Source organism: Artibeus jamaicensis, unplaced genomic scaffold (assembly GCF_021234435.1).
Source record: "Artibeus jamaicensis isolate MK-2021 breed Jamaican fruit bat unplaced genomic scaffold, CSHL_Jam_final scaffold_916, whole genome shotgun sequence".
Lineage (NCBI taxonomy): Eukaryota > Metazoa > Chordata > Mammalia > Chiroptera > Phyllostomidae > Artibeus > Artibeus jamaicensis.
In genome coordinates, this window is record NW_026522059.1 from 20,706,294 (window position 1) to 20,778,382 (window position 72,089).

The window sequence follows — 72,089 nt, forward strand, 5'->3', positions numbered from 1 at the left end:
TAGCCTGTCAAAACAAAATGAATTTCTCAATTAGAAAGGGCTACACTCTCAATTGTCACCCTTTGGCTATTTCACAGATCCACTCCATATTTTATGATATTAGTTTTGTGATTCTAGAAGGGAAACATAAATCATTCTGTGGGTTAAACTATCTTGGGCCAGCATTTGTTAAAACACAGGAAAAGATTTCATCAGCTGTCTTCACAAAGGACGATCGGCCTTTGCCTCGTTTGGGTTGATAACTAACACAGATTTCCTTTGTGGTCCATCTTCTTCCAACTCATGAATCAGCTTTGACTAAAAGTTATTTCAGAAGCCAAGCAGGTGTCATCAAAAGACACTTTTGTGGCAGACAAATAAGTGTCAGTGGCCATGATGTCATCGTGCTCCGTGCTTAAGTGATCTGACTCCTTAATGACACTGTAATTTAGAGCCACGCTGTAGTTACCGGGTTTCTCGGTGGGCTTCTGTTTACAGTTGCAGAGCTTTCTGAAGGCCGCTCGGAATTTCTGGGACATGAGGTTGTAAATCACTGGATTGATTGCACTGTTGAGATAAATGCAAATTCTGCAAAAGAGTAAGAACCAATTTTCTTGGAAAGGACTGGAGAGAAATGAATTAACAACCACAAGAGTCCGGTAGGGCATCCATAAAAGGGCAAACAGAATTACAACCACTGCCAGCATCTTGGTGACCTGTGGAGAGAGAAATAAAGAGAAAAAAGCAGTGCAAACACAAATGAAAACAAAGCAAAGCAAAAGAATGGAAGCAACACAACCCTCCCCCACCCAACCTTTAGTTCCCAAGATGCTGAGATAAGGACTTAAGTGTAGGCAGTTTATTTGGTATACGGCCCCAGGAAGCCAGGTCAAGGGTGTGGGGGAAAGTGTCACAGAGGAGGAAAAGCCAGAATAGGGCGTATGTTACTGAGATAGTCCCCATTACATGAAACTGCAGATCAAACAGTGCACAGCAGTGTTATCTGTCCAGAGGAAGAAAGGTGGGGGCATTTACCCACTGGTTGTCCCCCCTGCCTTTGTTGAAGGGTAGTGTCAGGGGCTTTGCACTTCCAGGATTATCCCGCCTGGGGGCTTTGGAAAGTGCCTGGGGGCTTTGGAAAGTTCCTTGGGGCAGAGAAAAGAATAAATAGTCTTGGAACAATAGACACCTGAAGTGGGAGGTTCTCTGCCAGCAGAGACCATCCACTGTAGCTGTGACTGCAATCAGTCCCACTTAGAGGATGTGACACAGGGTGCCAAAATGTGTGTCTGCGACAAACACTAGGAGACTGAGGATCTAGCCTCCACTTTACTTACCTTATATGTGATCCCAGGAAATGAACTTAACCTTTCTTATGGCTCCTCTGTAAACAGAGCCAATATTGCTTCCCTATGTCAAATGAGGTAACATGGTAGCTTGAAAAAGATAAAGTGTCTTAAGCAAAAAAAGCCAGTGGTAATTGAATGTCTACATGCCAGACACTATACTAGGTGTTTTATATATGTGATCCCATCTAAAAAGCCTAGAACCCTCCAAAATAGGTATTAGATCCTTTATTGTTCAAACTAGAAGATGGAAGTACAGATGCTGGTAAGTACTGTGTGGGAGTTGTATGGTCTTAGAGCCAGGACTGGAGTCCATGTTACCAGGAACCCAAAACCTTTGCCCCGCCCACTGTGAACAGCTTTCCTTTGGGGCAATGGGGGATGGAGGCCAGACAAGATAAACTCTGGAATTGGATGTGGTCCTAAGTACAAGCAATGCACAGGAGCTAGGACAACAGGTAGGGTAAGATTTAATAACCAAGATTGCCCCAAAACAAGATTATTGATGGGCATAATTTAGAAGATTCTTTTCTCACTCACCGCCATGCTCAGTGAAAGGCTGGGAATTGGCCTGCATTCAGAGTTAAATCATCTGGCTTTGATTTCATAAGTGGTTTTAAGACCTTAATAAAGTCATTCATCCATAGTTCCATTCTTATGCCTAGAAATACGTCTGATCACATTCTTTCATTTACTTCACAAAGATACAGAGAAAATGAAATAGTGAACGTGAGAAGGGCTTTGAAACTTTAGAGTGCTGTGGAAATTATTACCCTTTGACTAATGACAACATAGAGACAATAGCGTTTTAAATATAGGAAAGGTGCATTAAAATTGTAGCAATGACTATCTTTGAGTGGGAGAGATAATAACTGATTGACTTTCTTCAAGAGCAACACATTAAGATAAGGTTTCAGACATATTTAGTCTCCCACAGAGTTTGAGAAAGTTCAGCTTCCTCAGCTCACAGTTTCTAGATGTTCTGAACTTGAAAAATTCCCAACAGCATAGAAGGAACTGATTCCTCCTCCCTCCTCCCTTGTAACTTCTCAGCTGCTTCACTGAAGCCCCCGCCAACAGCCTCTATTTTCTTCTGACACTGGGGGAGATCCTGTTTTTAGAGAGGGCTTTTTAAAGTTCTCTAATGTAGAAACAAAGATTCCACATCTAGACATCTATTCTGTCATTGATACGTACTACAAACTCAGCTCCCAGCCTTGTACTTAATCCTGGTCGTAGAATCCGTTAGTCTCCTGTGTGAGAATACCTCCCTTTCCCTCTAACACTCCTACTCTGCTAATCGTGGGGCTCTATCTTACCCTTAACCTCATCTCTTCCGCCCCAGCTAGGAGCTTCCACGAGTCTTGAATTGCAGAGGCAACGCTCATCTCGTGCTACTGTTCTTCCTGGGTCTATAGTGATTGCCTTCATTCTTGGCTCTCCAATGATCAATTGCTGTAAGACTCTTCATCTGTGGGTACACGTCTCCTCTATCTCTTTCTGACCCACTACTATCTCGTTTTGAGTGACTTCTACTACTTTCTTGAAATGGCACCTGAAATGGTACCTGCTCTCAAGTGACTTTGTTTCCGCTGCTTCTGATGCTGTCTCACTGCTTTCTGGAAGCTCTCCCTGCCCTCCCGTTCTAACTCACTCACTGTTCACTGAGCATCGCTTCTGACTCAGTGCATGTAGGATAGTTTCACTTCACAGTTTGTTCCCTGGGGGGCGGAGGGGGTTGAGAACTTGTTCACTAGGGAGGTCTGATTTTCACATTCGTAAGACCAAGTAAGGCATTCCAGATAGTCTGACTTCTTTTTTTTAAATTTTTTTTATTGATTATGCTGTTACAGTTGTTCTATTCCCCCTTCGTTCCCCTCTACCCTACCCCCCTTTAGTTTATGACCATGTGTCTCCAGTTCTTTAGATTCTATATTTCCCATACTATTCTTGCCCCCCAGTAGATAGAAAATAGTCTGACTTCTTTTAGAGCTAAAGATGATCTATTCAGTCAAGAGGTTAATCAAAGCCTAATATTTCCTAAACAGACTTAAGATTATGAGTAAATAATTGGTCCTAGGAAGTCAAAGGCTTGATTTAGTGATAATATTTTGAGGTTTGGAAGGAGTTATTATAGTTATTATCTTTATTGTCATCATCATTGTCATAAAATTCCTGCCTTTGTTTCCTGCCTAAAACTCCAAGTACCCTGACATAAGGTCCCTGCTTCACCTTTGCCAACATCTTCCCACTGCTTGCAATGGACTCAGCAGCCCGCATTGGAATCCTGGGTTTGATTTCCAATTAGACTGCTCCTGTTACATTGGAGTCTTTCATGATGGCCCAACACAAAGATACGTAAACATTATCATATTTAATGCTTATAATAACTCAATGTGTAAGCTGCTATTAGCTCCGCTTTCCATATGGAGAAATGGGTTTCAAGAGTGTATGTGATTTGTGTAAAGACACATGGGTAGTGACAAAGCAGTAATTCGACCTAAATCTACCTCAGCCAAAGCCATCCTCTTTCCTTTACAATTTTCTCTGTGAAAGCCTTTTGCATTTCAGTGATGAGACTTTTACTGTGTTATCCCTGTCATAGTCGTGGTCACAGAAACTTTGAACTTCTTCAAAGTATCAACCCAACAAACTTATTGCTGCTAAATTTCCAAGCTTAAAGTTTGAGTGCCATCTATCTTTATGTTTTTCTGTAAAATTGACAGGTGAAACATTGAATCCACATTTAATATCTACCTCTCTGTTTTCATGCAATATCAGTGAGGGAGCAGCTTTCATTGTTGCAAAAGAAAACAGCCTGTTTCATCATCACCAAGCCCTTATTATATGAAATGTTAAAGGGACTTATCTAAGAAAAAGAAGATAAAAAAGATGAACAGTGAAAGGACAGCAAAAGGCTGTCCAGTTATTAAGAACCACACCTAAAACAAAAGCAAACTAAGAGGACAGCTAGATCAGGAGCAGAATCATAGAAATGACGATCACATGGAGGGTTAGCAACAGGGGAATGGGAGAAGGAGAAGGGGGGAGAAGTACAGAAAATAAGCATAGACGGTAGGTAGAAAATAGACAGGGGGAGGGCAAGAATAGTAGGGGAAATATAGAATCTAAAGAACTTGAGACACGTGGTCATAAACGAAAGGGGGGAATGGTGGGGGAGGGGTGTGCAGGGTGGAGGGGAGTGAAGGGGGGAATAGAACAACTAATGGCATAATTAATAAAATATATTTTAAAATATCACAATAAAATCAAAAGCTGCCAAACGACGAAAAAGAAAAAAATAATTACCAAGATAAAAAAAGAAAAGAAAAGAGCCTGTTCTCTTGTTTTCCTTTGGGGTTAGAATCTGCCGCAAGCTTCCACAGCCCCTGTGATGCTCTGACATCACTCCCCAAACTTTTCATCGTGATGAACTGTATCTCTTCATCTCTCCAACAGACAGTGCACTTATTTAGGACAGGGGAAGGTTATTTATTTCTCTCTCTTCAGGGATTTAGTACAGTAGGTGACATAGTATTGTCTTCAATGCATGTTGAATACATTCAGGCACTGAAAGAAGTATTTTAAAATATGTAACCAGGATCTTTTCTGGGCTTCAGTTCTCCAATGCAATGTTAGAAAAGTTTTTGCAAATACTGTATTTTTAATATTGAAAATCCCTTTTAAATGGAGATGGCTTAATTAGTAGAATGAGTCCTTAATACATATCAGCTTTTTATTTGAAATATATTGTAGAAAATTTAGGGAGGTGTGAAATGAAACAAATATAATGATTTTCTAAGACTGACCTAGAAGAAATTATGTCTCCAGTGGGCTCATAGAGAATACATTTAACCCCACTAGTAATTATTTTTAGTTAATTTCAAATATCTTTGATTACATTTAATCCCTTTCTAAGATATTCACGAGTATATTTAGTGTAGCCATAGCTTGGATTTTAGCACCTCTTACCCAGTATGGGATTAAGAGGTGCTGAAATGTCTTTTCCTGGAAAGGAAATGCCCTGGAGATTGACTTTTGTACTCAAATAATTTCACAGCAGTTGCTGAAGTTTTATTTCTGTTGTTATTCTTTATCCGAAATAAAGTAACAAAAATGCAATTTGAAAATATCTTGGGCCATTATTTTTAAGCATTGCAATTTTTGTCGAGGCAATGCATGGGATATACAATTACATTAACAAAGTTGTCTTTACAGAAGTCTCTGCCCCAGGACAGAAGCATCCTTCAGAAATGACATGACGTAATCATCTAAGGAAAATAATCTTGCAGTACATTTTTGATTGGGAGGGAATTTATCTGTTCATCCTAAGAGAGTCATTTGCAGTCACACTATACCTGTCCAAGTTCTGGCCCTTGCGGATTTGATGGTGATGCAGAGACGTTGCCCGTGGTTTCATGTACCTCACACTCTGGTGGTGGTTATAGTACAATGTCATAAATGCTGAGACTGAGGGTATTTTGGGTTCTCTGAGAGCACCTGATCTGGACTTGGGGTGGAGGAGTGGATAGTGAGGGCTTTCTGGTTTCAGTAATGCCTAAACCAAAATCTGAAGGTAAAGAGAGGCGGGAGGAGTGGCCTGCTGAGATTTGCATGTGTGAGGATCAGGAGGCATGAGGTAGCAGGGCATGTCCCGGGGACCTGAAGTGTGCCGTCTTGCAAGTTCCAATTGCAGACCATGTAAATAAGTGGAGCTTTCTTTTTCTTTAGGAAGTTTATAGAAACCATTATGCCATTACAAAAGCCGTTTTCTTCTTTTTTAATTCCTTACCCAAGGTTATGTTCGTTGCTTTTAGAGAGAGAGGAGGGGTGAGGGAGAGAGAAAGAGAGAAATATTCACGTGAGAGAGAAACCTTGATTGGCTGCTTCCTACATATGCCCAACAGGGATGAAGCCTGCAACCTAGGCACGCACCCTGACCGGGAATTGAACCTGCAACCTTTTGGTGCATGGGGTGATGCTCTAGCCAACTGTGCCACCTGGCCAGGGCAAAAGCCACCATTTTTATGTGATGAGGTGAAGTCACACTCTATAACAGGGGTGTCCAACCCAAGGTCTGTGGGATGCATTTGGCCCAGGATGGCTGTGAATGCGACCCAACACAAAATTGTAAATTTACTTAACACTTTTTTTTTTGCTCATCAGTTTTCACTAGTGTTTGCATATTTAATATGTGGCCCAAGACAACTCATCTTTTTCCAGTGTAGCCCAGAGATGCTGAAAAGTTGGACACCCCTACTCTTTAGGATGCTTGGCTTTCCATTGCCAGGACACAAGGAGCGTACAGCACCAAAGCAGGCAGAGCTGCAGGGCAGAGGGTCTTCTGAAAACGTCAGCTCCTTGGAGCCCTTGTTCGCCAGGAAGGAGCCATTTTTGTAGAGTGTATTGAAGGCCAGACAAGAAGTTGGTTAAAAATCAGTTGGCTAAAATGTAGTGTTTAAGTAGAGAGATTGGTTAAGGGTAAGAACAGAGCGGGAACAGGATGGTCCAGGAGCTGGACATGTCTGCCACTGGCCACCATGGTGAAGGGTTATCTTTTTTTTGTGAGGATCAGGTTGAAATTTTAAAATCAATATATATGTACACACACATATATGTTGAAAACTGTTCACTGTATTTAATTGTGTGGAATAACAGTGTATAGGTCCCATAAGAGTTTGGATTCAGTTCTTCTTCCATCCTTTTGTCATCTTTATCGCCTTCATCAACTCTAGATAACGACCTATTTAGGGATCTTTTTCTTTCTACTTTAAATGTGAACTGGGTAAATTTCAGTCTGGCTGTTAGAGCTGAGATTACAGTTCCTTGAATGGGCATGAGCTCAGCTCTGCATAGGGGTGTTGCATGTGGAAACCAGCAGCTAACTGGGTTCTCCACTCCGTCCTGCCAAGGAACCTTGCATTACTAACAATTACTATCACTTGCGCTAGTACCATGACTTTTACTACACATTCTAAAACTATTAACTAACCTTTGCATATTGCTTTTAAAAATATTTATAGAAAAGTTACCAAGGCAGTATAGAGTTTCCATGTGTCCTACCCCAAAGGCCCCCTATTATTGACACTTTGCACTTGTATGGTGCACTTGTCACAATTAATGAGCAACGCTGATAACTTTTATAAGGAGTTAGCTCCCTACTTTATTTGGATTTCACCAGTTTTTTTCTAATGTCCTTTTCTGTTCCAGGTTGCCATTCTGAACCACATTATATTTTATCACCACTTGTCCTTAGTTTCCTTTGGATTATAATATTTTTTTAACTTTCCTTATTTTTGATGGCCTTGCTAGCATGGCAATACATTGGCTAAGGATTTTATAGAATAGTCCTCATTTTGAGTGTGACTGATTTTTTTTATAATTAAGAATAAAGTAATGACTTTTGGGGAGGAAAGTCACAGAGATGAAGTGCCTTTTTCAACATGATCTACCAAGGTGCACACTGTCAACTTGACTTGTGACAGATGATGTTCACCCTGCATGTTGCTTTAGTGAGCTATAGTTTACATGTAATTGAATTCACCCACTTAAGATGTCCCATTGAAGGGTTTTTAGTGTATTCACAGAGTTGTACAACCCTCACCACAGTCTATTGTAGAACTTTCTCTTTACCATGAATGGAAGCCCCCATACCCATTAGTAGTTGCCTCCCTCAAGTTTTCACTAGGCTCAGGCAACAATTGCTGTACTTTTTCCTCTTCTGAATATCTTACATGAATGAAGCCAGCAGTCTTCTGTGTGTGACTGGCTTCGGTCATTTAGCATAATACTTTTAAGCTTTGTCCATACTGTGACATGGACCACTGCTTCATTCCTTCTATGGTGAGTAATAGTCCATCTTATGTATTCAATATATGCCACTTTTTATTTTTCCATTCAGTTGTTTGGTTTCCACTTTTTGCTTCTAATGAATGACACTGCTGTTGAGGTTTGTGAACAAATTTTTTACATGGATGCATTTTATTTTTCTTTGGTAGACCCAGGAGTAGAATTGCTGGGTTGTATATTGCTTTTTAAATTATAAAGTATTCAAGAATATTAAACATTTAATCTTCAAAGCAATTCTGACAGATAATTATTACTAAATACCTAGTAAAAAGTATTACTGACTTTACACATATATTAAGACTGAAAAAAGATACAGAGTGAAGACAAAACTAAAACAGTTGAGACGAATTCTCAGGCTGCTTTTGAAATTTGGAGAAAAAGTATAAGACAGAAAACATGAGTAAAAGGAAAATGGTATTTGTGGAGAAAATTATTATTTATTTACACTAATAAAAACTTGCATTTATCAGACAAGCCTATTTTGGAATGGGTCCAAGAGAAGATCAGAGAGAAGTGGATAGTGATTATAAACATATCTTTTGAGAGTTTTGCTGGAAAAAGAAGTAGAGAAATAGAGGGGATGCCAGAGGAAATAAAGAGTCAATCTACTTTTTTAATTTGGAAAATATTACAGTACCTTTCTTTGTTAGAGAGGGGAAAACTTATGATCCAGGAGAGGGAGAGAGAAAGGCAATGATTGGTGGAACTACCTAGGTTCTTGCATAAGGGAAAGTGCCCAGAGCACAAGTGGTTGGTCTCTTCTCAAGCATATGTGCCACATTACTTTTTGACATCTGTCCCCTTTTTCCTAGCCACACTTAATCTAAGAGATCAAGATAACACAGAAGAAAATGGCAGTTGTCAATACCTGGAATCTTGAATGGAGTTCTGGGAGCAATTAATTGTTTAATTTCTTGAAATTAACAAAGTACTTTCATCACCGTTGAAACAGTTTGTGCTCCCATCCCTGTGAGACCTGTAGGACGGGTGTTATTATTCCCCTTTCATTGATGAGGAAACAGAAAGTGAGCTCAGAAAAGCTGAGCTAAAAGGTCATACAACTCATTAAATAACAAAGCTAGTTATTGAGTTAATGCCATTTGACTCCAAGTCTGGGTTTCTTTCTAGATCCTTACCAAAATTAGCATATCTAGTGAATCGAAGTCTTCTAATCTCTGTAAATAATGTTTATGAAATATTTGGAAAGCATAGCATTGTTGGCAAGAAACATCAGCAGCCTGGAGTCATGTTTCCCGCTCCCCAAACTGAAGCTCTACTTGTAGAAAGTACTGATTCGGGAGAAGAAAGCTGTCACAATCAAGTAGATAGGAATCCTCCACAACAATCTATTTCCTAGGGAAAAGACCACCAAGAAAATGGAAAAGTACTGTATTTTGGACTATAAGACGCACTCCCCGCAAATTTGGGAAAGAAAGGGGGGGTGCGTCTTATAGTCCAAATGTAGCTTACCTGGCTCACTGCGGGATGGGGGGCGGTGGCCTATGTTATTTATGTTATTAAATATCTCACCACATCTTTTGCTTCAAAGTTTTTTTTCCCTATCTTCCTCCTCTAAAACCTAGGAGCATCTTATGGTCCAGTGCAGAGTCCTAAAAATATGGTAGTAAAATGGGAACTTCCATTTTGTGGGATCAAAGCCCACAAAATGGGCTTTGTCATTTACGAGGATCGTGTTATCTGGAGTTTGTGGACACTTTGACTAATTATCAGAGATTAGTTCATTAGTCTGACTAGGAGTCAAAGGGAGTTGATTTATATAAGTTTTCTGATAGATTTAGTTGGAATTCTTGTACTGATTCATTAAAAAATTCTGATTTTTTTAATCCTAGGCAGAAAAAGGTTTTGTACATGATCATAGGTCTTGCTATTATCTAGAATTTTTTATCCTTGGGAGATAAAAGCTGTGGCCTGGTCCATCTGTATGTTAGTGAGTGACTAAGTGGAGTGGACACAGAGGGAAGAGCCACTCTTGGCTTCCAGCTTCTTGGGTTCACAACCCACCTCTGGCCCTGAGGAGGCTGGGCAGGTCACGTGGTCTTCTGTCTGGACCTCACTTCCCCAAATTAGTAAATGTACAACCTGGATTCCTCTGAAAAGTCTCTCCAGTTCTTACATTCCTAGAAAATCTAACTGATATGTTACTAATGGTAACACATTATTCAGACAGAATGATCACTTTCACATAATTAAGATTTGTCACTTGGGCATTATAAAGCCAGGCAAAGGGAAGTAGGATCCAGCATGTTGTATGTGTCCCTGGACATGCTGATAAACTATAGGAAGAGATTCCTATCTTAATCATAGGGATTGTCAGGAATAATCTTAATGACTGCATCACAGAGGTGATGCAATTTCCTGAAGTGTTGAAGAAATTACGAGAACCCATTTTCATTTCCTACAGCTAACTAAGAACATGGAGCACTGTAGACCTCGGCCCCTGGCTCCCTGACCTACTCCTATTTTCTCTGTTAAAGTTCACTATAACTGAAATATTATTGAAGAAATGCAGTTACCAAAATGTATAAGGGAATCACTTTTAGAAAGAGAGCAAAGAATTAAATCTTTTTAAAGAGTACTGTCAATTTAAACACTTCATCAACATAAATTTTCAAAGAATAGTCAGACAAAAGTTATTTAATAAAATGTAACAGGGCCTCATTCAAACATTTGCTTATCATTTAGTAGCATAATATCTAAATTGCAGGACAATATTACTGAAAGTTTTCTGATTACTAAAAAGGCAAAGCTATACAACTAGAGGTGACCACCACACCACTAGACTGGTCTCTGAAGGCTATTCACCATTTTCATCATCCATACTCTTCAAGACCATCAAAGGAGGTCTTGTGAATTGTGAATGGGCTCTTTATTAATTTTGGATCGTACATTCTACAATGCCAAAGCTCTGTTTTTGGCTTCATGAACAGAGTAAATTTTATTGGATGTCTGCTGCATAGAAGATTGGGAGAAGTCCTTATTACATATGCCAGCCACAGCATAAATGCTCAATTCACACAGCTGAGTTACTGTTGAGTAAATATTTATTTTCCACAACTATAAAACATAACTGTAGGAGAATGTGTGGGTTAAGGGCTCTTTAAATTAGGAAAATGTTCTAGTTCTTGTATCCTGGCTGAAATAGTCCCATTTTTCATCTGCATACTTCCATCTGGAAATATTCTCTTGGTTACTGAATACAAAACAGTCAGTTTTAATATCCGGATGCCACTCTTTATGGGTAACAATACGCTCTGCATTTGGAGTCTGTTCATCTTCTGCACTGCTGCATAGTAACGAAGTGTTCTGTCACTGGGAGTCTTGTGCTCTCAGATGGCCTTCGGCAAAGTGATTGGTGACCCTTTGCATTTTGTTGCATTAAGCGACCCAGTTGAAAGATGAACTTGCATAGACAATGATCGAAATCTGAACTTAGCCTAGCTTCTACAATGACTGAGGCCTCCCAGATTTTCCCCTGGTAGATTTTTTGCTTTGTTTTGTCTTAGTATCTGGACATCAGTTTTTAAATGACTGTTATAATTAATGTGGGGTGCTTCATGTCATGGAGTGAGATCATTGGTGGGGCTTAAAAATTGAATGATGGGGCTGGAAAAGGGCTTGGAATCAATTCAAAGTCAGGTAAAGTATAATAAAAGTGAATAGAGTTGGAGTGATGATTCATGGTGGGAGATCATGGACTGTCACACCCTGCATTGTGGATTACTTATAGATTTCTTGACAAGAAGCCACCCAGAGATGCTAATGCATGGGTTTTTAACACTATCTGTCAAGTACAATATTTAGATGTTCCTTTCAGAATAGCCATTCTGGCAAGAATTACGGAGAATTTTCTGGGCTCTGCTCTGATTAAAATGCCCATGAAAAAATTAGCAGAGATTCACAGGAGAGAAACTTTGGTTGTAAGTGGTGATACTTGAGGAAGAAGTGGGTTATTAAAACAAAAATTGTGATACAAGATTTTTTAAGTGCAAATTTATAAATGTGGCATATCCAGTGAAATTGAAAAAAAATTTTCTCTGCAAATCTAAGGGTGCTGAGGAAGGTTGACTTGCCAAGCAGAATTGCTTCCTGTGTGAGACACTTGTGGGGACAGGAAACTGGACTCTCTCCCAGCCGGCCTGCCTGTGCTGGAAGGGTCACTGCCTGTGCCATGTTGTCACTCCTATTAGTATGACCTGAGGGCATGATCAGAGTCCGAGGTACAGGAGGGCACCTTTCTGTGCAGAACATGACATGGCCCTTCCTTTGTGTTCTCAGTAAAATGACTAACATCACCAAATTCCAAGTGTGAGGGCATTTCTTAAGGAAAGTGGACAGAGCTCTGTGTTCAAGTCTCTGATGTGGGGTGAGCCTGCACTTTTTCTAAAGAGTGAAGTTCGAAGCACAGGTGCATGAAGAGTGGGAAAAAGTGATGGAACATGGAGCCATTCTGGTTAGTGGTTCAGGACTCACTTGAGAGAGAGAGACCCTGAGGGCTTGTGAGCCTTGCTTTCTGAGAATCTCCAAGAGTCTGTGTTACATGGGAACACTGCAGTATTTCTTAACATGCTTCAATCTAGAATGAGGGAGAAGAGATGAAAATAGGAGGCATTCCAATCTAACAGTCGAAACTAGCAGGTGAAAGAGAAAAAGAGCATTAAGACATAGGAAATGCCCAGTATGTGCCAGGCACTGTGCGTGGTACATTCTTCTTAAGCATCCTGCATTTTATGGTGAATAATACCAATGCCAAAAAATGCCATGTGCTAATGAATAAAAGGCACACTTTAAGAACATGTGTGTTTGACTCCAGAGTCTCTTATTTACTGAAATGCCTTGAATTTTGCGTAAAAGATATTTTTCTGAAGTTAATGGTTGGAATTGGTGAATGCTGTATCTGGGAATGAAGTGGGGAGAAGGAAAACCTAATTTTTAATTCTATCCAAGCCTCAACACCTAAGAAAGACATTTCTCGTCACATTGTGATACGAAGTCCTGATGAAACACATTTTTTTAATGTTTCTGATTTCAAGGTTCTTCTGCTCAGAATGGAAAACAGCTGCATGCTAGGTAACACTTGCAGCTAGACTCAAAGATTAGAGGCAAAACTTTCCGAAACACTAGCAACTATTGCAGTGTGGAGGTGTCAGTATTGATGACAGTCTGGTGCTTGTGCCTGATGAAAGGCTGGCTCCCCTCCTGTTGCTCGGATGTGCTCTCTCCTTCACAGGAGGCAGATATTTGGAAACACACTGGGAAGGGAAAAGCTCAGCTGGCAGAACTGGGATTCGAAATTGTAATCACATCTCAGTTTAGAAAATAAAATGTCATTCTGCATTCTTTCATAGGCCATGCTGGAATGATGCTACAGTTCACCTGTCGTGGGTTGCGTGTGCTACTTAGACTTTTCTTAAGTTATTGGCGAATGGCTAAACATGTGAAAAAGCTTACCTTGATTCGTCTGTGTGAAACACTTTCTTACCTTTGTTCTCTGGGGTATGCTTACCTATCCTGGTCGTTTTTTTCATTGGAAGCAGACCTTAGAAATTCTGGTGAAGCGCTGTGGCTGGCTCTTTACTGCTAGGTAAAGGTGGGAACTTTACTGCTACCTGTAATTCTTCTATGAAGGGACTGATCCTTTCTGAGGGACATATTTCCCAGTCTCATCTCTCTCCTGGGCTTCTCTGGCCACACAGCCCGGTAAGGGTGACATTGTAGACTGTGATACTGAGAAGCAATCCCTCAGCTGCTCATGCAACAGGAGATAGAAAATCAATGAGACTATTTTAAAATGTAAAATGTGAATGATGAATGGGGAGGGAGGTGATCTCTAAGAAGTAAAGCTCTCAGGGCTGCCAAATGTTTAGTGGGCATTTAGTTGTTTTGCTTCCAATGGTCTTGGACAAAGTTCCATGGGGCTGAGCATTTCTGGGGAACAGCCAACTCCTTCTTTACCTGACTTTCTCCCAGGGGAGATTATCTGTACCATCCATACTTGTGCCCAGCTGGCAATAAAGAGCTAATTTTCTAGCTGTCCTGAAAGAACTCATGGAGAAGACCAAAATGGTGATGATTTATTTCTTTCCTTCAGAAAACCATAAATTCAGCATTTTCACTGACTTTAGCTTTCCAATGTGCTAAACACGGGACTCAAAATCAGAAGGCTTGGTTTGAAATCTCAGCTTTACTGCTCAACACCACCCAAAGCTTTCTAGGATTTGTGTCTACAGTTAATTTACGAAAACATATGTTTGAGGATTAATTGCAAGGAGGATGTGAAAACACTTCGTTAACATATATTATAACTTTCTAATATAAAGGACCATTGTATTTCTTAGCTGGTCTTAAAATCTGCATCCCTGGTAAGGGGTTCTAGCTTTATTAGTCTGTGTTCATCCAATGGATTGAGTGAAGCTTCTTTGCACTTATCTGCTTTCTACGTGTTTGAGTAGAAACCCATTGGACCCAATGAAGTGTATGACACAAACCATGACAGTCTGGTCCTGTGTTATGAGGCCCAAGCTTTCACCAGGGATTATTAAGTTTTCAGGGTCTTGTTTTGATACTATTGTTCAGGACTCTTTGTAGTAGTAGTATCATGATAAAGGGAACAGACTTTGGAGCTGGACGTAGCTGGATTCTAATTCCAGTTCTGCCTTTTACTAGCTGTCTGCCATTAAAGAAGATATCTCACAATTTTAAGCCTCAGTATATTCATCCGTAAAGTAAGAGTAAGTATAAGGAATAAATGAGATGATTTTTGCAAGGCACCAGCATAGATTTCATCTGTACTAATTGTCACATTCTAAAAGAATTGTTGCTTCATTTGTTTACCTGTTTATTGTCTTTCTTTCTTCCCTAGAATAGTGGCTTTCTGGAGATCCCTGCCATACCCTACCTGTAAAAAGCAACATGTGGGTATGGTACCTGGTAGGTGCAATAGAGATTCAGAGAAAGAAAGAAGGAAGGAATGATTAATTTACCATGCTGTTGTTTGATACTTTCAACCCTAATACAAATATCATTTTTATTTTGGGTCTTATCTCTTTTCTGATATGTAAGATCTTGATAGCACAAATAGTATATATTGCCTATTTTTTTCTCTAGCCACTAAAAACCAGATTAAGCATTAAAAATTCTTGAAGTTAAAAATTAAAATCAATGTGTACAGATTCAGTCTCAGAAAGAGGCATGATAGGTCAGACTAGAATTCTGGTGAAGAAAATTTTCTGGGGAACTTTGTCCTCCTACCGTTCCATTATTTAACCTGTTACTATAGAAATAAAGAACTGTTGGATTTATTGTTATGAAGAACCCAGGAAATGTGAGGAGCTAAGGAGATGCTTGTGCCTTGTATACAGAATCAAAATAATACTTCACTGTGAAAATGGCTACTTTTTTATATCTCTGACAACCCCATTTAAAATTGCGCCCCTTCAATGTCAACATTTCATATCCTTCTCATCTGCTTAATTTTCTCAGCAACATGACATGTCCCAATTTGATGAAAATATGCATATTTACTCATATACAATGTGTTTTTATTCCCTGATTCCACCCCCCACTCCCCAAGAATGTCAGCTCGACGGGACAGGGATATTTATATTATTTGTTCATTACTGTGTTCCCAGGGTCTAAAACAGTGCTCAGAACCTTTAAGCAACTATTCAACACATTCTGTGGAATGAATGGATCCATTACATTGTCATATGTAAAAAGAAGCTCCTTTTTTCTTAGGCAGATATAGTTCACTATGTAGCTCATCTCTGAGATACTACTAGTACATAGTCAAGTGTGTGACAAGGTGGAGTGCAATGTTGCTATCAGAGGCTTTGGATTAGATGCGAGGATTAGATTCTGTTCTTTCATTTTTGATTGGGTGACCTTGAACTTATGTGGTGAGATCTCAGACTCCTCACCTTTAAAATGGAGTTGAAGAATTACACCTACATTATCAGTGCAAAGAAGATGATGTGTGAAAATCCCCGAGCACCATGCCTGGTGCATAGCAAGAGCTCCAAATGTTACCTATCAGAAAGGTGGATAAACTGATGCAAGTGGGACAACTATCCAGGCTCCCTTCCAGGTGAGAGGAAGCCCAGACAAGCAGCCTGGTGCATGCTATTAACAGAAAAATCTAAGCTGGAATATTTAAACAGTGACTCATGAAATGATATGGGAGGCTTTGAAGAGCATTGTAAGAATCTCTTGGAGTTTCCCTGTCCCCTTTAGCAGTTGTGACGAAATGTACTTCTGCCACTGAAGGTAACCTGTCCTGCTCCCCAGGGTCCTGGGGTGAAGTAAGTGTTGATAAATTTATAATTCATTACTAAGATGTAATATGTTCAAAATGTTATGATGACTATAAAATGGCATATGTCTGAAATATTGGCTAGTTAGTATAGAAAGAAATCACTACTCATTACAGAGGCTCTGGTGCGAAGCATTTCCCATAGCAATGCTGTAGCAGTGCGCCAAGACGTTTTAGTCCTGAATGCAGACATTTCTATGTCTCTTTGGGGGAAAATGACTTTGTGAATTTTACTTTTGCTAATTGTCATTCTCCAAATTGTTTTTATGCTAAATTATTGGTGTTTTTGAAGGAACACTTTATTTTCTAAATAATGTGACTCTCTTTTGAATGTTGGGATTCTATTGGGTTGGATTAGCTGAAGCAGGAAGGTGACCTTACCAAATAAATAGAAATCTAATTTTAATAGTTTTACTCTCAATTTACTCTATAATTCTTTAAAAGATAGCAGCATTTGTCTGAAAGTAGGCTTGCATTTAGGTATCAGTTTGTAAAAATTAATGTACCTTCCTTCAATGCTACCAAGAGCTTCTTAATGACTATTAAAGATTATTTGAGAAGATAATTCAGGCTGTCACAGCCCAGAAATTTATGTAATAGGGTGTAATAGGAACACGAGTTTTCTTTCACTGCCGCAGTCTTTATGGTTTAAAAAAAAACAAGACTGGCTTTTCTACTTTCGGTATATGCACAAATAATTGTCTGTTTTCAAACACATTTAAAATGGGGACAATAAGCCTGGTGTGATTTAATAACCTCTTTTGCCTAATCATTCTGAGGAAAGGGGTGGAGTTAGGGAGAAGCCAGAAACAGAAGCTGTTGTGGGTTATCTTAAAAGCCACGGTCAGTAGCAGCAGTGTTCTGCCTTTCTGAATGTGGGGGTCTGCGCTGGACTTCGAGTGCTGGGGCACAGACTCCTTGAGTTGGGAGAGCTCTCCTGAGTGGTGAACAAACACCCTTCACGATGCTGAAGAGCAGAGCATCGATAGAGGCAGTGCTGTCCTGAGGAGCCTCTCTGGCGTTTACCTTTAGTGTCTCGAGGGTCTTGAGAGTCACAAAACCCAACAAGAGTCAAGCACTCTTGATCGTGTCGTTCCTTATTTATTATTCGCACCTTCTGATATCACCTTTCTTTGAGCGAAAGTCAGTAACAAAGTCAAGAACCGTGTGCAAAATGGAGTGGGCTGCTGTTGTCACAAGGCTAATTGCTTTCGAGTATGTTTCCAGAATCTTTCAAAGATAAATTGAAAAGAGCCAAGCTGTTTGAGGGAAGACAAAACAGGCTGTGAACACCAGCTATGCCAGCTGGAGATGCTGATAAAGGAGAGACCTGGCTCGGGATGGGGAGGGCAGAGTCATCATCCACAAGCTGTTTCTGCTCACAGTGTTTTTGAGTAAGGGGTTTATTGAGGCACATGGCTTCTACCCATTTGGAGGCAGGGCTTCAGATGGAAGGTTTTTGTGAATGTAGAAAGCCCTGCCCGGTGGTCATGCGTCAACTCCAATGCAGTCCAGCCCTTATCACGAGATCCTTGCCTCAGTGGAGGGGGTGAAGTGCTAAATGTGAAACTGTACCAGTAGGTTGTGGGCATGTCCCTTGCCACAACAGTAAGGGAACAAACTGAAGACAATGAACTGGCTGGTCTAAGTAAGACACCAGGCATAAAGACCTTTAGGATCAGTGCCTCTGATTATCCAAACAAAAAAATGGATTTTTCCTAATTTTCTCGAGATATTAACTGGGAATGGGTCCCAGGACAGGCTCACTGCAAAGTGCTTAGATGTCACTAAGGAATTCAGAGCACCTGTTATCTGCTACTGCACCAGGTCAGGTTTTCTGAACATGGATGGGACTTACTCCTGTTATCATTCTGCCTGCCATCTACCTCTCTCATTTCTCACCACGAGTGGCCATGTCTCTCTTGATGTCCCTCCCTCTGCCATTGCCTCTTCATTCTCTGAGAAAGCAGAGACCAGCTTGTGAGAAATCACCACATCTGCCCTATCACCTAAAATTGATCTGCAACCATAATAATCCTTATCTCTTTTCCTGGCCTCTTACTCGTTCCTTCTTTAACTCACTTGGTTAGCCATTTGTTTGTTTGGCATTAATTGGATACTTCTAGGTGCCAGACACTATGTTGGGTGCTGCAGATGGGTCAGTAAATTAGACACAATCCCTGCTGACAGGAAAGAAAGATGTCCTTTTCTCTCCAAGGTAATTCTCTTTGCCTACAGTCTTTACGGCATTCCTTCCAACCTCCTCAGGCACGGAGCTCTATTGAAATTAAATCTTGCTTGTATATCTACGAATAATTCCTTCTACTTGACTAGCTCTTTTCAATCAGGATTGAAACAGGCTCTGGTTTCTTCTGTCTTAGGAAGTAAATAAAACAAATTAAAATACCCTGACATTTATTTCTCCATCATTACTGCGCTCACAAGGTCCCTCTCTCTGCCATAGTCAAGTTTGTTAAAACAACTGGCTACTCTTACTGTCTGTACAGTTCTCGGGTTCCCCTAACCCTGCCCCACCAATTCATTTGCCAACTCCATGAAATCTAATTTATTCCTGTTACTACTTTATGGAAACTGCACTCACCAACATTACCAATGCATTTTGGGTGCTCCCCCAGTTCTTGTCTTTACTCTTTCTATTATCTCCTTCTTCGGTTTTTGTGCAAACTCTACTTTATCCTGGTTTTCCTCCTACTTCTCAGGTGATTCCTTCCATTTATTTCACAGGCTCTTCATCCTGTCTTGCTGGAATTTGACCTACTCCAAGATTTCTTTTTTATTCCACAAAATTTCCCCCAGTAATCATATCCATTTCAGAGTCTTCAACAAACCATCTATGCACATCTCCAGGCCAGATGATTCTTCTGAGCTCTGATTCTATATTTCTAACTGTACCCTTGTAGTCAGTCTATAGATGCTTCAAACAGCATGGGCAAAACAGAATGAAATATGCTCGCTGCTCTGAAACATGTTCTTCCATTAATTGTCTTCATTTAGGTAAGTTATCCTACACAATGAATAGTAACAGTAGTTACCATTTATTATTTTCATGTACCAGGCACACTGCACAGTCCTTTATGTGGATTTTTGCACCAAATCTTAATAATACGTGACTACCATTAGAGATAGCCGTTATTACTAACATCCTTTTAACAGATGTGCAAACTGAGTCAAAGTAATGCTCACAGCACTTAGTCAGTGGCCGACCCTGACTCTGACCCCAGGCAGTGTAAATACAGGTTCTGAACTGTGTCTGCATTCTTTCTCACTGGTTTAAGTGAGTACCTTTGACTCCTTTTCTATCCCCTTTCCTCATATCTACTCACATGAAGTCTACTGATTCTATTCCCAATGTATCTATTTCTTTTTATTCTTACTGCCATTTCCCTTATCATATTAGGCCTTCACAGAATCATTATCTTGCCCATCTGGTTGTAGCACTCTCTTAATTAATGACCTTGACTCTGATCTAATCCTTGCCTACACTGAAGACAGTGATCTTCCTCAAGCATTCATCTGATTATAATATGCTTTGCCTTGTCATCTTCCAGTGACTTCTTATAGCTTTTAGAATGTTGTCCAAATCCCTTAGTATCTTATATAAAAGGCTCTGTTTCCTGATCCCTGCTTGCCTCATTATTCTCATCTTTTGTTGCCCAGCACCTATGAGCTACTTGAAGTTCTCTGTGTTCTTTTGGGGCCCCTGGCCTTTACCTCTATAGTGCCCCCTGCATAACTATCTTCCTTCCCATCTTCACCTATGAAACTACTATGAATTTGCTAGGCCCAGCTTAGCAAATGTGTCCTTTTCCAGAAAGCCTTTTTTAATCTCACCTGTTCACAAGCACCCAGGTCAGGTAACACTAATCCATCCCTGTTTCTACAGTAACACTTATTCTTCTGCAGCTTTAATTATCAGTTTTCTTTTTTTGTATTAGACTGTGAACTCTTTGTGAATAGGTCTCTGTTTTGTATCCTAGTGCCTAGTGCAGGGCCTCATCTATTGTAGATTTTTATTAAAATCATAAACAAATTGGTACAAATTTGTCCTTGCTTCCACCATTGCCCATTTCAATAACAACAAGACCATCTTTAGTTGTAGGCTAGCAGGGCCTCTGTACCCTGCAATTCATTTACACAAAAGTTTTTGACTTGATTGATGTTAACATATTCACAGAGTAGTCTAATTGATTCATAAAGACATGCCTGGAGGTCCATCCTAGCATTTGGTAATTTCTGTTAAATATTTCTCCTGTAAATGTACTCTGAATGCTCTCTTTCCTGGTAGAGTAGAAAATATCTCAGTGCACACTTTTCTCCTACTCTCCCCTAACCCGAGTTTTCTATATGCAACATCTTTCAAATGTGGGCCGAGTAGAGGCAGTCACAGAGCCAAACCTCTGTGAGAGGAAACACGGCAGGGTGTCAGTGTGCATGTTAGTGGAGGCTTCAGTCACTAGGCTTTCCAAACGATCTTTAAAATGTCATGGGGTGCTCTGCATTTACCCAGTTTCTGCCCTTTCTGGCTTCTGCAATGGGGCCATGCCTCTCTGAGTCACTTCGTTATTTTCTAAGCTACGAACAGCCGCCTGCAGAAAATAGGCTGAGTTCTCCCATAATCATAAATCCCCATAAAACTCAAACAACAGAGGCACAGAATGGAGAAGCATAGGATGTCTCACTTACTTGCAGCAACTATATAATTATGTTCAGGCAATCTCTCCAAGAGACATAGCCAAAAGTCACCACTGTTGTTTATGAAAGGTGGCAGCCTTTTCCTTTCCAAAATGATGTTATCTATTTTTATTTCAACTAACTCTGATTGTCAGGTGTTTTTACATTATTCATCCTATTTCATATGCACATGTATTTAGCCCTATTTAATTTTCTGAGCTAATTTAATTTTTAGTTGATTCCAGTTCCTCCCATGTGCCTCTCATGAATCTCTGAAGAGTTGTGTTTTAGTAGCAAAGCCATGAATTCTCAGCTGTAGAGAATCCATTTATTCTTTTTTTCCACTGTGAAAAGAACTATTTTAATGACTTGCATGTAAACATTTTTACCATTCGCACATTCTATATTTGTCGATTAACTCACTGTTTAAAATTTAACACAAAATGTATTTGTTGAATGATGCATGGGTACATTTATCAAGGAATATATTCAATCCACTTGTTCTTTTAACTGAACCTTGCTTCTCTCCTTGGATTCTTCTTGCTTTGCTTTCCTCCCAACTTGGAGCATTCGATAAAACTCTGTCTTCGGCCCTCTAGCCATGTTCCGAGAGGCAAAAATAGGTCTTTTTATTTCTAGTTAAGGCTTAATTTCTCTTCTAGTCTCCTTAAATGTATAACTTCCCACAGAACTCAGTTTTTGTCAGTCTTTCCTCCTTCTTTTAAAATTCAGTCTGAGTCATACCCTTTTGCTAATATTCTATTGATTTCCAAATCCATATATCTGTTCTTGACCACTCACTTACAATCTAAAATTTCTACATCCTCATCTTAACCTGAAGATTAAAAACATTTTTAAATATCCTCACCAGGGAATATTTTTTATTGCTTTTGTGGAGAGAGGAAGGAAGAGAGGAAAACATCAAAGTGAGAGAGAGAAGCACTGGTCGGTTGCCTCCTGTACATGCCTGGATGGGGGACTCTACATGCCTAGACTGGAGACTGAACCCACAACATAGGCAAATGCCTTGACTGGGAATCAAATAAGCAACCGATCAGTTATGGGATGAAGCTTCAGTCAACTGAGCCACACCAGCCAGGGCTTAACCTGAAAATCTTAACATCTCTCCCCCCACATTTCTTTTATCAATTCCATTTCCAGTCTCCTGACACACTCTTTTGAGTCATATTTGATTCTGTCATCTAACTTACTCTTTATATCCAGTCTTTACTAGTTTTGTCACTTATCCGTATGTCTCTGGACACCACGACTCTGTGGACATAAATATGAATGGGATGATGTTTTAGCCACTGTGGTTGCACAATGTGGTGGGAGAGATATTTGGACAAATTACTATAGCAACACAGTGTGTTGTACAGACGCAAGAACAAAATGCCACAAAGAGGAGGGAGAAACACCAACTGCTGCCAGTGGAAGTCAGGAGGGCCTGCTCTGAGGGGCCATCTAGAGAGGGTGCATTCAAGGAGGTCAGCTGAGGCCTACAGAGAGTATGGAGTGTGCCTACTGACTTAGTGGCATGGTAGAGTGTGGCCAGTTTAGGAAACTGCATGTTGAAAGGCATGTTGAGGACAGGGAAAAGATAGGTACAGGAAAGTAAGCAGAGAGCTAAACATACATGCCCCAGTGTGCATGATAATGACATTGGGTTTAAATCTATAAGAAATAGAGAGTTCCAGCCAAAAATGGAGGCATAGGTAGATACCCTGTGCCTCCTCACACAACCAAAAGAAGGACAACAACAAATTTAAAAACAAGAGACAACCAGAACTGACAGAAAATTGAACCATATGGAAGTCCCAACAACCAAGGAGTTAAAAAAGAAACATTCACTCAGACTGGTAGGAGAGGCAGAGACAGGCTGGTGAGTGGGGAGGACTCACAGCAGGGCCGCAGCGGGAGGCACGGGGTGGGGAGGTGGCTGGCAGAGTGGGCGGTCCCACATTCATGTGCAGATGAACCGCAAGAAACAACTGGGGATCTAGATAAATCTCACAACCCAGGGTTCCAGCAGGAAGAAATAAAGCCCCAAAACCTCTGACTGAAAAAACCTGTGGGGATTGAAGCAGTGGCAGGAGAAACTCCCAGCCTCACAGGACAGTTCATTGGAGAGATCCACAGGGTCCTAGATTTAGAAGAGAGCAATTCAGAGATGGAGACTAGTTAGGAAGCCTTTGCAAGAATTTGGCAAGGCAGAGACCAGACTCCACAACTGCAGAACTGAGAGGAAATTTTGAGACTGGATTGGGGAAATGGCAATTGAAAGAAGAGGTTGGATGTGGGAGGACTTCAGAGAAAAAAAATCCAGGTATAATGACTGGAGGAGAGTAAGAAATTTTGAAATAGGCATTTAAGTTGTGAAAAGAGGGAACACATTATGATCCTGTAGATAAATAGACAGACATCACTGAAGGCCCAGTGGAATAGAAACTCTAAGGCTAAAGGACATGCTGCATTTTGAGTGTGAGTTTCCCTGGTGTTGCTCAATAGCAGGATGAGGGGACAGGTGGTGTGGATCCTATGCTTGGTTTTCTGGCCTGAATGATGCAGCCTTAGCCTGCGTGCCCTCCAGATTTGCTTCCCATGTCTGCCTAACATGAACCCCTGGCCCACATCTGGCCAATCTCATCACTATTCCTCAGACAGCACATGCTCTTTTAAATCCTGGGACTTTTTTTCTCCTGTTGATGACACTGAAACATCCTTCCTTTCTCTCTATTTTGTCTAGAACAAACTTTATTTTCTCATTTTTTTTAACCCTTCTCAAACCTCTAGACTCTTTTCATTCTACCAGCTTCAAGAAACGTATTCCAACCTCCAGCAATCTCACCTCTATTTGATTTTTCTCTTGCCCTACAATTGATATGAATAGATGCTCAGGAGCAGGGGTGCTAGGTTCAAATCCTGGCTTTGCCACAACTAGCAGTGTATTCCAGACAAGGTCACTTAGCATCCCTATGCCTCCAAATATTCTCCTATAATTAGTGCTTACTTTCCACGTTCATTGTCAAGATTTACTGAGTTTAATGTAAAACACTTGAAGAATACAGAATGCATAATAAAAAGTCAAAAATACCCAGCTTTTGTTATGTATGTAATTGTACTTATTGTATTTCAACCTGGGCACATAGTAGATGCTCAAGAAGTATTTACTAATTTGACCTTATGAATATGTTATTAGATGAGCCCAGAAAAATCTACTTCTATTATAACCTCTAAACTTTGTCTTCTTCAGGAAAGAATTACCAGTCTGTATTTTTGCTATTTCATAAATAAGGAGGGAGCAAATACTATTTGAAATATAATATGTAATTTGGATATAGTAAATAAGGAGTATTGAGTACTTATGTATTAGGCAGGCATCTCCTCACAGTAACCCTATAAATGGTTATAATTACTTTACATATGAACAAACTAAAGTACCAAGAAGCAAAATAACTTATCCAAAGTTAAAGAGATGAGAAGTAGAAGAACTGGGACTTGAACTTAGGTTTTTATTACTGTAGAGCTCATACCCATCTGCCTTCTAGTATACATCTAACATGCAGGAACTCTTGATCTAGCTGCAGCCTGAACTTGGATCTGGAGCTTTGCCCATAGGTATGGAAATGCCAAGGGTAGAGAGGCATTTACAAGTGGGAAACAATGACATGAGCCAGGTTGAAAATATAAATGAGCTTGGTATTTAGGAACATCTGGTGAGATGTGCCTGAACCTGTGGTGAAGTAATAAATACAGGTAAGACCTCTCTTCCTCTTGTTTTCTGTGCCACGCTTAATAACACCACTGCCTGCCTGTCTAGTCATCCCACCTGAAAATCTGGGACCTTCCTTAGGAACTTCTCTCATTCATCTGCTAAATTTATAGTTAAATGCCACTGATTTGACTGATATACATCGTTTCTAGTCTTCTGTACTGTTACCTCCTAATTCAAGTCTTCTTTGCTTGTGGCTTGGATTGCAAAAGCCTTATTTCTCTTTGCCTGGTTCCGGGTTGACAATTTTATGAGAAAAGTTCCCAGAAGTCAAGTCTTGTTGGCCACTGTCCTTGTTAAAGGTCTTCAGTGGTTCGCTAGTGCTTTAGAACTAAGTTCAAATGTCTTTGGATGCCATCCAGGGCCCTCCAGGTCTTGCCCTGGGCTCAGCTTCCCTACATAAATGACTAATTCTGTTGGTTTCAAAGTCTCATTTTTCACGTTGGCCTGGTGAATGCCTATCCATTACACAAAAGCAGAAGTGACTGTGACTTTGTTGGGGGCTTGCTCTCCAGCCTTAAGTATAGTGTTCACCCCTTCTTTTTGCCTCTTCTGTACCCTGTGCAGCCTGAACTTATATTTTCCAACTGTTTTTGAATAATGACCTTTCATATTTTACTGCAGTTCCATAAGATTGTGGCTATCAGTGGTTTTCTAGTGCAATGGCTGATATGAAATTGGTACTCAATAACTGTGTGTTGAATTAAAGAAATAATGGACGAACAAAGCCAGAAAAATGATGAAAAGGTCAGATTTTAATAGGCTTTGAAAGCCAGTCAGAGGAGATCGGGGGTATGTCTTTTTGAAAAGGTGATGTGCGCAAATTGTTTTAGGAAAATCGGTCACATAGGAGCTCTCGGATAAATTTATTCTCATCTTTGTACCTCTGCTCACACTGTTTCCTTCCCACAGTTGCCAACCCTCAGCACCTTTCCCCACTCTGCCCAGTGGAGCTCCCTTGTCATGGAGGGTGTGTGAAAGGCTCATTGCAAAACCAACAGGAATCTATATAAAATGTAAATTATTATTTGAGTCTGCCATTTTCTAAGTCATCCTGACCTGCTGGGAAGAGAGAAATCTTCCTAAAAAGCCTTATTTACTAATAAACTCAACATCATACTAGTAGGCAGCTAGTTTGACTATTTTGGAATTCAATAAGACTGGAAAATTTTAATTGAAATTGGAAAAGGGCAAAGCACAAGTTAACAATTTTGGGAGGAACAAAATAAAGTGTTGGAATTGACTGAGCCCCAAAGCATGCATGTAAGTAATACTTCACATTTGTTTATTATATATAAAATTATATATGACATATATACACACACACACACACACACACACACACAATTATACTGATAAATATTTAACAATTGCCTCACCACAAAAGAAGGTTGGGGCCCTGAGTTGTGATAGATGTTGATTTCTGCAATGTGAGTACTCTAACCATGACCAATTTTAACCACTCAGCTTGCTGTCACTGAAGAGGGAGTTGGGAAGAGATGCTAATAACCTGCACTTGTGAAGCCTATATTCTTTGGCTGTAGCATATCACAACATATATAAACTTCTGGGAGCGTACTGTATGCCAAACTCAGGGCTGAGGGCACTGGGGATGGAAGACCCTGCTCCTAAGGATGTTAGTGGCAGTGGAAAGACTGACAGGCTAACACTTATGATACATAAGAATGACTAAACCAGAAGTATATGTAAAGTACTGTAAAAGCATACATAGAACTCCTAACATACAGAATTACAGTTAGGCATTCAGGTATATAAATTTGCTGGAGAAATTCAGGGAAGTCGTGATGAGGTGCATGGAGGCATCAATTGCTCTTAGATTTGAAAGATTACTGGGGGGTTACCAGATGAAGGGCACTCCAGTGAGAGAATATAGAAAGTTCAAAAAACTACAAACAATCTGGTATTACTGGACCAGAAAGTTAAGTTAGGAGAACCAGAAGAGATGATGCTGAGAACATAGGGAGGAGCCAGGATCTTATTTGCTATGCTGGCGTATTTAAACTCTAGGCCTCAGGGAGCTATGCAAATCATTTTGGTAAGCTATCTCTGTGTTAAATCTGTTAGTGAGCCTTGTGCAGAATGATTGGGCAGAGTGAGTAGAATGGGATCAGAAAGGCTGGTGAGGTGTGTATTGAACTAAGCAGGAGACAAATAGTGAACTAGGATGATGTAGAGGGATGGGGGTGGTCTGAGTTGAGAGAAGCCGCAAGAGCCAGGCCTTGGCTATTGCTGGGATTTGCTGGTGGGCGGGACCAAAAGGCACTTAGAGGGCCTCCTAGCTTTCTGGCTTGGGAACCTAAAACAGGAATGAGAGAAGAAGGTAAAGGTTTATCAGGGGAAATAATGGATTTAGTTTTACACATATTAAATTGGATATACATGCCTGAGGTCCAAAAACCTGATCCTATGGTCCAGGAGATGTCTTGGCTGAAGACGGGAGGTGGTAGCTGTGACAGTGGGGATGGGGGAAAGCAGGCAGCATGGCAAAGGGCAGGGCTGGAAGGGCAGACAGGAGTTTGACGGAGCAGGACTACAACCTGGCCCAGACATCCCTGTCCAGACAATTCATTTTTGTATTGAGCTGTCTTCCTTCCTTTTCTATCTTTCTCCATATTGCTGAATAAGGAGAAAGCAATAAGATGTGTGCCTCTATTGTAGAATATATTGGTCCATTCAGAATTATGTATGTACATGGCCAGCAGTGAGCTCTTTGAAGGTGAAGAACTCGTCTTTATGTAACCCTACGGCCTCAATGCCTCTGACAGTGCCAAGTGTTTTGTGGGCAGTTTAACTTAATGGAGGATGGCACTGAATATAAAATGACCTACTGCAGAATTTGACTTAGTGTCGACCAAGATCTAACTTTATATCATTCACCCTTCCTCTAATTAAAGAAAAAAGTTTGCTATCTATGAGAACATAGATACAGCCATGCCTTCATCTGTTTGGAACTTGGGATATCTGTTTACAGTAGAAAGAATTCACAAGAGGCTACATAAAGAAGTATAAAATAGTTTGTTATTTTAGAGGTTAGCTGATTTTATGGTGGTTTTTTTGTATGTGTGGCCAAATTGAGAATTCTGAAGGAGTTCAAGTTTTCCCTTCTTGCAGGAATTTAGAAAAATTAATTTTTCTTTGCTGAAGAAATTATGGCTCAAAGCTACAAGTATCAAATTGGGAACAAACAATGTGTGTTCATCTAACCATAGCGTACGAAGCAGCTAACTGCAGGGGATTTTCACTTAGTTTATGGGATGTACACAGTGTGAATGGGAAAATATAAGGCTATTTTTTAATACTAAGTATAAGATGGCACACTTAGATATCTGTGTGGTAAGTGACAAAAATTGCACTTTTTTTCCAACATAAAGATCTTTAAACTATTAAGGCTATAGTTGAACCCAGACAAGTGGAACAAATAAAACAATTACAAATAAAAGATGGGTCTGTGAAAACACTGTAAAAACAGTCCCAGTGAGTTCGAGAAAGCTCTAATGTAGGCCTAATGTTGAAGAGTTTTGTGCCATTAATTTGCCTGGTAAGTCAATTAAAGCTACTTACGTAACTTAAGGGACTTTATGCTCCCAAACATCAGCCCTACTGCCTGACGGTCTACCATTATACCTCCTTCCCCTGTCTTAAAGGGTTTCTTCCGGTTTAAGTTTTCCTCTTTAAAAAGCAAATAGCAATTGAGGTGGGGGTTAGAGGGAGGCAGGGGGAGAAGGGGGAAGACACATTAAATCCCTTTGTTCATTTTCCAGGAGCACATCACACTACTGGAAATAGCTTTAGAGAGAGAGGGGGGAGGCTGTCTCGGAGATGCAGGCCACCAAGGACAGGTGCGAGGGGAGGTGGCTGATGGGACAGGTGGGAGGACAGCAGGCATGAATTTTGTCTGATGCATCCCGTTTCATTTGAACAGCAACTCTATGAGTAATTGTCATTCCCTTTTTATTGGTAAAAAACCTGAGATTGAGAGAAACTAGCTTAGTCTTACCCATTTTCGTTTTTCTGTGCTATTTTCCTTGACAACATTAATTTATAATATGTATATATTACAACTGTGTAAAAAGATCCAGTGAAAACATTAGAACAAGAATATAACTAAATGCTAATAAATTGTGATCATAAGAAATGACATGAAGGATGCCTTTTTCTTATTCCTAGTTTTCTGTGTATTTCATAAAACACATGATTACTTCTGTATTGTTGTTGTGGTAACAATGGCAACAATAACAAAAGGCAAGTATTGCTTGAGGAAAGGAACCCTGGTTTTGTTTCTCGGGCTACCGACATTCTTCTAGTAGAGGTGGAAGCCTTTTAACAAATTTATGGAAACAAAGACCCTTTGGTATTTTAAAGGCTTGTTTAGACACATGAAACTCATAATGAAAATTTGGCCATAAAGTCTGGAAGCTTCTCTCTGGACTATGTCAGAGTTGCCCTACCAGTCGCACTGACAGAAAACGGCAAGAGAGTGAATCAGCTGAAAATGCACTGGCAGCGTGAGGAGTAAAGGGTACTGCCCGAGCCCCACATTCTGCAGACAGCGAATATTCAAATGCAGCATGTCTACCCTACGGTAGTCTTTTGGAGCCACGTGTTTTTGTTGCATTCAAAATGCCAAAGATCCAATCAATTCCTTTGAAATAGACAATCAATAAGAGAGATAGTTTTACTACACAATGCCGAACACCTGAATTGACTGAACTGAGAGAATATTTCTGCATTGTGCAGATACAGCTGAAATGGGACAAATTGATTATTTAAAGCATGTCCCCTCACTATCAAAACAACCAGCTGTAAAGTCAAAAATTTAGTCAGTCAAATAATTCTTTTGTCTATGCATTAGTTTGAGTAACTTGTTTCATTGATTTACCAAATATTTATTTAGTTTCTTAAAATATAATTAAATCTCTGAAAAATAGGGACAAAGAGATTCCGGTTAGGGTTTTCTGCATAAACAATATAAATTCAAAGCAAGCAAAAAGATCATGTTTGTCCCTTACATATAAATGCTATTTTATTTCCTTTTTAAATGTAGTTTTTAGTCTATATACATTTGAATTTAATAACTTGGTTAGAAAGACCTTAGATGGAATATTTATTAAAACATGAATTAAACATTCTTGAAAGAAAAAAGTGCAGATAAAATATTAAAATAAAAGCCCTTAGGTTATAGCAGGTGGAGGTGTAAACTTCCAAAGAGATAAGAAAAGAACTATTGGGAGGAGGAAAAAGCCAGCTCGGCAGGGGCCATTGATTTTGGACACACCTTCAGGGAGCTTGCTCCCCTTTGTCAGGGGCACCATTGTGTTGTTGTCCCAGCTCAGAGCCCTGGTGCCACACTGAGTCATCCTCACTGCGTCTTTTGTGTCTAACATGCTCACCTCTCGCCCTTTCTTTCTTTGAAATATCTCCCCAGTTCACACCTTACTTTCCATTTTCCTGATGGAGAGTCTTACAGTTTCATTCCTGAATCGCTACAAGCAATTTCCAGAGGTGTCTTCCTGCCACCACTGCCTGGCCTCCACATTGGCCCCGTCCACAGCTGTCAGGTCATCAGCCCCAAACACCACTTCGCTTGTTGCCACTTCCTGCTCGCCATTCTCATTCCTTGTTGCCTCTGCACTAAGTTCAGGCTCCTTTCTCTGCCCGATACTTGGGATTCTCCAGAACCTTCTCTCTCTCTCTCTCTCTCTCTCTCTCACACACACACACACATACACACTCTATCATCCAATCCTACTCTTCACTATTCACCCAAATACATCATTCGTTTTGGTTAGCCGAGTCACTCATTCCATTACAAATCACTCCCTAAGTGCTCGTTGTCCTGTCTTCAAACCCATACCCTTCCCATCCCATCCATGCCCTTTCCATGTGGAGTGCTGTCCGTCCTGGCTTTTACTTTCCCAATTATCTCCATCTTCCTAGAGGCTTCTCAAATGCTACCTCTTCCACGAGGTCTTCCCTGTTCTCTCTAGCTTCATAAAGTTCTTTCTTTTCCCTGAACTTCTATCCTATAGATGATCAAAACTAAATTAGGTGATGTCCTGATCATGGTACTTACAATACAATGCTGTTGATTTCTTTGCCATCCCATATATCTCAGGGAGGGTGTTATTGGCATTGGTAACAGGGCACTTCATTGTGCGGGACTGTCTTGCATGTTTCAGGATATTTGGCACCCCAGGCCCTTGATGCTAAAAGACAGTGATGTTATTGTGACAACCTGAGGTGCTCTGAATACATTTCCAAAAGCCTTAATTATTAAAAATTTCCTTAGAGAAGTTACTATGTGATGTGCACACCTGTTTAACAAATAATTTTAACAAACAATCTTTGTTTAAGTGGCAAATGTATATTTTTAAGAATAAATCTGTATTTTCTTCATAGTTACCAACATATTACAAATTTAGGAAGGAGGCTAATTAACCCCTCATGTTAATCACCATCCATTTTAGGTGTCTTTTATGAGACAGTTCACAGAACTCTTACAACCCTGGATGTTGCTAACCAGACTCATTTTATGAATGAGGAAACTGAGGCCCCAAGAGTCCTGCTCATCCCAGATTGCACAACGTGGTTAGAGACTTGGCATTTCAGCTCAGGATGGTTTGGAGCCAGACTTTTGGCTCTTTCTTTTGCCACACAGCCCCTATAAAGACAGCCTCTCGTAACCTGAAACAACAGTGTGAACGTGTAACACAATTATCAGTTTAAAGGACATGATTAACGATGTTAGGCACTAATGACTATAATTGAAAGGAAGGATATGAGACAGACAAACAATGTTTCAGAATTTATAACAAAAATATCAGTTGGAGTCTAATGAATAAATTTACTCACTGACCTTCTTTGCTGCAGATATTAACCCACAATTTGTCTCTAATTGAGACGTACATATTCTTTCCTGTCGTATCGGATTTGTTAATGTTTGTCTTGGCAGATGGTCAGCAGTTCTCTCTAAATTTCCCTTAATCAGGCTTTGGGTAATAGATGGCCAAATTAGGTAGCACAGCTAGACCCACCGCGATAGGAATCTAAGAGCTGGCAATAGTTGCTCAGGTCTTCCCTATCAGCCAAACATCCTCACTAATAAATGTTGTATAAATCAAGTACCACAATATATAAAATGCTGTAAACATTTCTTTCAGTTACAGATCATTATTCATTTCATATTGATCTAAAACATACATTTATTAGTAGGTTGTTTCACCAAATATCCTATTATAATTCCTCCTATGTCAGCTAATCCAGAGTTTAGGAAGTGATAGCATAGATGATCTGTATGCACACTGTAAAAGGCACACTCAGTTTCTACCTATGCACATGGGGAGAGTTGTATTCTCTACACATGCACACATACACATACACACAAAACCAACCCATTCGAAAGAGCTGGTAGTGTTGATTTCAAGGTTTCTTTTTCAGCTATGAGAAGAAATATTTACCATGTGCTTATTCTGTTTAGCAAAGAAAGAAAAGGAACTAAAAGTTAAGTTTGCAAACAACTTAGAACAATCGTGTAAATATAAATATGTATATACTGTAAAAGTATTTTGTTCTTAAATAGTCTTTTAAACCATAGCTACTGTAACAAAGTTGTACTTCATTCACTAGTACAACCACTATTCAGCTGTAATCACATGGGGATTCAGGTGACCTGAAAATATAAAGGGATTTTTAGTTATGCTTAGCAGGAAAAACAGGCACTTTTAAAAATTCAATCACTTTTTGTAACAAGTTGAGCTTGGTGTTAGGATTTTTGTTAGAACATTTCCTGAACAAAGTGTGTTTTCAAATTCTACAGGATGAGACACTGTATAGGGAACTGGGGAAGAGGGTGAGGGAATCTTGTCCACTAAGATTTTGAACAGTAAGTTTAGGAACCCCTCTCAGTTATGTGTCTCAGTCGAGAGCAATGAAAGTATGCTGAAAAAATTCATTATTGCTTTGTTTCACCTTTTCTTAAACTATCTTGTCAAACCTTTGCTGTGCAATAAAATCCTTAAAGATATCCAGCTGCTCCCTCCAGAAGCCAGAAAGGAGGTAAATATTTTGGTAACATTTCCCAGAGAGGCACAAACATGTAAAGGTGGATTTCTAGGGCTTCTGCTTATATTTCCTTATATATTAATAACACCTGAACCGGTACCTGCTGATGTTCTATCAACATCTCTCCATCTATTTTTTTAGGTTTTCAGTTGCTCTAGAGATGGATTTAATATGTAAAGCAGAAGCTTATGCTGGGAAATGTTTGCATGATTGCATTTTGGTTGGGGCATCAGCTAAGAAGGGCAAAGTTGATTTCATCTCACAAGGACCTCGGCCCACAGTTCCCCTGTGAACCTGGGCAATCACATGTGCTTACCTGCTTCCTTGAAGATACTGTGCTGTTGAAACACCTGTTAGAGGCCTTTGAATTCAAATTCTTGTTCTGATAAATTGAGTCATTTTTCCATGTCTTAGAGTTTTCTTTAGGGTCTGAAGGAATGGGATTTAAGAAGAGGATCCTGGCTATGAATCCATAGAGGACAGTGGCCAGGATCATCGGCACAACATAGAAGACAGCAAAGTCCATTAGGTAAATTGGTGAGTAGTAATTTCTGGAGATCTTGTAGCCACAGGAGACCACGACTGCATTTTTATAGGTGCTAATATTGAGATCCAGCAGGAAGAACCAGAGCATGCAGTAAATGGAGGTGAAAGCCCAGACGAAGATGATGATCTTTTTGGCTCTGGAAAATGTGCAGAGAAACTGGGCTTTGATGGGGTGACAGATTGCTATGTACCTCTCAATGGTAAAGGCTGTGATGGAACAAGAAGATGCATTAATGCCCAAGTACTGGAGGTATGTGATGCACAGGCAGCCAACATAGCCGTAGACCCAGAAGCCGTAGATACTGTCCGTGATGTTGGGCAGGCCTGCAGCCACCAGGACCATGAGATCAGCAACTGCCAGACTCACCAAGTAGCAGTTTGTGGGGGTCCTCATGTGCTTGGTTCTCATGACCACCAGGACCACCATGATGTTGCCCACAATGCCCAGGCCGCAGATAATGAGCACAAGTAAGATGGTGACCACTTGGTATTCCAGGGCCACCACTGCTCGTGGCTGAAGCTGTGTTTGGTTCAGTTCACTTACTGTCTCGTTTTCCATCTTCAGTGGTGTGAAGTTTTTCTGAAACAACACTTCTCAAAACATCCTCTTCCGAGTGCCCTGCCTTTATTACGGTGCTTCTCTGCCCTGTGAAGAGTGATAGTCCATATTCATTCACAGCCTTACCGTTTCAGATTAAGACTCAACTTTTGCCTGCTAACCCTCATCTCCTCTCCTCTCCCCTCCCCCTTTTCTGCAAGAATAGGGCTGATGCGTACTTCTGAAAACTCCTTTTATTGCAACTCCAGTGCAGGATGAACTGTTTTGACCAGCTTACAGTAAGAGGGACGAGTTTCCTCTTCATGGAAAAAAAGGCTTAAGAAACAAGAAACAGATAAAGCTCCCTGTTTTGAAAGAGTGCTCAGAGGGAAAAGACTAAACAATATATGCTAACTAAAAAATAAACACCAGGAATTCTCTCAGATACTTGGAAAAAGTAAAAACAAGAAAAAGATACAAGAAGGGGGGAGGTGATGGTGGGGAAGCCAAGCTGCTCACTGATCAAGCCCGATAGGAAATCCGCATCCACCTCCTTAGCTCTCAGAGGGTGAGATCCCTTTGCTACAGAAAAGCAAGCCTTTGAGCCTACAAAGCCGGTGGCCCCTGCCCTACCTACCCCATAAAGAACAGTCTCTTCTCTTACCTTTCCTCTTCTGTTGAGCTGCTTGCGTCCCTGGGTGGATGAAGCAGTAAGAAGTCCAAGTTCCCAAAGCTGCAAAAATTCTCGTCTACTTTGTTTGACAGAGACCACTTAGCAGTGCTCCATCTCCAGAACTGCAGCTCCTCTGAACCCTCGCAGCTCCGTTCAAGTGATGACAGACCATTCAGCCGCAGCAGAGGCAGTAGCAGGCGCAGGAGCAGCGAGGCTGTCAAATCATAGATCGTCTCCTAATGAGAACTCTCTCTCTCTCTTTGTATTTCTCTCTCTCTCTCTCTCTCTCTCACACACACACACACACACACACACACATACACACACTACACACACATTGACATACACACAAATGCCACTTGGTTCTCACTGATTCTTAATCTTCTCCTCTTGCAGGATTTACTTTTAACTCTGCTGATGTTACACTCTTCACTCTGGAAGGCTGAAATCACAAGCAAGGGGCCCAGTAGCAGGTGGTCTTTACAGTTGCCTACAGCCTGAGTTCTGCGGGCACTTCAGTTCCTGAGCAGCCCTGCAATGTGTGGACACTCCCTGTTTGGTAGGACCTTTGGGAAAGCACGCACATCCTCCTCAGCCCAGACACAGCCCTTGGATCTTGAAATATCTGTCTGAGCTGAAATCAACTTCTTTCTCGACTGCAGAAACCCTTAAACCGTTTCTCCACACAACCAGTGAAAGTGTCTCTCTCCTCTCATATTATGTGAATGGAGAATGAGTTAAAATTAATCTAAAATCATTTTAGCTTCAATCTTCTGAGGCTTATGAATATTACTGAACTAAAAAAATTGTTTGAGCTGAGAACATCAATTTAAACCTGTACCTTATCGGTTAAGCTTGCTTTTCAATTCTGCTTCTGCATCACTTGATAGAATTTTTCCAATTGCCCTGGGTGTCCCTGCTGTCTTCACATCCCCTCTGGACTCTCAGCCAGAGGTACCACCCAGCAATGTTTTTTGTTCATTTATTTCCAGGTGAAAACTTGTTCAGTGGAAGCCTAGGTCAGTGACTCATGCCTCTCTGGTACCACATGTCTGAAACAAAATTTTATAGACCCATTTTTTAAAATGAAATGTGAACTTGACATCGATTTTTATTTGTCTAAAGTTGTCCATGGGAAAATCTTTTTTTTAATGAAAGCTTAGAAAAGGTGTCTCACCTCTCAGGCACCAACTGAGTACACCAAATGTTAGTGCTTGTCCACTTTTACTTTATTAACTGACTGAGAAAAATAGCCCTTACCTGAAATTCCTATATGGTGACATCATCCTTCCAGAAGATGTCAATGGAAGAATAGATTTCAAATTGACAGGACCTCGAGGGTATCAAAGCCGTGTTCAAAGCTAGGTAACAATGACTTAAAAGTAGGGCAATGGATCATATGGAGTAAATCCCACACTCTGAATAACCAAGGGCTCCTTGAGTGTCTACTGTTCCTTTCAAATCATAGGTAGTTACAAATTAATGACTCATGACCCAGATTCAGCTTCCAAACATGTATTGTTTAGCCTGCAAATGTAAGCTTGAGTGTAATTTAAAATAAGATGATCATTGTCTACTTTTCGAAATTGAGAAATTGTGTACTAAATCTGGATTTTTGTCGGTCCAGAAAACAGGAAAGATGTAGCAGCTCTGGGCCCCTATTTCTGCATAGAAGTGATCATCTGAAGGTGAGTGGTGGTTGTAGGTAGCAGTTTGAGGGGCACTTGATACAGGAAGTGCCTTCCATTTTCCTCATGGAAACTACCTCCTTCTTACCTGCCCCACGTGCCAGCCTCACTCAGTTACCACACACACCTGGTCTCTGGGAGAGACAAGTTTCTGGGAGAGACAATGGAAGGTACCAGCCACCTGCAAATTCTTTTTACACCAAGGAGAACTTCAGCCCACATTCTATTGAGGTAGTTTGTGTCCCCCAGTGGCTTAGCAGACTGGACAACGGATGCATCTGGCACCTTTCTCCCTGGTCTAGAGAACAGAGATTGCTGTGAACACCCCATTTCTTGACTAGACCTCTGCATTGCAGGGTATAAAATTTTAAGATGAAGGCATGACCTCCCTACCCAATCCCAACCCCACTACCTCCAACCCAAAATGCCTCTTGAAGTTGTATTCATAAAGCACATCTTCTGCTGTCATTTTCCCTAGAGTTTTACTCAGTTGCCACGCCTCCCCCAAAAGACCTTACTTCAAGACCTATACTTAGGTAGTAAGGATGGGGGAGAGATCATTTATAATGCCGTGTGCTCTGGCAATTCCATCCCTGCTCCAAATCTTCTCTTATCACATTCTTCAGTATTTCCATGCAAGTTCATCATTTGAGTCTCTATTTTGTGTCTCTCTTTATTCTTTTAGCACATAATTATTAAGCTCCTACTATGTGCTAAAGACATAGTATATAAAATCTTGTTTTTACTCTCAAATAGGTCAACATCTATTGGGAGAAGCAAACTTATAAACAGTTACAGGGAGATATGCATCAAAAGTATGTCAAGAGGGTTTAGGTTGTGAGAGAAGTCACCTGCAGGTGGGGGAGGGGACAATGGACTGAGGGACCAGAGAGGGCTTCAGTCTCAGTGTAAAGCAAGCTTACTTTTTTTAGGTAGGGAGAGTGAGATCTTCTGACCGAAGGCCATGGGGTATGTAAAGCCCAGCTGTGCAAAATGGCAAGGATTTTGGAGGGTGGGGGGAGCAATTTTATGATTCTGCTCCAGCCGTGAGGAGTCTGAGCTGGTGATGAGACAGCCCCTGATGACGAGCAGGCCTCCCTTCTGCTGTGGCTGAGACCATCCCCCCTCCCTTAACTTGTTCTTTTAATTCCGGGGAAGCTAAACTTCTGATTCCACCTTCCCAGATACGTCTGTTCTTTATGGCCCTGCCTATTTTTAGTCCAAACTAAATACCCTTTGCAAAATGATATTTTCAAAGTAACTGATTTTATAAGGTGGAATTTTTTATCTGTACACCCCAATTAGATAATATCTAATAAACACTCCCTATGGTAAAGAACTGCACGAAAGTAGGATACAATTAGACTAAACCTTACATTTGGGTTGAGACTTTTTGTTTCTCACAATATCTGAAATATTAGATATTCTAAAATATTAGAATTACAGCTTTTATATCTTTTAAAATGTCTTTTTGTATTTTTTGAGTACTTTTGATAGAGAGATGCACCCTTTGAGAACAATCAGTGCCATCTGTTTTTGAGAAGCAGGCGGTAATTCATGGCTACGGCAATGTAGATGGCAAACCCCAAACACCACACGTGCTTTCACGCCCATTGCAGTGTCTGCTTGTTCTCTCCGACCTTCTGCCCTCAGCTGGGCCACTGCACTTGTGCACCCCTTGGCCAGCATCAGTATGAGCAACAGACTTCACAGGCTCCTCTAAGAATGTTCTTGGAATCCTGGTCAGGACTATTTTGGGGAGGGACTGCCTCAGACCTTGCCCTTGAACTTGGGAAAATTTAGAATTGTACTTCTGCTTCCCATCCTTGGCATTCCTAGTCAGATAGCTTGCTCTCAGTATCATACTTTCTCTTTCCTTGCTACTCTAAGAAACTATCTGCTTGTCCTTGAGACACAGAGGCTGACCTGATACTGTAACTGCTGGGCCCACCTACCTCTATACGAGAAGAATTCGGGAGATGATCTTAGCTATCTAGGTGGTAGGTGGTCCTCCACTGGTTCTCACGAAGCCATTAGATATATGATTACTTATGCTATCAATGTTTCTCAAACTTAGTGTGTATCTGAGTTTCCCAGAGACGTTCTCAAAACCTATATCCCTGGATTCATCTCTAAACTGCTGTTTTAGTTGCTCTAGGATGGGTCCTGAGTGTGTGCATTTCTCATAAACTTCCAGGTAATGCTGATGCTAGTGGTCTGTGGACCACCCTTTGAATAACACCGTGAATAACTGTACAATGTAGCTCAGTGGTTCTCGTGTGGGAAGTGAAGAACAATGATGAATCAGAATCATCTGGAAGGAGTTTCAAAATGTACATACCTGGCTAGCCCTCCTCCATATTTGAGATAGAGGTATATTTCCCAGGGTTGGACCGGGGCATGAGAAGGAGATCTGGACCCTGGACAAAAGACAAAAGTGTTCATCTCACTGTGTGTCTTAAACTGGCATAACTGGGGCTGAGCTTTGAAGGTGGGGGGTTGCTGGGAAATGGAACAGCTCTCTTCACCACAGTCAAGTGCCACTAGGGCCACAGACACTGTAGGCATTCAGCTGGGTCAGTGGCTTGTACCGCCCATGGCAGAGTGAGGAGGGGTCAACATTTAAAGGAGTGACAAAAACCTCAGTGATTGATATTTAACATTAATATTTGAATGCAGTATTTTGTAAAAGAGTCAATGCAAAAGGTTTTTGATGAATAAAATATCAAAATTTTAAGACAATCAATATCATGAATTTTTCCTTTCATGTTAAGTTTTCAAGTACGGAGCCTTTATATAAAAGTTTGATAGATTGTTTATTATGGACTATTTGTCATTCATTTTAATTTTTAAGACTATAGCATTAAAGTTGTCTCTTGATCACTAGGATGTTGTTTTTGAGGTCCTTTGAATTTTCCACCTTCCCTTGCTTCACCCTATTTTCAAATTTCTCAACCCTGGTTGAAATTTAGAATCATCTGGAAGGTTTTTAAAAATTTAAATACTTAGGACCCTCTTCCAGATATTTAATTAATCATGAAACAAAGCCCAAGATTTGGTTCATACAACGAGGTCAAGAGCCACTGATCTACACCAAAAAAGCCGGCCTCTGGAGATGAGGGATTGGAGCACAGGACAGCCATGGCTGCAGGACAGCCAGCACGGCGAAATAAACGGGATGCAAGTCACCTGCCAAGATTCCAAAAGGGGCCAGCAGGAAATGTTGGCACCAGAGGCCTGGCATGGGTCTCTGGGTCCTGGGAGAATTTGTGTCACCGTGGGGGTATCTGGGTTTAGAAGTGCTGAATGAGGTGCAGTTTATCAAGTTAATAGTCGGGCACAGAAACCGCGTCAAAGACTTAGTCACTGGACTTGGGATATGAGGTCAGAGTTCTGGAAGAAGAAAACAACCGGCTTTATGCTGAGTCACCTAGATACTGAACTAAGGATCCTCCGATTTCCTCAGTTCAGGTGTAACTTCCTACAGAGTCTGGATAGAAGAAAGCATTTGGCAAACTGGAGGAAAAGAAATGTCCAAATCCATTGTTTGCTGAAATTTAAATATTACCTACAGAAAACTGTTGGCTGTGGATCAACAAAGGAAAATACTTTATGTGGTGATAAATACTTTATCAAGCTGTGTTTGTGCTTGTGGAGAAGACACAAATCCCTGTTTACCTCGAAAGATAAAAGACGCTGTGTTAGGTATTTGGGGCACAAACTACTCTTCTCTATTTCTCTATCATGTACGCATATACCTTTATATATCCTACAGTCCACATTGGTGGAGAAAATAGGATCTTAAATTTAAAAATGAAGCGCTGTAGAACTCAGAAATGTTTAAAAATGGAGAGGTGTAACACATACATGTAGCTCCTTTCCCCCCCAGTCAGTCCTTTTGTTACCTGACCAGGTAGAGTAAGTTCAGGAAAAGTCAACCCTGTGTACAAGTTTCCCCAAAGTGCCACTTGCGGGCATGACCTATACAAAAGATTAAAGAGTGAGAATTTAATCAAAACGTCTAACTTCTGAGTTGGTGCTTATTTCAAGTTATTGCATGTTTTATGGACCACTAAACTTACTTTTACTTTTAAAAATGCATATAATTTTTAAAAGTTACTCTTAAGTTATTATAAACTTCCATTTTATAGTTGATTATGTTTTATGCTTTACTCTGGATGTTAAAAATCTCAAGTCCAACTTTGTATCTTCACATGAATAATTGCATAAAACTTGAACAATAAAAGGGTTTTTTCCTACTAAATCTATCAACTTAGTATTTGACCTTCAGTTCCTCCTCTGATTCATATTTCTTTATTGTATCTACAAATGTAGATGTATAAAGCTGCTTCCCAAATATGCACATATAATTTTCGCTAAAAACCTATTTTATTCAGGTACCATTTACATAAAATGCAACAAACTCATTTTAAATGTAGACTTTATGTGTTTTAACAAGTGTATAAACCTTTGTAGCCACCACCACAAACACAATACAGAAAACTTCCATCACCCTAAAATGTCCCCCGTATTCCTTTTGTTTTGGGTCTCTATCCCCTGAATAATTCTGTGTTCAGGTAAGTGTTGCCCAGCTTTCTATCTTTAGATTATATTGATCTTTTGGACATATAAGCAGAATTGTAAAGCACATAGTTTTTCCTTTTCATTGAATTTTTGGGGGTGATACTGGTGAACAGAACTATACAGGTATAAGGTGCACAGTTCTAGCACACATCATCTGTACACTGTGTTGTGTGTTCACCACCCCAAGCCAGGTCTCCATCCATCAATCACTGTTTCTCCCCTTATACCCTCCTCCACCTCCCTCCAACCCTCTCCCTGGCAATCACCAAACTGTTGTCCCTGCCCATGAGTTTTTTTCTCTTTTTCTCCCTTTTTTGCTCAATCCCATAATTATTCTACATTTTTAGTGTTTTCCCAAACATTTACAGTCATCTTGAAACCAGTAGAAATTTTTAAAGCAATTTTTTAAATTAAGTTTTACAGCATACAGCATGTATTCTTGTGCTTGGCTTTTTGAAATCAGAGGAAGAGGGAGAGAAAGAGAGAAACATTGATTTGTTGTTGTTCCACTTATTATTCATTGGTTGATTCTTGTATGTACCCTGACCAGGAATCAAACCTGCAACCTTCTCAAATCAGGAGACAGTGCTCCAACCAATTGAGCTACCTGACTAGGGCCAGCATTTTGTTACATGAATCAGTAGTTTGTGCCCTTTTAGGGATGTATAATAATCCATTGTAGGGGTATAGAGCTATATCTTATTTTGTTTATTAATGCAACTGTTGGTGGACATTTTTATTTTTTCAGGTTTGAGTTATTATGAATAAAACTCCTATTAATATGCATACAAATACCATGTCTGGGGGCATATTTTGTCATAGTTCTTGAATAAGGATTATCAAATTACCTAAGAGTGAAATTGTTAGGACCTAAATTTAGAATTTGTTTATATTTTTATGAAACTGCCAAAATGTTTTCCAAAATGATTGCACCATATTCATACAAGTCTACATAATGTTTTGTTTTTATTCGAATCTGCATAATGGCTACACATAAAACATTCAAAGCAAGAAAGTAACCCTACGTGTTTAGGGGAAGCTCAGAACTCTCCTTGATGCATTGGTGTGACCCCAGCACACAGCAGACAAAACACATGCAGAACACAGAGAAGGCAGTTTGCGTGCAATATAACGTCGTTGTGCAAATGAGCGGATTCATTTTCCCAAGTGGCTGACTTGAAATATAATTCGCAGAATAGATGTGATGAGTAAATGACATGCTATATATAAAGCCTTCAATCCAACACTTGGCACATAATAAAAGTTTAGTGTATTTGCTGCCTTATAAACACAATGTATTTGGGAACAATAAAACTGACATTATTAAACTTACTAAAATGCCATGCTGCAGCTTTAAAATACATCGGTTATAAGATATGTCTTGCTGTGTCTCATGGAATATTTTGGTGGTTTGGCTGAGAGTTATGTCTATGGAGATCCTAGTGCCGTATCACTCTTAGTCTCCTAAACCTGAGTCAATGCAAAAGAGAACAGTACATTTTTTTTGCTTCAGTAATTTGATTAATTAATTAAAAAATGCAAATATTTGTTCATTCACCAGGATTATGTATGTAAGAAATGGAGGAATTTGTAAAATTAAAATTCTTAGGGATATCTTTGAAATTATAATGATTGTGATAGAAAGTCTTGAAAAAATGATTTGTTTTCATTGTTAGGAACCGTTGGCTTATGGAGTAGCCTAAGACAGAGTAGAAAATATAGTACATAGTACAAAGCTGTACATAGTAAACAGGCAAGGAAGACAGTAATTACAAATAAAATCTAGGGAGTGATTGGGTTTTTAGCTGCAGCTGGCTAACTGCAACTAAAGATTATCTTAGCACTCACGTGCAGAAGGGGTCACACCTGCATGAGAGATGTTGTCTGACAGTCCCCCCAGGTGGCCCAAATGCATGGAGAAGGTGGGTGGGGTGGGAGCTCCTTGGGGGTGATGGTGATAAGAACCGGTGGTTTGCTTGAAGGAGTTAAGTAAGATCTGCTAAAATCAGAAGTGTTGTCTAAGAGAATCAAAGGCCACTTTAATATTGAAATGATTAATAAATAAATAAATGACTGTAAATAAAAAGAGGCATTCATGTGGAACACATTTTCAATTTGTGAAATCATCATGGTAATTTCCTCTAAGTCAAGACTTTTCCAAAACATTTGTTGTATTTTTTCATAAACTTCTCGGTGTGCTGGGATATCCTCCTGGGAGAAGACTGGCAGGAACGAAGTGTGGTGAATGAATTATGAGACAATATCAGGGAGGGATTTCTCACCTTCAGAGTAAAGGTTCTGTGGCCTGCCCACCTGTTTATCCATTCGTGCTTGGTAAACTCTTATTGAATGTCAGTTATTTGACAGGCTCTCTACCAGACCCTGCAGATAAAAATGTGACTACAAAGAGCACAGAGCAGCTCCCAGCCTGCGGGAGGCATCCATATAAACTGCTGATTGGCAATGCAGTGTTTTAGCTGCTGTAGTGGAGGTGTGTACACATTTTTAAGGGTGTATAGTATAAGGAATGACTAATTCCATGTGAAATAGTACGGAGGAATTTCACCAGACCAAGGAAAAAGTCAATAAGTCTCAGGCCTTGGGGGAAAAAAAAGCAATAGAGAATTGGACAAATAGTCCATAGCCAACCAGCTGGGCAATAAAGATGGAACTGTGAATAGAAAATTCCCAGTGAGGAGCAGCAGATGCCCGGTCTCTCTCTCTGAGGATGTTACAAGTGAATATTGCTCCACAATACATGCAATGCCTGACTTTTTCATCTCTGGGTGGGGAACCCTTTTGCAAAGGCATTCATTCACCAAGCCTGCGGTCTTGGCTCAGACTGACTGGTCTTTAGTCCCAGCTTGCTTACCATCTTTGTGACTTTGGCAAGTTGTTTTAATCATAGTTATAGAGTTGTGTGCCTTTTTTAGGATTAAATAAAACAATATGAATTAAAATTATTAGAACTATGCCCACACTAAAGTGTACTGAGTTAACCGTTATTATATTTAGAGTAGGAAAAGCAATGTTTTCTAATCATGCTGAGGTTTGAGGCATGGGCCTTGAAAGTTGTGTGCAGCTAACTGCTTATTGGCTTCAAGCAGTAACAAGGTTCCCCAGCTAGTGTGGCTCAGTGGATTGAGTGCCAGCCTGTGAACCACAGGGTCACTGGTTTGATTCCCAGTCTGGGTTGTGGGCACATGCCTGAGTTGCAGGCTAGGTCCCCACTAGGGGGCACACAAGAAGCAACCACACATTGATGTTTCTCTTCCTCCCTTTCTGCCTCCCTTCCCTTTTTCTAAAAATAAAATGAATAAAATCTTTTAAAAAAGAAGTAAACAGAGCCATCTAAAAAAGCTGGATGGTCATCAGTATTGAAAAGAACTAACAGAGAAAAGCCAGGACTTCACTCTGGTTAATGATGAGAGGAATGGATAGAGATGCTCTTTTTTTTGCTGAATGGATTCTTAAAATAAGTCAAGGAGACTAGAGTGTCCATTTTTGTGACTCCTTCTGATTGAAGCTTTATGGTCTCTCTGCGTGTTCTAAAGGGATTTCCAAAAGCAATAGGTGTTTAGCAAAATCTAGCAAATGAATACTTAAAAAGAGAATAAAATTGTCAAGCATCATTATTTTTGATACTTCAGGTTAAGACTCAATTTTGTGTTAGGTAATCAATTTAAATTGTTATGACAAACACTATTTTAGATTGCAGATAATATGGTTAAGTATTATTTCATACACTTCTAGTTTTACTGAATTCGTATAGGTAATAACATGACTGACAGTGTTCTAAGAACTTTATAATACTCCATTAAGTCTCATACCAATCTTAGGAGATCAATTACCAACTCTATTTTTCAAATAAGGAAACCAAGTTGTTTAACCAAGGGCTTAAACTTTAAAAGGACAGAGAGTTGATATATTCCAGAGCCAGGGTGCAGACCTGGCAGTCGGGCCAGAAGCTATGAGGCATGCGGCTACAGTATAAAATGTACACCTCACTGTGGGTCTAGGTCAAAAGCATTTAGAAGCCAATATGATGAAGAGATGAGCAAGTCCTACTACTCTGAGGTCTTTCAGCAAGTGTGCTGCCTTTGCAAACCTCCCCCTTTCTTGGCAGTCGTGGTTAATGTTAATGTTCACATTACTTCTGAGTTTTAGCCAAATGATTGAATCAATTTAAGAATGACAGAGGATTGTACGTGTATGCAAAAGAGTAAGATGTCGAATTCTTCAAGGGCATCCTTTTAGGGAGAGAAAATGGTGAGTAGCTGGCATATGCAGATTATATAAAATTCTGTTACTATCATTCACAAAAATGTACTTCAGAAAGTAAATATCTGCTATAAACTTACATAATCCAATTATTATGGGAATCAAAGATAAATAAGCAGGGTATCTTATTCTTCAGTAGTTTATAGTCCAATGGGAGAGACAAGCAAACACAGAATAGGGGTACAATATGACCTTGCAAGTTCAACAACAGAAATATGAAGAAATGCTGTGAGCTCTTTAGCTGTACAGAAGAGTGGCCACTGTGTGGCCTGGAGGATCAAAAACCCTCATTGGAGGAGGAGCCAATTCTTCACATGAATCTTGAGAGTGGAACAAGGAAGGGATATTTCAGGCTGAGTGATGAATGCACATAATAAAGTGAAATAGTGAGAGAGTGGAACATGTTTATGGAGCATAACATAAGTTGTTCCAACTTACTACCCTGTTTCCTAGTAATGAGAAAGACTTGGGAGTTAAACATTCTATATTTTTCTACAACATCCTAATAATAACTGAAGAAATGCTGAACCTTGCCAAAATTAGCTGCATTCTCCTAGGCTCTATTGAATATGTGTAATTGAATACTAGCCCAGCTGGAGAAGGAAAACTCTACAACATTATGCCTGTTCCTAATCAATTCTGGCTGAATTGGCTTACCTAAGGGGTTAGTGTGTTTCAAAGATGGAAACACTTTCTATTGATCGATTGACTGCCTTTCAAGTGAAACGCTGCAGGGAGTAATTTTAAACTTTCCTTGCTTGTCTCAATTAGTATGTCAAGTGTTCCCTAGCTCCCCAGAGTGGAGCAAACCATGAAAACATCTTTTTCTCATTCTAGACATATGCTTTTTAACAACATGCTCCAACAAGCAACATTAGCTTGGCTACCATTAGCTTGGCAACATTAGCTGTTGGTAACCAGAGTTCAGTATAATGAGTAGTGATCCAATATCATCTTTTTTTTTAATTATTTTTTACTGTTGTTCAGTTACAGTTGTCCCACCTTTTCCCCCATTGTTCTCCCCTGATTGGTCCATGCTTAGAAGAGCAAGGAGACAAGGTGATGTGTGTAACAGAAAAGGAATCCTTCAGTGTCCCATAGAAGACTTGAGCATCCCATGAATCATCTGATGACCCTCGGCAATTTACTTAATTCTCTGAACCTCCATTTCCTGGTCTACAAAACAAGGTGTTGGAATCATTGGCATGTTCTGGTTTTAAATGTTTGATTATTAACAGTATTTTAGGTGCTTCTTGAGAACCAAGAGAAAAGATGTTTGAGGTTTAGGTAGCTCAGTCCTATTTTAGCTTTTCTCCTACCCCATCATCTCCAGGGAACCCAAGTTGAAGAAGTCAGTTTCTTCTGTGAATCTGCACTAAGCTGTCTTCCGAACCCAGTCTGGGAAGTTGGACCCTCTGCTGGTGCCCCTAAAATTTCATCCCATATCTGTAAAGCCACGGATGTAGGCTGCCTGCATTTGCTGGCAGCCTACAGGGCTGCTCTGTTTGGCTCCCATACCAGTTTCCCTCCAGCACGGACAAACACTCAAGCTCTGATGCATCAGGGAAGTGATGCCTTTATCTGTCAGAGCTTGTGGAGGCTAAGAACTGCAGAAGGGAAAAGAGCAGAAAAACCCGCATGACTGACGTCAAAGAATCAAGCTCTTGGGGACCTTTAAGCCCACTGTACTTATGCAGATGAGTCCCCTTGGGAGTACAGCTTAGTATCTCCTCTTTACAGAGAGTCATTTGATATACAGTCTTGTTCTCGGTTCTTCTGGAATGCATATTAACACAAGAGAAAACCAGAGCTCCACTGGGCTAATGATGCATATTTTACAGGTCTTTTGTTGTAAGTGCACCTCTTTGATTGGTTACCCCCTTACCTGTGCTTAAGGAAATGCCAAATCCTGCTTCTGTCCTGTTGCTATAGCAATGCCAGAATGATAAAAGCCAGACATGAAGTATTCAAGTGAAAGTTTTATTAAACTGATGTTTAAATTAAATGTGGACTTTATTTATTAAACTATTCAAAATCCAGTGATCAGGGAAGCTGAAGCACTATTTTGCCGACGACCTTTGCCTTTTCCTCTTTGATTGCTATTTTCTGCACACCCGAGTCTTCAGCAGCAGCGACTCACCTGCATTTTCTTGTTCCCAGGTGAGAATCACCAAACCACAGGGCAGGCAGTTGACTGTCTGGAATAGCCAGAGGGTCCACCTTTTTTGGGCAACAATGTAACTTTCTATTCTTTGATGGGAGCAATCTAACTACAGAGAGATTTTAAATGCTTCTTTTCTCTCCTACTCAAACACTGGCCCAAATATTTGTAAAGTCACCTATATTTTTGGAAATTTGGTGTGGTTACTAGTTCCATTTTGTAGAATGCTCACTTCTTCTGGGGTATATCCAGCCATATGTCTTAAGACAAAATAAGCTACCCCACTGGTGGTAGGTCAGAAATCTGCTACTGCATCCCCTTCACGTATGGAAACAAAGATGTGAGATTAAATAGATGAGGCTGGGGGAATAAAAGGTTTGCCTGGATCATCACTTGACTGCATCAAATGTGGAGACTTCTCCTTGGTCCTTGTTCAGTACTGCATAGACCAAGCACCAAGAAACTTTCTGTAATAGGGCAGAGAAGAACTATTTTTGGCTTTTCACACCTTGCCACCTTGGTCGTACGTAACTGCTCCCTTTTTTCATGGTAGCACAAAAGCAGCCGTGAACAATGTAGAGAAGAATAAGCATGGTCACGTTCCACTCAAACTTTGTTTATGAACAGTGAAGTTTGAATATAATGATTTTCACATGCTACAAAATATTATTCTTCTTTTGATTTGTCCCCACCAACCATTTAAAAATGTGAAAACTATCCTTAGCTCAGGGGCCACTAAGATAACAGGCTGTGGGCCCATTTGGCCAGCAAGCTGCTGTTTGCCAACCTCAGCATAGAATGTTAAGAGGGTGAAATCAAATCAGATTGTCTTTCTCAGAATTCTGGACTCTCCCTCTCTACCTGCTCTGGGCAGTTAATTTCTCCGTGTCTTGGTTTCCCAGGGTGTACAGTAAAATTGATAATAATACCTACTGCTGGAGCTTTCAGAGTTTAAATAAGGGGCTAGATATACAGTGGTTAGAATTGCTTCTGACATAGTAAGTGCTCACTAATGTGAGTAATTCTCATCCCCAGATGGGCTCCGGGCACAACAGGAGATACTGTGTCATTGTAGGGCAGGACATCTTTGGGCCAAAGAGCCAATGTGGCCGGGACCGAGTATATACCCATCCTGCAGGCCCTGAAGCAAGGCAGCCTGCCTGTCACCCACTTGCCTTGGCTGCCTGCTCCTGGCCACCATCAATGTCCCCCTTATGATAAATGTTTCCCTGTGGAAGTGGCTGCCTGTGCTCTATGGGCTGGCACCTTCTGTCACACACAATGTAATCATTTTTAGTTGCCTTCCACTGCACTTTCTAAGGGTTGACACAGTGATTTCAGGACTAGACTCATCATTTTCAGATCTTATGATGGCCATTTTTTATACCCCATAAATCCGGCCAGGCAAAATTTGCTGAACATTACGCAGCTGTTGGGCAGCCGAGAACTGCCCTCCCAGAGTTGTCTGTGAAAATAATAGTTTTTTATGGTGCTTGTTGTTTTCTCTCCTCCTTTCACTGCCCCCATTTGTTTCTGGCTCCTGGTTCTTTAAGGAATTTCAAGCTGAGGCATATATTTTTTCGAGGGGGAGTAGTAGAACCTATAGAAAAGACATGTTTTATGTGGAGGAATTTTGAAAATATCTAGGGGTTATTCTCTTATAATTTACTTTCTGTTTAACTGTCTTTTTGATAATTGGTTTAAAATCTTTCAAATTAGTTTTTCCAAGAAAGACCATATCCAAATCTTATTATGCGTTTTTTTATAGACACAAGCCACAAGAAGGAATCTGTACCAGAGTGTTCTCTCTAACTTCAGAAAAGCCAGCTCTTTATTTGGAGAATTTCACAATGGAAACCACAACAACACTTCTTATTGCTTCTTAAAAATGGTGTCAGACATTTTCTAAGATTAATAATTTCATTAAGTATGTGATTTCTATTTTTTGTGTATGACTCCCTACTTAGTTGTCTTGTAATTAGTTCAGCTTTTAAAAACGTTATTAAATTATTCATTTATTTAAAGCACAAAACATAGGTTCTAGAGTTCTAATCCTAGTCTCATCACTTACTAACATTTTGATACAAAATGTTATTTGAGTTCTTTTTGTTAAATTTCCATCTCTGTACAAAATGGGGTGGGGGGGGTAACAATCACACTCCTCTCACAGAATTGTTGTAAGAATAAAAGTCATAATTCATGGGAAGTTCTTAGATAGTGCTTAGTACAGAGTAACACTGTAATCACTGTTAGCTCTTTGCAATCATTATTTATTTGTCCCTACTATGCTCAGGACTTGGCCTCTTTTTTTTTCTTTTTCTTGCTAGCTACCTATGTGACCTTGGGCAAGTTGCTTATCCTCTCTGAACCTCAAGCTGATTATCTGTAACAGAAAGATAATAATGGTACTTACCTCATGGTATTGGAGTAGAAAATATGTTAAAAGCATTTAAAGCATCTGTATTAAGTCCCAACACAAAGTAACTGCTTAATACAGGTAGATATTATTATATTTATAATTAGTCAATGTTTTATGGTAAGTTCTAGGAATTTTGACACAAAAGACATAGCCACACACAAATTCATAAAGGAAACCATGAGTAAGCCAATAATTATAATGGAGTGTGATAAACAGTTATGACAGACGTGTGTACAGATGGTACTTAGCTTAAGGTAACAGCCCATAGTCAATTTTCATCCTTTAATACTGATGGAATCAGAATGCTTTCATTTTGAGTATGGACACAATATTCTGCCTAAAAAGCCGAAGGCAGGTAGGCTCACAGTAGAGGGCGCTCTGTGGTCCAAAAAAAAGCAGGAGAAGTCAAAGAGACTTAGGCTCAGACACTCAACTTGCTATTTGCTAGTGAAGTTTCTCAGCATTTTAGTAGCTCCATTTGCTTCTTAATAAAATGGAGATGATCATACATAATGGCATTAGAGCTGGAAAATAATATTCACTCCCTATCTGGCATATGGGAGGCATACGGAAGCTATAGTGATTATCAGCAAGGAGTTTGAAAAAGGAAAGACCACTGCCAAATTAGTCATCAGGTTAGAAAAGTAACTATCTATCGATTCAAGTAAAGCATTGAACCCTGGCTTCTATAGAAAAAACTTCAACATTCCAGTGCTTCAAACTTACAGATGTTCAAAAATACAAATGACTATTGTAGAGATGTAGTAATTTAGTTCACAGGAAAAATATGATTAAAATTGATAGAATAATTATTTTTAAAAGCAGTATATTAGCTAACCTTTGATATGAGCCTTAACTGGCGATTATTAAGCAATGTTTTCCAAAGTGTCTTATGGAAAATACAAATCCTACTAAACTCAAGTGGCAAGATATTCTGTGGTTCAAACACTTGAAGAAATTCTGGTGTAAACATATTTCTTCTACAGAAAATTTCATATCTTTTAAGGTAATACATATTGGGTGGCTCCATAAAAAGATGTAGTATATAACATTTCCCCAATGACTTTGACCATGGAATTCTCTCCTCTTTATCCCCTGCTGTGTGTGTGTGCGTGTGTGTATGTGTATTTCATGCCCTCATTTAGTAGAAATCATTTTGAAAAGCAATGCTTTATTTTTCATATGCTCACATAATACCCATGTATGTCTGATGTGTTACCTCTTACTGATGTCCCAAAGGTCAAATTCCTGCTGGCATCCCAAAGGTCAAATACAATATCGTGCCAGACACAAAGGTCTTCTTCACACCTTCTTGAACTTGTAGGAGTCCTAGAGATTTTTCTTTGAACTGTCCACAGTGAGCTCCTAATGAGTATCTTAAATTTTTTAAAGGAAACTCTGAAAGCATCAGATTAACACTTTGAAACAGGTAGAAAAAAGCAAATAAGAAAAAAGTAAGAGTGATAGCTGAAATCCTTTGCGAACATGTACTCTAAAAATAGTCTTTCATCTTGGATTTGAAAGAATTCTGTTGTGCGCATTAATAAAGGTATCTCCTCTGTCTGATCCAAGCTCATTGTATAAAGTACATTAGGATAACATTCAGGTAATGCTTGAACAATGCTCACAACCAGAAAGAGGGGCCATACATCTATTGCATGGGCAGGGATATAATGTCTGAAAGCAAAAGTATCCTTTTGAGGAAGAATCAAGAAAACAGCCATGGCCAAGGTCAGCCAACTAGAACATTCTATCACTCACCTCCTTTTCCCATGGCATGAGTTGCAATGTGCCTAAACAGACAATGAAGGACCTACATGATTTCTTCAAGTCAGGGTCTACCTGGGAATAAAGAAACACACTTTTGGCCAAACTACTGTTTCCATAGCCATTCACAAGTCCGAATTTATGTACTCACAAAAAACCCCGGAGTGCACATGAACCTTTCCAGAGCAGTAAACAGTTTCATGGCAAGACTTACTACAGGCTGGCAGGCGTTCTTGATGGCTCAGCCGCCCTGGGCTCTGCGTGAGTCGCCGAGCCGGAGAGATGCATCTGCACAGGGCTTTGCCCCTCCAGCAGACGGCGGTCCTGTTTCTACACAGTGTTTCGGGGATAACCACTCAGTTCTCAGTGGGGAATATAAATGAATAAATTCAGTAAAGACTGTAATTAAACTATTTGAAGACCCATAAAACTAGTCACTAACTGATTCTACATTTCCAATTTGCCCCCTCAAATGAAACTTGACCTGCCCACCGATGCCACTCTGTGTACATTGCATCACTGAAGGGGGGCAGGCAAACCCTCCCCAACACAGCGCTCATCTGACGGCATCGTCTTCAAAGCCGCCTGAGGACCTGGAGGCTGCCCTTCAATTTCTCGGTAGCTTCTCATTTGTCTTCTAAGCAGGGGTGTTAATTGAGAAATGCCCTGTTCTGCCCTTTCTATATATTTTGAGAATCTGTTATTTTTAAGAAATTTAAGACTGTAATTACAAAAGTGCTCTATTTTTATTTTTTTAAACATGAGATACTTAGTTGTTAAGATTTAACTTCATTGCTGAAGAGTATTTTGTAAGAAAAAAATAGTTTAGTGTTCAGGCTTATTTGTTCACCAATACCGTATTTTTCTTCTGTTTGCTCCCGGGGACCTTATCCTCATGCTAAAATAATTTAAAGCCCACCTAAAATCTCAGCCTTGCCTGAGACTCGATGATGTGGAACTATTGTTAGTATCCCCACTTTGCAGGTGTGAAAACAGACAAGGAGGTGATGAGATGTTGACTTAAGGTCCAGCTTATGTGGAGGAGAGCTGGGGATTTATTGTGGGTGGTCTTTTCCTGGAGTCTATGTTCTTAACCATGTGTTCTGGAGCTACCCAGGGCCCAGTGTGTAGAACAGACCTAAGCAGGATGGGAAAAAATGCATGTATAAGAGCTGCAAAAAAAAGAAAAGAAAAAAATGTCACCGTCTTTTTTGAATTCTAAAACACAAGTTCCTAAAATGTTTAGGACTATAGCAACCACTGCAACTGTCTTCTTCCCTGTGACTCTTTGAAGGAGGTGGCATTGTTAGGATGCGTAAATGCCACTGTGTCCTGTCAGACATTTGTCTCATTTCATGGTAGTCACTCTTCATATATTGTAATCAGCATTGCTAGGTGACAAACGAATTTTGACTAACTTCCTTTTGCATCACTAGTGAGGCAAGACAACAAAAGCAAAGAGAGTGCTGTAGTGTTTTCATTAAGGTTATGTTTTGTCTGGCATAGCATTCTTAATGATGAAGACAGAAAAGTGTTTAGATGGTAATATAATCAGATTAATGAATAACCACCTTTAAAGTAAGATGTACAAGAGGAATTGTGGGAAGTTCAGGTTCATGTGCTGTGCTATTCAACAAACCTCAGTTCTGTGGCCAAAGTAAATTAATTGTGTCTTGCTTCTTCCACTTCTATACGTCCTTAGAATTCTTATCAAGTTTTTCCCCCCTTGGAGCTTTTTCCTTCCCTCAACTAGAAAAATGCCCTGTGGTAAACCATGAACCCCTCTTTGTTGGATTGACCCCTACACTCTCCACAGCCTTGTTTACATCATGATAAGTTCATCAGAATCTCAATGTGCCAGTCCCTGCCCACCCGCAGGTCTGTCTGAGTCAGTCTCCAGTTCCTATGGCTGTTACTCCCAGCTGATGGGCACCCAGGGTCCCACTGAGCTCTCATAATACTGCACAACTTTCCAATAGTCAACATATTTCACCTGCAAAATTTTGCTTTCTGTTGTATCCTCACTGCTTCCACTTAAGAGTTTGAGGATGTTCTTTGTAACACCCACCTTGTAAGGGCAAAGTTTCAAAAGTGCTTGTAGACAATGTTGAATGAAGTCATCTACCACAAAATTAACTCTTTTAAAGCCCACCATTATGTTTGGTAATATTCTCATTCCTTGGGGAGAAAGCAGTATTTTCTGCTGGTTGGTATGATTTGTGCAGGGAGTATTTCTTAGAAATTGTGGCAGGCATTGCTATTTGCTTCCCAATAATCACTTCTCCTGAGAAATGTGCGCAGCTCTGGGCTATAATTCTCAGCTTCTCTTGAAGCTCTGAGCTACAAATGGAAGTTGCTCTTCAAAATTTCTAAGAAGGGTTTCAGAAAGCTGTAAGGGAGCTAAGAGGAAAGGTCTTTGAATTTTACCTCTTTCTGGAAAGCAGGCATAGTGAGTAGAAATCTAACTACCATTTTGGACCATTAAGTAACTTTGAAGATGCCACGGCTTACGTCATTGATAGAAAAAGCCTAGATTTCTGTTGTTCATGAACAGACCAACTTTAGACTTCCTACTTTTATATTTTTCTTATGTGAGAGAGAAAACATTCTATTTTGTTTAAGGAAATATTTTATTCGTTTGTTTTTTGGTTTAAAGTTTTGTGTAGATAAACCCAATTCTACCCAATAGAGAAGTTAATTTAAGCGACTGTCCGATCAAATGTTAAGTGGCACACTACAGGTAAGATGTCATTAGGAAGTCAGTAATACTTTATAAAATACCATTACAAAAAACCCCAAAAGATTGTTCCTCAAGTTTTTTATCTTAATTAGGGTGGATTGTTAATAATTTATACAATAAAAATGCAAGTCAAAATTGTCATGAACAAGTAATTGGAAGATAATGAAAAGAAGTTTTGTAATGGTCAGTGTGGCTAGGCTGAACTACCTTTCTCAGAATTCTCTTTCCAGATAAGGTAGACCACAAGAGAGGTCCTTGTAGGATAAGTGGACACAGAAGTGAAGCTGCCATCATTCTGTAACATACAACGTGCTGCATACCTGGGGTTTGCCTCATTAGTTAGGGCAGCGGCCAGGTCTACAACTATTCCACCTTCCTCTGGATCCTCCTTCAGCTGGTTGGAATCCTGGCCCAGGTGTATCTGTTTAATTCCATGCTGGAAGGTCCAGATCTCTTTAGGAACTCACATCATCAAGGTCAGAGGCAATAGAATATAACACAGATTTCACTCCTATTTCATCAACTCCATACTCATGGGCTCCAGCGTTTGATTGCTGTTCCCCGCGCTGCACCTCCACCTTCCTGACTGAATAATGAACGAGTGGACCTCAGGCTCTAACATCAGGTGCAAAGGCAATAATCTTACAGTCCCCACAGTTGCAGAAGATCAAATCCCTGTGATAAATCCATTCATATTATGTGTTCTCCTAATGGCTCCGCTTTTCTGATTGAATGCTGGCTGGTACAATGTGCCCTTTCAAAATAATTTGATGTTTAAGAGATATAAAAAAGTGCAAGGTAGGCCAGTTAAGAATAAGATGCCAAAAATAACACATAGCTAGACAGAAGCAGAATAAGAGGAGTTTTGTGTATTATTCTTGACCTCATTAATTATTTAACAATATTTATTGGGCAATACTTAAATGTAAAGTACTATGCAATGTTCTAAACTAAAACAGATTTGGGCAACAGATTTGGTCCTGACTAACCTAGTACCAGTTCTAAGTATTGGTGATACAACAATGAACAAAGCAAATTTCCCTGTCCTCATGGATCTGTGTTCTAATTGGTTGAGGTGACCAATGAAAATATAAATAAATTAATTAAATATGTATATATCAGATCATAATAAGAGAAATAGGGAAAAACCAAATAGAGGTAATCCCTTCATTGCATAGTAGCGGCAAGGATTTAGAGATTATGTGTGTAAAATGCCCGACCCACAGCGAACCTCCCACAGACTCAAGTCACTGCTGTTTGTATCAGTATTCCATCATTGGGATGCAAAGAGGGACGTGGGCATGGGATAAAAAGGTGCATGAGAGAGGAATATTAGAACTCAGTCACTAATTACTCTAGTTGTTTAAATGAGGGCGAAGTAATAAGATTTGAATTCTGGCCTCTAGAATGTGAGGAAATTTTTAAAAAGAAGTAGTTCTCCATATAGGTGAGATAGTAAAACAAAATCCCCATTAATTAGGAGAGCCAAAGAAGATAATGCGGTCTGGAGTTTGGCAGCCATGAACATAAGGAAGAAGGTAAGACCACTCACAAGATAAAACCCTGGACTCTTGCTGGACCTGGATCTCTGAAACACCCTAATGAGGAATTTAAACAAGGTGAAAATTGATTGAACAGTCACTTTTGCTTAGAGAGGCCGAACTCTAAGCCTGAATGGCTCCATGATGTTCTGATCCTGGGATGCGTCTGCTGGTATCTGGACTAGACCATGGATGGCATCCGGAGAGCAGCCTGGGTTGTGGTGGGGTTCATTTTGCATCGTGGGCCACTGTGGTTAATGGGACCTCTGCGTGGGACTGGAGCTGGGCAGCAAGCTCCACACCTTCCCTGCAAGCTTCCCTGAAGCCACTGCACACTCTTTAGATGCCATCCCCACTTGCCCTTAATGAGTAAACACGCACAGTTGAAGAAAGTGAAAAGACCTGATATTCATCTTTAAGATTATCTTTCCAATGAAGAAAACTGAGTAGTAGGGGCTGTGCTGTTAAGAGAGTTAAAGGACAAGATTGGCAATTAATAAAACCAAGTGAGATATGATGGGCTTCCTTTCCGCAGTGGATGTTGTAAATGATAACTGCACTTTCAATAGTTGTACAGAGCAGCAAGTCACTGATTGTCCCCCTTAGTGTGGTGAAAGGGGACCGGTGCTGCAGAGTTCGTGAGGAACTGAGGAGCGGGTGAGGCAGCAGTGACAGAGAAATGGGGTGGGGGGCTGTTCTGCCAAATGGTCACCGTGACTGCAAATGACAACAGAGGGTATTCTCAGCTTAGCTGGCTTAGTGAAACATCTCGCTTATACCCTCATTTTTAGTGAATTATGTGGAAACCGATTCTTCATCTTTCTAATGGAGAAAATATCAGTGTTCCAGCAATATGTCCTTGAAGAAGACATCCTATGAAAAGGTTAAGATGAACACAAAGACTCTTTCAGTTTGGAGCCCTGAGGAAGCAAATCGTTACCACGAGCATTCAGAATAGAGGGCACTGAGATGCAGACAGTAGCTATTTTTGTTGACCCTGGTATGTAGTGAAATGTCAAAAGTCCTGACATTGTGTTTGGTAAGAGAAGTTATTGAAGACTAAACACACCTGAAACCTGGAAGTGATTTAGAATTAAGGTTTTCTTTCTTTCTTTTTCTTTCTTTCTTTCTTTCTTTCTTTCTTTCTTTCTTTCTTTCTTTCTTTCTTTCTTTCTTTCTTTCTATAAAACATTTTATTGGTTTCTTTTTTAAATACAAAAATTAATGAAGCATGGCAGCTTCTGCTTTATTTTTTAATTTAATCTTTATAAGGGGACTAATGGGTAACGGAAAAATACAAAAAATTGGATTAAGGTTTTCAACAGGAGATTCTATGAAGCTTATAAGGAAATGAAGGCATAGAAAGGTTAGACCCCTCTCCTGAGTTAGGGTGAGAGACTATATGCGGTGTTCTGTAGGATAACCCTGCTTGACACAATGACCCAGGATTATCTTCCCCAAACCATATATAATACTTATATGCTGCTCCTTAAGGGCAATAATAAACATTACTCAATATCTCATTCCCAGAACTTAGAGCCGTGATTAGCTCAAACTAAGAAAAAAAAGACAAAATACTTTGCATTGTGCCAGGTATTGTTTTAGACTTTCTACTGCACCCACCGTGTAGTCCCCATAACAATCTCATGTGGTAGGTGTTATTACTATTCCCTTCCAACAGATCCACAGAGAGGCTACACAACTGCCCCCAGTTACACTGTTTTTCAGGAGCTGGGTGTGCATGTACAAGCGTTCTGTGTGGCTATGAAGAAATGGTTACCCTAGAAGAATAATCTCTGTGTGATTGTATGTGAAACCGCTCACTGACGAGGGCAGTATTGAATCTCTTCTTACTGATGCCTTCTGAACGGAGAAGATATTTGTATTACAAATACACATAGAAAGGTTTTGGGACTCATGACAGAATTTGGGAATACCAGAAGACGTGAATTTTTATCATTGGTTAAACATAAAATAAAGTTTCTAATGAATATGGTTGGGAATAAAATATCTGTGTAAAAGAAAAAACATCTTGTGTACTACTTCATTTCAACTTCTCAACTTATATAAATACTTCAGTTAATGGTAAGAGAAGCGTTCAGCAACGTTTGTACTAAATTTTATGATCAGATGAGATAACATGAAACTTTTTCTTTTCTTTTTTTTGAAGACTTTATTTATTTATCTTTAGAGGGCAAGGGAAGGAGAGAGGGAGAGAAATATCAATGTATGGTTGCCTCTCATGCATCCCCACTGGAAACTGGCCTGCAACCCAGGCATGTGCCCTGACTGAAAATTGAACCTCGATCCTTTGGTTCGCAGACCTGCGTTCAATCCACTGAGCTACACCAGCCAGGGCAAAACTTTTCCGTCATTAAGATTCCGTTTTCATGACCATTATTACATGTGACCTTCACAACAACCCTAGTATAACAAAGACCAATAATCCAATTTCAATGTATAAATGAGAAGCTTTAATGTCTTACTTACTTGCTGAAAAAAGCAAAGGTAGGGCATTCTGTGTAACCAGCACTTCTGAGTCCAAAGTCCAGTGCCACCTTCTCTGCTCCACTTAATAGTCTGAGATATTTTAAAGACCATGGCAATACATCTGCATGTAGAAAGATGAATGATGGAGAAAGGCCAAGTGTCCCAGTTTGTCTGGGATCAAAGGAGTTCTCTGAACATGGGGCTTTCAGTGCTTAAATCCAGAAAGTCCCCAGAAAACTGGGACTGGTGGGTCACCTCTTGTAAACCTATTTGTTTATATGATTTGAAAGAAACCCAAACAACAGTTATTGGTTTCAATGGCCATAAGTACATATATGGAAAAGAGATAGGAAGAGAGATTGATTAGCATGCCATTACGTGAGTTGTGACTGAGAGTGAATTAACAAATAAAACACTTTAGAAGTGGAAAGAAATAAACCTGGCAAAGTGTGACTACTCCTCTTTCAACTCATTAAAAACATAATCTAGAAGTGCAGGAGCATGGAAAAGCTTTGAGGAGAGGGAAGTTAGCGACCAGTGAGGTTTGAAATACTGTTCAGAGACAGATGGGATATTTCCCCCTGAGCAGTTAAGGAGAGTGTGATGAAGCTCGGAAGAAAAACACTGGTTTTCACCATCAAATTGAAAGTATAAATGGAATTTTTACAGTGATATCAGTATGGAGTTAGAGCATGAAACTTACAGTTTCTTCAAGATAGTAACGATTGCTAAAAAAAGAAACAAAAAATAAAACAAAATATGAACCGTTGCTAACACTGACTGAAAACCTGCTCTGGTGAAGGCAGCGTTGTATAGTATTTCGCGTTCTGTGAAGGAGATACTTGTATCACCTCCACTTCATACGTGAGCACCTGTGGCAAATGCAAGGTGTCACCACCACAGGGAAGCTGGACTACAAACCCAAGTCAATAGTTGCAGAGTCCAGGTGCTTAGTCTCCATGTGCATCCAGGTAAGGGCATGACAGGAAGTGGGCTTCTGCTGTTTATTTATAGCTCTAACTTTGAAACCATTACCGAATGTGTGAGAAGGGGCTGGGAAGTACCATTTGGAGGAAGAGCTATTCGAGGATTACAGGTGAAGTTTGGGAAGAAACATTGACTGATGCATTATTAATGGGACTCTTGGGGACATTATTCTCTCTTTCTCCTTTTATTCTCAAGCAGAGTCCTCCTTTAAGAGACAGGCTCCGGGCTTCGTCAGCTCCTGTGTTGTTAGCATACCTACATGAGATGAGTGGGAAATAAAATGTCGATTTCATGTAGTAGTTCCATTGTCCCCCACCGCCTCGGTTCCCCTGAGGAAATCCGTGGTTGATCTTGTACCTTACCTTATTTCTTTTTAAATAAAATTTTGTTGAGGTGTATTTTCCATAACTAGAATGTGGGATGGGTTAATGGCTAATTTATTACAGCGATGGAGGTATTCCTGTGGAAAGGCCTCTGCAGTTTTTGATATTCAAGATGGAGGTGAGAGGATGTTCTCTGCCTTTGTGATTATATTGAAAGCCACAGAGGTCAATTTTTTTTCTATAGAATGATATGTAAATGTGAGTCATCATAAACAGAACATTCTGGGTTGAGAGTGTTTTACAGGGGCTTTTGTATAGGAATGGGTTATTTCAGACTTTTCCCAAGACAGTGAAGGAAAGTACTGATGTATGAGTACAGGGAGTAAAGTTGCTACATATTCCAAGCCACAAGTTTCCTGTTTTAAAAAGCAACTGTAATTGAAAAATTACAAGGAAAATTCTTAAAGAAAATAGGTGGTGCACTCCATTGGCTATTATACAGATGTGATGTGATGATCTATCTGCCTGGAAGAAATATTTGTGACATCAATCATTATGGGGTGACAATGAACCACTGTTTCACAGTTCTGCCTCAAATCGTGCTGCCGGAATGCAGAGATGCATTTGGCTTCTAGAACATTACTGTCTCTCAAAAATGATTTTCTTAGTTACCGTACTTTGTTAGGGTGAATTGATATAAAATCATGTTGCTGAAGCCAATCAGTTCTCAAAGGATCTAACTTTCCAGCAAAATAAAAATGATAAAGACTTTAAAAAAAGTTTTTGTAGGATCAGCATTTTATGGTTATGGGAGAAAAAGCAGAGGCTTTGGAGTTAGATGGACTTGGATTCAAATCCTGTTGCTCCTCTTCTTAGCTGTCATTGGTTGTCTACTGTCCTCATTTTGCATATCAGTGAAATAGAAATGATAAAACCAACCTAACTCATAGACGTGTGAGAAGTAAACTAAATCATGGAAATACAAAACCTAATAAATGGTAGACCAATAGTAGGCATATATTTATTTCATAAACTTTCTCTGCAGTTTCCTAAAGGTCTTAGACTTCCTGATAGGCAAGAAGAGAACAAAACCTGATTTTTATTGTAGAGACAAGTTTACCAAAGTTTCTCCTGCATCCGGACTTAGAGTTGTCTGGTCCCACAGATCATCACATTGAACCTGCTGCACCATCCTTGGACAGAGCCCAATTTGCTGGAAGAAAATGTTGTACTCACAGGATTTATTCAGCTAATGTAAGTCCAGCCTGAGCCCTTGAATTTTAATTTCTTCCTAAGAGCTGGCCAGAAAATATTTCCACATATGTGCCACATGAACCCAGAGATGGCGGTTAATGTCCTAGTAATTATGACATTACCGAATCAGCTTTTTCAAAAGCATACTGAACAAGGCAACCTGGAACCAAGAAAAGAGGGAAAAATTAAACCTATTTTTTAGCATACTTTAAAACTGATATTATCTTTAAATGCTTAGAAGGATGTGCATGACCTCATGTACACTTGTTTTCCTCACTTATGGGACCCACCTGGGAAAACTCCAAAGTACAATTGTTATTAACACATTCTATATAATTCTTATTTCTTTCTTTTAAGGGAGATGGTAAATTTTTAGGGCAATTACAAGAAACTGAATAATGGTTGCCCTTTAAAACCAGTTTCTTCAGTATTTCTGTTCCTTTGCTTTTATCTCTGTCCTTTTATGTCTTTATTAGAGGCATTTATTGTAATTGGACATTTCTAATTGAAACGAGGCTCTCAGAAGCTATTGCCACAAGTGCAAGTAGAAAAATGTTAAGTTTCAGAGTCATTAACAGTGTTTTAAAATTATAGAATGATTTTATGAGCTTCCTAATTGAGACAATTCAGATAAAGTTACTGAGATTGGGGAAAACTTAAAATATGCTACATGTTTTAAATCACTATGTTTGCTTGTATTTAAAATAACATATTTGCTTATTTTGATAAGCCCATAAATCTAAAGTGACATTAGAAGATGGTTTAATGTTTAATTAACTAGATATCATGACAGTCTAGAAAATGGTAACCCAGTTGATGGAAAGGGAGTTTATTCAACAAGGTTATGACACCAAATAATTGAGTTGACTCAGAATAACATCTATAGCTTTTCTGCTTTATTAATCCCCTTATTCTTTGCTATGGCTAGATTGCTCTGTTTTTGGTTTCTGACACTTGTCATAATTCCATTAATTGTTTTTTTTGCATGAGCTTTTCTCCCTGCTTGGAACATTCTTTCCCATGCACTGAAAAGCCCATATTCCCTGGCTAATAATTTCAAGCTTCCATCACTCGGTCGTCCATTCATTTGTTTGGTATCCAAGTACAGCCAACACCAGTGCATGTGTGGGGTGTGGCCGGAAAAGGGCACTGTCATGAACAAAACCCTCAGAGCCCCCTCTGTGCAGGGCATTTACCACTATAGCAGAAGGGGCTTTCTCCCTCCTCTTCTCTTCCCGTGTTTCTTCTCGATCTGCCCCTCCCTTCTGGGAAGTGGTTGTTAGATGAATAACTTTGACATTAAAGAGAAAAGAAGTCAATAGTCACAGGCACAGATTTGGTATTCTTATAGATTTATTTACCTAAGAAATCTATAATTAGCCAGCAATTCTAAGAGTCTATCATCAAAGGGCTGAAAACACAGACGTTCTTGCCTTGACCTTTGGTGCACCATTACCTCTGTGGAGCAAGAGCACTGAGTAGGTGGCAGAGTGAAAAGCTGAAATAGGAGAGAGAAAGGGGAGAGGCCATCCCAGAGAGTCGTCGGTCTCTGAGTTAAAGGTCTCTCCTAAGAGTTGCCAAGTCACTCTGATCACACTGTAATGCATTGTCATTACCAGTGCCTTTGCCCATTTCCTCACCAAACTCAAAGATATCTATTAATCTTCGTGTCCTTGGAGTCGGTCTCAGAGCTTAGCACATAGCAGATGCTCTGTAAGTATTTGTTGAACTTGTGAATGAACCAGAGAAGCCATGAGGCTATGAAGGCGACCAGCTACACAGCTCCCGGGGACCCATTCACAGAGACTGTAGTTTGAATGGTGCTGACTGAAGTTCTCCATTGTACAACATACGCCGCAATGCTGGAAATGAGTTAGCAATGTACCGTCTGATAAATACTAATCTATGGCGGAGTGTCTAACTTCCAATACTAAAGGCATTCCACTTTTACTTTTAGTGTTTGGTCATTCTTTTAAGAGTGAGGGGAAATGTAAGGGAAAGCCTGTCTATACACACCCACAATACACAATCTACTTATTTACTGCTGGCATATTAAAAATAAAATGGAACTTGGACCGACAGACTTGAATTCCAGTTAGGATCTTAACAGTAGGTGGATGGCCACAAAAACACCAATTCTCTACTTTTAGTCTCAGTTTCTTTATTTGTGATATGAGTATAAAAACATCTAGCTCTCGTTTTTGTGGTCTAGAAGTCTATCCATTTTATTGTTCTCTACAAAGAATAAACTTTTGGCTATAATGCTATTTTGTACTTCTTTTTCCGTTTTCTCTTTCATTGATTTTGATCCTTATCTTTATCATGTCTCTCCTTGTATTTGATCTGGCTTTCACTTGCTCTTCTTTTTCTATTTCTTAACATGGAAATAGATCTAAGATCATTGAGTCTGGACCATTTTTTAAAATTAAAACACATATTCAGGCTCCAAATTTCCTCCTAAGCACAGTTCTGGCAGTGCCCCACAGATTTTATGTTGTGTTTCCCTCTCCATTCAATTCAAAATATATTCCAGTTTCACTTGTGATTTCTTCTTTGACTTTTTTGTGTTTTGAAATGTGTTGCTTAATTTCCTAATAGTTGAGAATTTTCTGGATATCTTCCTATTCTAGTTAAATTCTCTTGTGCTCAGAGAATGTATTTTGCAGGAGTTAAATTTTATTTTAACCATTATTGGGACTTGTTTTGTAATCTACAATATTTTCTGGTTTGTTGAATATCTTCTGTAAAGTTGAAAGCGATACAAAATCTGCAGTTGTTTGGTGAAATGGCAGAAGTATGAAACAGGTATTTTTGGTTGATAGTGTTGTTCAGGTCTTCTACAAATTACTATACTGATTTTTTTCTTGTTCTATCAATTACTAAGAAAAGACTGGTAGATGTATCTATTTTTTCAGTTTTACTAGTGTTTTACTCTATTCTGAAGTTGAATGTGTAAATTATTTATTTAAGGTTGTTATAAGTCAGTTCTTTGTCATTATGAAATGTGGCTCAGTATATCTGGTAATATTCTTTATTTTTAAATCTACTTTGTCTAAAATACTATATCCATTCCAGCCTTTTTTTTTGCATAGTATAAGTTTTTCCATTATTTTATTTTTAATCCATGTGCATCTTTAAATTCAGGTTTCTGTAGGTAGCATGTATTTGGTTCTTACTTTTTAAATTTGGTCTGATAATCTATGCTGTTTATTTCAGATTATAGACAATTTACAGTTAGTGTGATTAGTTATATGTTTGGGTTTTAAACCACAAATCTGCTATTTATTTTCAATTTGTTCAATTTTCCACATTCTCCTACTCATTCCTTTAATTCATCAAAGAAAGGATTTCAATTTCTTGGATTAATTGAAGTTTTTGTTTTACTTTGATTTTACTTTCGATATTGACTTATTAATTGTATGTATTTTAAGTTTTAAGTGGTTTCTCTAGAGTTTTTAATGTATTTCTTTGACTCGTCACACTTTAATATTATACCGCTTCATGAACAGTGTAAGAATCTCAGAAAGTATGCTTGTCTTCTTTCTTGTTTTTTATGCTTTTACATATTTTACTTTCCTATATACTATAAATGCTAAAAAAGTATTTTTGTTTTAAATGGTCAATTATCTTTCAAGAGAATTAAAGAAAGTAGAAAACATGTCTTTCATCTTTACATACCTACTCATTATTTCCAGTGTTTATCCTTTTGAGGAAGATGGTATCTTTTTTTAAAATACCTGAATGACTTCCTTTAAAGTTTTATTTTTTGCAGATCTGCTAGCAATGAATGATCTTCTCTTTGACTTGTGTTAAGTGAAGTCTTTATTTCCAATTAATTTACAAGATAAATTCTGCTGGGTAAAAAATTCTAGGTAGAAATTTCACTTTTTTGTACTTTAAGAATGTCGTTTTCTTTTATCTTGGATAGTTTCTGAAAAACAGTATGTAGTAATTAAAAAATTTTATGTATGTAATAATTTCTTTTCCTCTGGTTATTTTTAAGTTTTCTATTTATTATCATGTATCTAAGAATATTTTCTTTATGTATATACTCCTTGGAATTTGTTGAGTTTCTTGGAAGTTAAGAGTTAAAATTTCTATCAAATCCATAAAATTTTTGGTTATCATTATTAAAAACCTTTCTTGTCCTACATTCTTTCTCTTTTAATTTTGGAACTTTAATTACAATATGTTAAACTACTTGACATTGTCCCATAGGTCACTGTGTCCCTATTGTTCTGCATTTTAGACAGTTTGTATTATGTTTTCAAGCTAAAAGATCTCTTCTTCTGCTGTTTAATCTGCTCTTAACCCCACCAAATATATATATTTTAACTCTAGATTAAAATAACTTTCTGGGTCTATTTTATAACTTTCTTCTTTTCCCCCGCGTATTTGTTTTCCTCTACCTTATGAAAAATATAAAGCCTATTTATGAATTTGTCTGGTAATTCTACCTTCTTTTTTTCTGCCTCCTTTTGTATTATTTGATTTTCTGGTTACTTGTCATTTTTTTCTGCTTAAAATTTTAACTGGATACCAGACATTTTTTAATACTATCTTTTAGAATCTGGATTTGTTGTATTGTTTAAACAATGTTTAACTTACTTCTAGCACAGATTTACTTGGTTTCAGTTTTATACCTTCAGGGCTTGCTTTTAAGATTTGTTAAAGGAAGATCCAGAGTAGCCTTTATATAAAAGCACATGTTCTAAGGAGCTTGTGCTTTTGAACACTACAGTAGGTCTTGGCTAGTGTTTCAATTTAATTTTGATTTTTCCAAATTTGAGAGCAATGCCCAGGATTTGGAAGCTTCACCACAAATATCTGCTAGCTGGGTGGACAGATAAGTAAATGTGTTGATTTGTTTGATTAACAAAAAAGAGGCTACATTTGGCTTCAACAAAACCAGTTTTGGAACTTATTTGTCAGTATGTAAAACTACTAGTAGGTTATTGATTCAGTATTTTAAAACATCTTTTTAACAGGCTGCTGAAATATTATTTTCTCTAGATTATAAGAAACTATTTAAAAGTTGTCTACAAATAACTACTTGTTTCAAGATGGCTATCTACTTACTAAAGGAGCTGTCAGAGAGTGGAAAAAACACCGAACTTCAAAGCAGAAAATCTGAATTTTAATTCAGACTTTGTTACTTATGTGAAAAACCTTGAGCTACCTACTAATGACGTTCAGAGGGGCGACAAGAATGAGCCAAGGACCTGCCTTCTGTTTTGTAGATGCAGTTTTAAGGGAAAACAGCCTCACCCACTAGTTTAAGTATCGTCTATGGCTGCTTTCACAGTTCAGCAGCAGAGTTGAGTAGTTGTGACAGAGACTCAGTAGTCTACAATGTCTAAAGCAATTACTCTCTATTCCTGTATAGAAATTTACTGGCCATAGCATTAGAGTTTTAGCTTCCTCATCAATATGTAGGAATGAACGCTTGCTTCACAGGGACGTTGCCAGAACACTTACTATGGTATATGCATGTGAACATCTTGAGTACAGTGCTTAGCACATAGTCATTGTTCATTTGGAGTCTAAAATTTCACCCCAGTTGTTTACTTAACACTGAACTATTCTCTTTTGAACCTTTAAAATATTTTTTCCTTTAAAAATACTGACATTTGTTTAGCTATCGTGACTTTGTCAAACACTATCACCTTTATGCACCTTTATAGAGAAAATAACAAGAAGATATTTTAAATAAATGCTGTTGCCTCAATACAGTGCTGAGCTCACAGACTTTTTGCAAATAGAAAACTGACAGAGTATTTGAATTTTTTGAATGGCAAATATCACAATTTTCTTGTTTTCAGCACTGAACCAGTTATGACTATTGGAAATTCTTTCATAAATTATACTATTAAGAATATAGGATTTAAAAAAAATTTCCTGCTTGATGTTTAGAAATATAGTGCATGAAAAATTAAATGACAATTCAGAAACAAAAATATGGATAATCTACATAAAACACTGTTCCAGAACTGCCTGCTGTGCATGCTGTCTTCCCCACTCATGTCGATTATGGCAAGTGGGTAAATAAGGAGAAATAAGGCACCAGGAGGTCCACTGTGAACATCAGCCTATTGCAGTAAAATATAAGAACATTATTGAGCATATCCTGTTTGATCTTAGGACAACAATCTTTGTACTTACCCTGATAAGGTGCTGTTTCTACATTATGAGCCCTGTGTGTTGAGGAACTGGTCAGGTTTCCATCTGGTGGAAAGCACAGAACCGACTTGTAAGTTGGTCACAGCAATCATATGGATCCTTGTGATGCACATTTTATATTTTAACATTATTCCTAGTTGCATTTTATGTCCTTTGTGTCTTCCTCTGGCTCTGCTTTTACTTATGCTATCAAAGTATATGCAAGCCACATTCAATCTTTTCTGCAACAAGACTTGGTATAAATAGATGGGTAATAAGGAAATAAGTGGGTATATTTCCAGAGAGTGCTAATATTTCTATTTGATTTTCTCCTTGAAATACCTTATAAATAACACAAAAAAATGACTTACAACTTACAGCTTGACACATCTTATAATATAAAGAGAAAGATTTAGTTATTATATTAGTTGCTTGGATCCCTACCCATACAAAAAAATTGAAGTAATTTTGGCTGTTTCTGTTTTCTAAAGTAAGCTTGTAATTTAAATAGCAATTTTTAAGTATAAAAAGGAAGATTATTATCTATAAGACACTTGATCACACTGATTTTATTCTTTAACAAAGATTACTGGAATTAGTTGCATTTATAAAAGCTATGTATGTGGGACTATAAAAATTTATTTTTATCACATGACAAATCTATCATTAATCAAACTAATTGGGTATTTTATAAGGAGCAAAGACTTATTAAAAACAAAAAATACCCTTGTACTTAATCACATTCTACCTGTTGTTTCATTTCTTCTTCCTTTTATTCAGCCTGCTTGCCTGTCAAGAATTATTTTCTCACCTATCCTCCTAAACTCCATGAGACATTCTCTTCTACAGAATCTTCCCTGGTCACCCAGGTTGAATGAAACACTCTTTATTGGTTCTCACACTACTTTGTACCTTCCTCCATTGTTCTTTGATGGTGTGGACCATTCCTTATTCTGTGTTCCTAGGCACCAACTACTTTAGGTATTAAAAAAATTTATAGAGTCACTCTAAACTGAATGAGGCAAGTAATAAAAAAAATTAGAGAGCATGAAGGCATTACATACACCATGGATTACATACTCAAATACCCACAGGGTCCGACAGAGAGTGTAAATAAATAAGCGCATGGTCTGAAACAACTACTCCAATCCACACAATTGTCACCACATGGGACTGCAGCCCCCTGTTGCCAGGTTTGAGGTTTTGGAGCAGGGAGAAGTTTCAATCTTTATGTAAATACTGCTATCTTCGATCTTAGTGGCAATAAACTCAGTTTTAAAGATTCCCTTTGGCCAAACAAAAGCTAGATGTTTCCAGCTGCCTGTTGTGTCTCTGCTGTGATATTTCAACTAGGGTGGGGTTTTTTTGCTACAAATTATAAAAAAGAAACTCCAGATATCTGAGACAAAAGAAAAGAAAAAGAAGGAAACATACTGTAAGGCTATGAGAGCAGTAGTCCTGGCTGTATTAGATGAACAGTTAAATGACCAGATTCGAGGCTGCACAGAGCCTGACTGGGTCATGCTGGGGAATCTGGAGGCAAAACTAATATAAAGTATATGATTGTCTACTCATTATACTGTACACCTGAAACTAAGACAAAATAACATTGAATGTAAACTGTGACTGAAAAATAAAATTAAAAAAAATACAAGGAAGTTTGGGGAAAGGAATATCAGCAGCACTTGGGTCCCAGCCCCAGTTTGGGGATTTGGAAAGAGATTGAGTCCCAGGGTGTATACCCATTCACACGGGTGTGGCAGAAGCACAGAAGAAGACAAAGGAGAAGTTATACAAAATAAAGAAGCTATACTTGTTGCAAATAACAGCAACAAAAACCAATGGAAAGAGGAGGAGCTGGACTCCAGTGGGCTGCTGTCTGTGTCAAGCGGCTATGACCTGAATTACTGGTAGGCTTGCCATAATTAGCAAATAAAATATAGAACACATGGTTGACATGGGATTTTGATAACCAATTTTAGTATAAGTATGCCCTGGGCACTATTTTAGTTTAGCAATCCTATAACTGGGAGTCAGAGTCTGACTTGCATAATTTAGGTCAAACATTTATCCTTAGTTCCTTGGGTGAACCATCCAGCAACATTGCAAGTGATGGAGGAAGGACAGAATTCTAAAAGAAAGTCAACTGCAGGAAAGGAGAAGGAATGGTAGGATGTCAACATGTATACTGTTCCATCTGTTATCTAGCTATCTGCCTATCCATTATAATGTGTGTTTATCTTTGAATTTCTACATACACATTTGATGAGATGATATTAAAATATTTAAAAATTTTTGATAAGTCTGGAACAGGATTCTCTGCTGTGCTGTAAGGTGTCTGTTTAGTTGGGGGGTTGGAGGGAGGAGGTCTGGAGTCCCACGGATAAGGAGACACAGGGAGCTTTTGGTGGCAGCAGCTGACTGTTCAGTACAGAAGTATTGGTTTGGCAAAAAAGACTGTTCAGTTTTTTTTCTGTAAAATAAGTGACACATTTTTCATTTTCACTAACAGTTTTATTAATCGGGATGTTTTGAGTATGTTGACTGTCTCCCGCCATTGGCTTCTAGTGGGTAGAGGTCAGAGGTGCTCCTAAACATCTTCCAATGCATAAGACAGCTTGGCAGCAAAGACTTAATTGGCCAAAATGTCCACAGTACCAAGAACTTCACAAACCACTTTTGACGTGTTCAAATGGTCACAGCACCCTTCCATACATGGTACAAATCTTTTTTTGCATTTCAGTTGCTTTTTTACCTTTCTTGAAACAATAAAGCATAATACACCAAAAGTGTTGCGTGTTTTCTTCCACCATCAATATTAAAATGGCTGCATAAAAATTCATCAATTTTGATAAGTTTTCTTTAATGCATGCTGATATGACAGCTGTCACAAAACAATCTAACTGTAGTTAAAGACCACTAAGCACATACTGGAACCATCATACAGAAAAAAAACTAAATAAACTTTTTGGCCAACTCAATATTAGATGGCACAAGGCTAAATATTAAGAAAGCAATTATCTTTGTTTAGAAAAATACCTTGATAGAATATTATGATAAAGCTTGGGAGCTGTTATTAAATAATGAAGAAAGAAAAGGCTAAAATATTCTGTGTGAGAAGTGAATATGAAGTTGAATTTCTGCCAAGGAAAAAATTAGAAGGCAGATGAATTAAAAATAGAGGATACGCATAGTCATTGGCTGGAATCTGGGGAGAAGAGTGATCTGTGAGGACCCCCGATGGCATGGTAGTTGAAGGACTTTAAAACAGGAATATTTGATATTAAAATTTAAATTGGTTGTCGTGCTAAAGTAGCATAAAAATGCCTTATGAGAGTAGTTGGAGAGAAACAATATGAAAGGTGGTATGTTCTGTGTCTGGCTTAGTGCAGATAAGAAAGAACAGTCACAGGAGTGAAATGTGAGTGTGAGACCTCGTGGGTACAGAAATTAAGAATGTAGCACCAGAAGAAATAGGAGCTGTCAAGAATTCCTCTGAAACAGATACGTATAGAAGGAGAAAGAATCCAGCATTTTATAAAAATTTAATTAATGATCCAAGTAGGGGGTGATTTTAGCTGACATTTGAGCTATAGGTATAACCCAGAATGGATCATTTATATCAGGCAGTTGTAGCTTGTATATTAATCACCAAGTCTATCTGTCTAAGGTTGTTCAACATCGCTGTTGTCAGGGGTGGTTGACTGTGTCTCAGTTCTATTGTGGTTCCCAATGTCTCCTCCCATGTCACTTTCCTCATTTCGAAAGATCTGTGTTGCTCAGATCTTTCTTGTAAGTTGTACAGGTTCTTTGTTGCCCCCTGTATTTACCAGGAGTCTAGTAATTATGGCACAAGGGCTTTCTAAGGTAATTGAGAGATACTGGCTGCTCCTGTTATTGCTGTTACTATTTCTATTATTTCTACATTATTTTTTTAAATTTTCTCTTTTATATCTGCATGTTCCACATGGTGCTAATACCGCTGTGAACAGGAACCAATTCCGCCCTTTTTGCAGCTCTGAGTGAGATCCTGGGCTCTTGGGGAAGACCGCCTGGATTAAACCTTGGCTCCACCGCTCATTACAAAGTTCCTGGACCCATCCTTGCTTCGGTGGACCCCTCTTATAACAGATTTATTAGGGTTCATATTTTAATAAAATTCCTATTATAATCTGGCCTCAGAACCATAGAATTGAATTAATACAATGGTTGATTTACGACCCCTTGTTATTATTGCCCCATTCAAGGTCAGTTTCTAACCACATTTGCGGGATGAGTACCTATGGAACCACCACCAGCACAAAACTAGAACACGGATCACAGCTAATGCTGTACATAAGCTTCAGCCCCACAGCCACTTTAAATGCAAAGACATTCTCGATATAGATATTGGAATCAGAAGGCTCAAAGGTCATCAAACCCAGATGCTGATTTGATATTAAGTCTTCTCTCCCCATGTTCCTCTCCCAGCCTACCGTATGCATGGGGGAAAGACTGCTTCATCTTTGCCTCCCTCCTCTGACCTGTTAACTGCAAGGGAGAGGTGTGAGAGTGATATAGGTCACCCAGGATAAAGTGGGAGATGGAGGATGACATCCAAAAGTGTCCTCATCCATAAAAAAAAATCTTCGGGGTAAATGATATAAAAATGCCGTGCTATTTTTTCCCCCATAAGAAATAGAATATGTGAGTTGGAAAGTTTTTACTGTATCTCCAATTGGATCCCCTATAATGTCGCAGTGGCTTTCCTTTAGCTGGTCACTTAATTAATTATTAAATACCAATTAATCAATGCATTGATATATTAATGATTGAATATTTTTAAATTAATAATTTCTAAAGTTAATAATATTCATCGAATATTTGTTCTAGCCACTAGGACAAGGACT

At 39.2% G+C, this 72,089-nt stretch overlaps 1 protein-coding gene across 1 annotated transcript; it reads right to left on the reverse strand.

Annotated features, from left to right (window-relative positions):
* Positions 1-287: 287 nt before the first annotated feature.
* On the reverse strand, positions 288-34,154 carry TRHR (thyrotropin releasing hormone receptor). The gene is made up of 2 exons (XM_037166886.2): positions 33,366-34,154; positions 288-695 (listed from the first exon to the last, which is right to left on the reverse strand). Exons 1-2 carry the CDS (start codon positions 34,152-34,154, stop codon positions 288-290), a joined length of 1,197 nt encoding a protein of 398 aa, XP_037022781.2.
* Positions 34,155-72,089: the final 37,935 nt, after the last annotated feature.

Bases quoted from the DNA above. Each gene is read 5' to 3' on its own strand.
- TRHR (XM_037166886.2), bottom strand. From the start codon at position 34,154: ATGGAAAACGAGACAGTAAGTGAACTGAACCAAACACAGCTTCAGCCA. The intron at 696-33,365 runs GTAAGCACATGT...CTCTCTCCACAG, and splicing joins CAGTATCTTCAAGGAAGCAG to GTCACCAAGATGCTGGCAGT.